At 31.3% G+C, this 72,089-nt stretch overlaps 2 protein-coding genes across 4 annotated transcripts; one reads left to right on the top strand and one right to left on the bottom strand.

Moving 5' to 3' along the window:
- Nucleotides 1-22,866: 22,866 nt before the first annotated feature.
- On the top strand, nt 22,867-32,372 carry LOC112290645 (pullulanase 1, chloroplastic). 2 transcript variants are annotated; one of them, XM_024537158.3, is made up of 32 exons: nt 22,867-23,053; nt 23,255-23,384; nt 23,508-23,913; nt 24,173-24,344; nt 24,557-24,661; nt 24,979-25,114; nt 25,273-25,325; nt 25,500-25,608; nt 25,715-25,851; nt 26,184-26,383; nt 26,503-26,652; nt 26,801-26,861; nt 27,043-27,163; nt 27,330-27,420; nt 27,638-27,731; nt 27,819-27,914; nt 28,067-28,207; nt 28,382-28,432; nt 28,591-28,661; nt 28,796-28,888; nt 28,976-29,066; nt 29,357-29,428; nt 29,587-29,643; nt 29,866-29,934; nt 30,125-30,181; nt 30,356-30,430; nt 30,557-30,645; nt 30,772-30,849; nt 31,057-31,195; nt 31,372-31,481; nt 31,741-31,840; nt 31,983-32,372. In XM_024537158.3, exons 3-32 carry the CDS (start codon nt 23,597-23,599, stop codon nt 32,085-32,087), a joined length of 3,240 nt encoding a protein of 1,079 aa, XP_024392926.1. In that variant the 5' UTR covers nt 22,867-23,053; nt 23,255-23,384; nt 23,508-23,596; the 3' UTR covers nt 32,088-32,372. The 2 variants fall into 2 exon arrangements, with proteins under 2 accessions (XP_024392926.1, XP_073394285.1); XM_073538184.2 differs by lacking the exon at nt 22,867-23,053 and having other exon boundaries at nt 23,054-23,384.
- Nucleotides 32,373-35,137: 2,765 nt separating this feature from the next.
- Nucleotides 35,138-38,029, bottom strand: LOC112290214 (TLC domain-containing protein At5g14285). Of its 2 annotated transcripts, none has more exons than XM_024536283.3 (2): nt 37,736-38,029; nt 35,138-36,422 (listed from the first exon to the last, which is right to left on the bottom strand). In XM_024536283.3, exon 2 carries the CDS (start codon nt 36,242-36,244, stop codon nt 35,465-35,467), a length of 780 nt encoding a protein of 259 aa, XP_024392051.1. In that variant the 5' UTR covers nt 36,245-36,422; nt 37,736-38,029; the 3' UTR covers nt 35,138-35,464. The 2 variants fall into 2 exon arrangements, with proteins under 2 accessions (XP_024392051.1, XP_024392052.1); XM_024536284.3 differs by lacking the exon at nt 37,736-38,029 and adding an exon at nt 37,477-37,638.
- Nucleotides 38,030-72,089: the final 34,060 nt, after the last annotated feature.

Raw genomic sequence — 72,089 nt, 5'->3', positions numbered from 1 at the left:
TTCAGTATGGGATTCATATTCTGATAGAGGCAGAAGAAGTCGGGCAATGGATGTTGGGTTGCCGGTCTTGGTGGCACTGCCAGGATTGTAACCTCCACTCTGAATATGTGGTACGCGGCGTGATGGTTGTGCAGAAGTTGAATTGTGTTGTAATCAGATTCTGTGATTATTGGGTGATTTGTACATGTTTACACGTGTTGAGTAAGTTTAATTGGATTCGATCAGTCTGGACGGTTGGAGAGTATAATTTGAGTCTTGGGTTTTAGCATGGGTTGGCAACTTATTTGAGGAAGGGTGGTATCGGAATTGTTGGGAGTGTGTTGCTTCACAGTTTGTTCAAATGAGCTCTTTGCTTTTAATTCAATGAAATCAACACTTTGTTTGTTGTGGCGCTTCACGGTGGGTATTTGAGATTATTGTTTATGATTTCTTCAGATTAATGAATCATGATATGAATCAGTCGCGAGAGTCTCTGCGTACTGGCATTTGTATTTCTTTTTCTGTTTGGAGATGGTACTTGGAATGTGTTTCTGCAATAGGAGTCTTTATGAAGCTGAATGTCAAACTGTCGCTCTGAATCGGCAGCGTTAGAAATTTAACTAGATTGTATTGATTGTAGGTTGCTTCCGTCGGATGTGTTTCAATGTTGCGTTGCAGTTTTCTATTGTGAAGTTGTATTGTTTCATGAAGTCTGTACTTTGATGCTTTTTAGTTTGATTTGAGTGTTACAATGCATGAAAGTTGTCATTTAGCTATGATAGAATCATGGGGATTATAACATTGCAATGTTTAAAGTGTACTAGTGCAATAAAAAGTAAAAAGATGTAAATATATAAAACCATATGTTTGATGATATTTGGCCAATAAAAAGTGCAAAGATATATATTTATATATATCGCTTATATTAAGATCGCTCCAGGATACAAGTGCAAGGAGTCAAGTGGTGGCTCTCCTTCACCGCATGCTCCCCGCTTTGTTTTCATCAAAAAAACTTCACATTATCTGGAGAAAACAGGTCCTTAATAGAACTAATAACTTGCTGTTTCGGGATGTTAATGTATTGTGTCGATAAGTTTTGTATGCCGCCTCCTAGACTCAGATCATTCTTCTGCATTCTTATAATTTTCTTCTTCTCGAGTGAATGGGAGAGCAGGTGGTAGTTGCTACACGTTGCAGGTGAGTAGAGAGTTGTTGCATTCGGCTGGTATCGAGGTGTTGCGTTCGACGGTATCGAGCTACTGCGTTCGGCTGGCTGGTTAGCTGGACGTTGTTGTGTGTGATCATGTGGCAAAGCACTGAGGCAAACTGAATGAATTTTACGAACTAGTGAATTTTATTGCCTAAATTTGATCCTGAATGCTGGTGCCGTTGGGAGTGGGTGCAGAATGCTGGTGCCGCTAGGAGTGGATGCAGAATGTTGGTGCTGCTGGGAGTGGGTGCAGCTCTAGCTCTTGCCCCGTTGTTGGAAGCTAATCCAGTGCACACCTCAGGAGGTAAGCTGCCATAGGCAGTAGCCACAGCCGAGGAGGTAAAACACAAGTCATGCAGCTCCAGCTCTTGCCACAATGTACAGTGCACATCTCACCTGTAGGTAGAAGCCACACCTGGATAAAACACAATTACACCTAAAGAGGTAAAATTTCAATTCGAGCAAGTTTCTAAGTTTTTATTTTTAGTTTATATTTTAAGTTTTTTTATTTCTAATTTTGTTTGTACCTTCCATTGTAGGTTTTGTCACATGATGAGAAGAGGCCATTGTATATGAGCAATATTAAGTTTTGGGCCATTGCTCCAGAGCAAGCAAATAAATTCATTTGTAATATTTTTATGACAATCAAAGTTAACTTCATGAAGTACGAAAAAAATATGAAATTTTTTATATTCAACTTCATATAAAATAATGATATATAATGATGTATTCATTTGTTAATTTTGATTCATTTTGGTTTGTGATGATGCCCATTTGGAAATTGTTTAATCCAAGAATGCCATGTGGGTCGTTTGGAAGCATCAATATTTATGTAACTTTGATATGCAACTTTATACTTGAATTCATTTTATTACGACAAAAACTCATTCCAAAGACTTTATTATGATTGACGTAGAGTTTCATTTTTGGGCCATCTTGATCTAGAGCAATCAAATGAATTCATTTGTAAGATTTTATGACAATCAAAGTTCACTTACTTTAGCCATATCAAATTTATCTTTAATTCACTCTAAAATTATACTTTGTAAATGACAAGCTACTGATAATAGAAAGGTTAATTAAATTGCAAAGCCAATTGGGAGGAAAATTTGAGTAATTATTATTTTTTAATTCTTTGGAGTGTACTCATGAAGACTAAAAAGTGTGAATGACAACTTTTTGCAAGCCTTCAGTAAAGGAACCATAAATAGAAGAATTTTGTACTTTTTTAATTCTACACTGTACACATTTCATATCCTTTGGCTATCATCTTTTTTCTTCTATAAAAAAAGCTAAGATATTATTTTTAAATATGGCTTTATATAGTTATTTTAATAGTTTTTAACTTTATAGTTATATTTATAGTTTTTATTTATAGTTACATTTATTATATTACATTTCATATTATATCTTCATTATAAATACGAGTTCTTGAGCAACAAAGTTTTATTGGAATTTTACAAGTATTCTTAACGACAACAAGAATTATTGTTCAAAAATTAAATTGTAAGAATTTTATTTCTTCTTCTTATATGGGCTTTTTATATTCAACTTCATATGTATAAATATATATAAATATATATATATATATGTATATAAATATTTTAATAAATATAAAGATACAATTTTATAGATGTACAATTTGATAGAGGTACAATTTAGATGATTCTAAGCTTATTCCAATTTTCTATTGAAACCCATGCCATTGTGAATGGTCCAGCTTTAACAATGAATCAAAGAGCAATTGCTCAACAATAGCATAGAGAACATGAGAGAGCACAAAGAGAATCTAAAATAGTTACAAGTGTTCAAGCCATCCATGCCATTATGAACAGTCCAACTTTAACAATAAATCAAAGAACAATTATTTAATGATAGCATAGAGAATGTGAGAGAACACAAAGAGAAACTGAAAATGTTATAAATACTAAAGCTATACATAATCTAAGGAAGATGAATGTTTTGTGTCCTCATTGTAATGCATTGCATTGGTTTAATAAACATTTAGCTCAATCGCCCAGGGAGTTGCCATTATTTGGATAATATTGTTGTCAAGGAAAAGTTTCTCTACCATATCTACCTTCTCCGCCTTTACTTTTGAGACGCTTATTTGAAAACCAAGATGCAAGAGTAAGGGAGTTCCAAGAAAATATCCGTTGGTACAATGCTGCACATGCATTTACATCCTTAGGTACAAATATTGATCGATTTGTGCTTCAAAGAAATGCTCCATATATTTTTAGAATAAATGGGAGTTGCACCATTTAGCAAGAGCATTGTTACCAGAAGAAGGTAGTAATCCAACTCATGCATAGCTCTATATCCACGATGCATCATTTACACAAGATAGAAAAATGGGATGTAATCATGGTTTATTGACTCAAACTATGTGGGAAATTGGAGAAGTTTTGAGGGAAAATAATCCGTTTATTGGATTATATAGAGAAGCACATGAAATACTATCTCAGGTATGGAATGAAGGAGTAGTAGAAGTAGATCTTGCTATTTTTTTATATTTTATGAATAAGAGCAATAGACGCCAATATAATCTTCCCACCACTTTTGAAGAAATTTCTCTTATATTAATTAGAGATGGATCAAAGCATAATGCACTTTGTAATATTATTATTTGCCTATGTAGTAATGGGTTGTTAGAAAAGATTCATGAGGCTCATCCAACTTATTTTCTCCTTTATTATATTCTATTTTTTTTGTATAGAATCCTTAGATGGTATCTAGACTTAAGGACACAAAATGTAGTGATGGATATTGTGTCAAGGACGAGAATTTGATGAAAAAATAATTCAGACAAGTGAAGCTTCACTCAAAGAAAGGTAACAAAATATAAATAAACAAGTATGTATATTGAAAGAGAAACTGGAATGACTATTGCCAAAAGACAACAAAACTAGAGACCCTTGAAACTAGACTGGAAGCAAGAAAGGAGTTGATAAGAGTGAAGAAGGCTTCACTCTTGTCTCTATATATACTATTCAACTAGGGACTACGTGGCGACGTTCTATAAGACCTCCAATATGTGTTGACTTTGTAGGACACATGCCTTGACTTACAAGGTAAGTTTTTCTACGTGTGGGCCACATAGTTAGCTTGATCTTCAAGCTAACAACATGTGTGGCATATGGCCAACTTTTTGACCACGATTCTAATCCAAAAATTCAATTAAAGATACCTACGAAGTCAAAGCAGCATCTATGAAGCTTCTAAGAAGCTTCTATATTAAATACTATAGAATTAACTTACTTTTATCTATTTTGACTTACTTCCACCTATTTGTATATGTAATTACTAGCTTATATAAGTATGTCCGTGACATTACCCCCCCTTCTAGGAACGAGTTCCACGAAGAGCAGTCATCATATGTTGAGGAAATCTATGATGCAACGAATTGTATTTGCCACATACTCTGATCTTTGTTCTCTTCAAAGATGATTGATAGGGCCTCTCAATCATTGATAGTGTCCCATACTAAGGCGGGAAGATCACCCAGTTATTTGATCATTGTTGAGGCCTTCATAACTTCTTTCAAATAGAACATTTGGAACACCATCAGGAGTTGTTCCTACCTCTAGCACAATCACCAAACATCGGGAGTCCCTTCCCAAATCGTGATACCAAACGCGTAGTATCTTGCCATCTATTCGAGGAAGAACATGTCGTTCTAGAAGATCTTCATCTCGATTGCGTCGTCTTAAAGGTTGTGACAATCGTAATGTCTTATCCGACAGGTCAGTAAATGAAGGCTCTTGAGTCAAATCCGCTCGTTGTTGATTCTCCATCTCCTGAGCATCACTACTACAAAGAAGCTACGAACAAGGATTGAAAGTAGAATGTTATCTTGCCTAGATGTTGTTTCTTTTATAAAGAAGGAGAAATAAAAGGTGCTAGATAAGAGGATTGGAGAGGCAATAGCCTTACACAAATGGATTATTTTTCTTATCGACTTTTTTTAAGGCCTACAGAGTATTCCACAATTTTACATGGAGGAAAGCTATTATAAGAATTTATGGTTGATGGATGGACAACAAATGAGCAATGGCGTTTGAGATATCTACGTTACAATAAAGGAAATCTATGTTGTCATGTTGTGGTTTGGCTGCTATATGAAAATAATATAATTATATACTTAATATATAATTTATTAAGTAACATGGTGAGAGCCATGTTAGTAGATTTTAGTTGGTTGTAGAATATAATTTGATTATTACCTTGAAAAGAGGTTGTTTAAAAAGATTACTATAGAATTTGTATAACTTTAATTTCTTTTGATAGTGGCTTTTAAGATTGATTTTGATTGATAGTAACTTTTAAATATTTAGAGTCACCTTTATTAGACATTGGTGACCTTTGAAAACTTATTTTGGTTCTTTTATTTGGTGTTTAGAGCATAAATTATATAAATCTTATAAGAAAAAGGATTGAAGAAGGATTTTGGTAGCAAAGGGAGTAATAAGGGCACCAATATGGATGAATAGAGATGGATGATATTAATCTCTATTCCTATTGGCTAAAAATCATATCCAATGGGCTTGAAGGAGGTTGCCTAAGGCCATATTAGAGATTAGGGTTAGTTTTTTGGAGCCATTTGAACTTTGAAGGCTAAGATCAATAAGTTTAGGTTTTTGGCTATGGGTTTGGTACAAATCTTATATGATTTGGAGTTTATATGAAGGAGATATAGGCGCTCAAAGTTAAGGTACTGATTTGGAAGCTACTATCACTCTTATGAATATAACACACGTCTACAAAAGACAATTGAGGATCAGTGACCACGACTAGAGAGAGCACTTTTTGTAGCTATATTTTTTGCATACTGCTTGCTAGATTCCAAGTTGGGATAAAAGAGATATTAGATTTTGAAGTTAGTACATGCAATCTAAGGGTAGTAGATAACTCGATTTACTAGTAGTTGTATCTTGAACTATATCTTAAGAAATTTGACAAGGTTTTGGCTCAAAATTTCAAAGAATGTGTATATTCATGTTAGTAAACTTTATACATAAGTTTGATGGCATTTAAGTATTGGATTCTTGAGATATTAAGAAAATAGTGCTCAGGTGCTTGTAAATTAGGGTTTAAAGCATCTGCTAGGATTTCTTAGATGCTAGAAGATTGGAAGTGAATTTGTAGTTGGTTTTTTTTTTTTTTGTGGTAAAATTTAAGGATAAATTCTACCTATCTTATAAATTTGAGACAAACTAAATAGTTAGATCAAGAGTTATGAATTTCTAAAGTTCTAAAAGAGAAAATCCTTTGTAGGAAAAATATGTTTTGGAGGGATTTTGCTATATTTTGAATTTTATGCAAAATAAAGGAGTTTTGGAAGCTAAGACAAGATACATATAAAAGTTTAAGCTAAACTTTCTATAGCTAGATATCTAGTGTATTCCCAGATAGCAAATCATGTGATACGACAATGAGCTGATTTATACCAAAGATTAGTGGATGTTGTTGTAATTCATCAAAATAGGCATAAAGAAAGACAATATGAATTAAATAATTTAAGACGTAGGATCTTACTTCTATCATCACATATTGGAAGTGCAAGACATATGATAGAAATACTTCAAGATTCTATGGCAATTACAAGGTTTTATCAACATCCTAATGTTTTTATGATAGTGACAACAAATCCAAGATAGTCCAAAATTGAGAATGAATTGCTTCAAGGACAACAAACAAGTAACCAGCTAGATTTGGTTGCTTATATATTTGAACTCAAGAAATGTGCAAATATGGAAGATATAAAGAAAAGAATTGTCTTTGGTCATGTTATTGCACATATTTATGCCATTGAATTTTAAAAGAGAGGTCTACTTCATATGCAATCAATATCTCGAATGACTTTAGATTCTCGACAATATAAATATAAACCTCCGTAAAAATATCAAATCTTTTCTTGCTCTATAAAAAATTTAAAATATATTGTATTGATTTGCATGGGCTTTGGTCTTGATGAATAAGTTGTTATAAACTAAAAAGTTATTGCCATGACTTGATTTATACTTCTTCAAGCAAATCTTTATTCTAAGCATTTATCAAAAAATCAATTATTCCATGCAATGGCTTGAGCAATAAACTACTCCAATAAATATTCTTGTGATATTATCAACATAAAAACTTTAATATTATATTTTAATCCATATCAAAATTGATTGATAAGGACTTTATCATTTTATTCCACATTCCAAATAAGGTTTTGGAATTCAATAAGCATATATCATGGTTAAACATGATTTTTGTTATAAAAATATAACTTTGGTCTTAGCTACCTTTTTTTCATCACTTTTTTCAAAAATAGATGTAAATAATTCCAAGAATAAATTTAGATCATAAAAAAAAAAAAAAAAAAAAAAAAAAAATCATCAAAGGTGCAAATCAAGAAAGAGCACTTTCATAGAAAAGTGCACCTATGAATTTAACTTAAGTAAATTTATTAGGATATTGAGAATAATACAAATTTAGATAAAACTTTAGTTGTTGTAGAAATCCTCAAAACTTTGATCTTATTCTGTCAAACTTCTTTGAAATATTTTTTCTATCTTTTATCATATTTATAATAGCAAGACTTTTTGGATTTATTTATAAACTTGATTTACTTACTTCTCTTAATTCTATAACTTTTTGATATAAACTTTCAACTTTATTGTTAATCTCTTCCATAAGCATTAGAATATCACTTCTATGATTGATATTAGAGATATATAAAATTTCCACCTTGAATATTGACAAGCTCCTGAAGATTTATAATAGTTACAACTTTATTCTTACTTCTATCAAAATTAGCATCTATAATTTTTTCTTCCATAGATAATTCAAAAAAATCTATAAGTCAAATTAAAAAATAATAATTTGTAATCTCTAATATCAAATAAAAATTTCTACAAAAAAGAATAGTTCACTTTCTTTAAGAAAAACAAATCAGCGTTAGAAAACTAAAATATTAGATTAAAAGTGAGTAGTCTATAATCTTCAAAATACAATAATAAAAATAGAATAATTTATTTATTTTTAAAACAAAATAAAAACAATGAATTGGCACTCTTAGTAAACTATCAAAGACATGAATTTTACAAAATCTAAAAGATCAATACACTCTTATGTCATTCATAATGACTAAAAAATCTCTTAAAGATAACATAATATTAAACTAGAATGGCTATTGTAAAAGACAAGAAGATTAGAAAGTCTTAAAATAAGAGTAAAGACTAAAAAGCCATTAACAAGAGTGAAAAAGGCTTCACTCTTCTCTCCATATATACTATCTAAGTAGGAGCTACATGATAATAATCTATAGAACCTACAACACATGTCTAACTTATAAAATAAGTTTCATATATGTGTGCCACATACTTAACTTATTCTACAAACTACTAACATATTTAATATGTGACTAATTTATTGGCCAAGTTTTTAACCTACCAATCAACTACACACATATGAAAAGTCAAATATATATCTTTGTAGCTTCTAAGAAGCTTTGCCACAAGATAATATCAAATCAACCTACATTTATCTTCTATCTAACACATCTTATTTAGGTAAATATATATATATATATATATATATATATATGTATCTATATATATATATATATATATATATATTTGTAATATTAAACTCCCAATTACTAAGCAATGTTGGAATGTATCTATTCTAAAAGATTTCATATCTATCTATAGTTTTATTCACAAATTCATAAGTATTAATAATAGATTATACATTTTCCTATTAAACTTCCTTAATAGTTTTTTGTCTATTTTTGTTAATGCACTAGATTCTTTTGTTTGTAAATTTGAACTTTCTACCAAGCTATATTTTCACCTAGTCTAGGTTTGACATGTCATAAGTGGCCATCAAATTGGCTCTGATATTGTCAAGTTGGTTCTGATATTGTCTATGCTTTTGACATGGTCCACTTCTTAATAACAGGTTGTCCACATAAAATATATTAGAATTATATGTTTTGCATTTTCAATAGAGTAATACAAATTATGATCTCTAGTACTTCATTGCAACTCTTTCTCCTATAGAAAGGCGTCGATGTTGGAAAACCACACACCAAGGGCTTAATTCAATCCTTATACCACACGATTGAGTTGGCACACTTTGCTTGCTGTTTTGTACATTGCCCATCAGTTGTGCACCTCCTTGTGTACTTCCATTCCTCGGTCCAATTAAAAATGCAGTGTTGACTACCTCAATTCATTCTTGATAGATGATAAAGAATGCTACTCCTGCGGAGGCGGTTCGAAACGATGCTCATGCAGTCTGAAACAACGAGGCCATCCAGTGGTCCAAGATCGAACTGTGCGCAATCGTGCAGGTTGGTTCCAAGTTCAGCTGACGACGAAGAGAAATCGGCACCGTGAGCCCAATGGTTTCTCGTTGAAACACCATGGCAGCTTTCCCATTTGGGCCGCCAGCAGAGGCAGTGAGCAAGCGTACCGACGAATGTTGGATCTGAGGATGACAACACGTTGCGGCATGGACCCTTCTGACTTCGAGCTTCGCCGAACACGGCCCTCCCCGTCTTCCGCGAAGGAGGACCAAGCCCCTTGCCCGGACTCCAGCGGCTTCAATCCATTTAGCCTTTGCTGCTTGCTGTCAAAGGCGTATGAGTGCGGCGACCGCACTCGAACGCTGTTGCCTGCAACACTTCCTCACGGACCCGTGGGTCCAGCCGGAGGGGTTTACCGAGTCCTTGATATTCATGCGCTACAGTGCCAAAGTTCCGACCTTACCGCGTGCGTTGAAAATGGCATGACCATGCCGTCACCAGGTTCGAGGACGACGCACGCGCAACAAAGTCTCCCATGTCCACGTCCGGTACGATGGCCCTGCTCCTATAAATACAAGAGCCCTCCTCCGTCTTCCACAACCTCCAGCTCCCAAGTCACTTCATCGGCAAGTACACGCATCAGGAACCAGGAGAGCAGTGCAGTATTTCGGACACTTCGGACTCATCGGGGATCGCAGGATTTCTAGATCGAATTTCGGAGGCCAGGATTCTTGTGGAGGTGTGCCGCTCAAGGAGATCGGAGCGTGCAGCGAGGACGTGAAAACCGTCGCCGATCACACGAGTCCACAGGGGTGTGAGTCCAGCAGTGGTCGTGAAACCGTAGACCCTCCTCCAAAATGGCCAAGCAATTCCAGCACCTGGTAGCGGCGTTGGCGGCAGTGGTGGTGCTTTGTGCGGTCATGGGCGCGCAAGTGGACGCTCAAAGCATTCCTGCGCCGGCTCCCTACATGCGAGGCTACGCCCCATCTCAAGCTCCCGCTGCGGTGTACGATGGCGTTCCCGAGTACGCTCCAAGCTTGGCACCCAGCAACGCCCCCGCGTCCGCTCCAGAGGGGTCGCCCATGTCTGCTCCGGTGGTGGCTTCTCCGGCGTACGGTCCCAGCTCTGGCTCCCCATTCCAATCCCCAGCTGATGCACCGGGACCCATGTCGGGAGAAGGTTTCTGAGCTCAGTCATGTGGATCTTCTGGCTGAGCGCGTGAAACATTTTTTGTAGCGACACATTGTTTGGAACACTCGCAGATTCATGAGCAGTTCCAGTAGTGGTAGGTGTAGATGTAGATGAAGTGAAGCATTGGTTGTGGGTTGCCACGTCGAAGTAAAGCATCGATTGGCTCCACAGCGGAGCATGTACATTGTCGTTCACTGGGAAGAAGATTGAATCAACATCCGAGATGAGTTCTCTTTGCATGGACCAACTGTGGTGGTTGTGGAAAGGCAGCATCCTGGCACCATCCTCTCCAACATCTGTGCCAAGCTTCAGTATGGGATTCATATTCTGATAGAGGCAGAAGAAGTCGGGCAATGGATGTTGGGTTGCCGGTCTTGGTGGCACTGCCAGGATTGTAACCTCCACTCTGAATATGTGGTACGCGGCGTGATGGTTGTGCAGAAGTTGAATTGTGTTGTAATCAGATTCTGTGATTATTGGGTGATTTGTACATGTTTACACGTGTTGAGTAAGTTTAATTGGATTCGATCAGTCTGGACGGTTGGAGAGTATAATTTGAGTCTTGGGTTTTAGCATGGGTTGGCAACTTATTTGAGGAAGGGTGGTATCGGAATTGTTGGGAGTGTGTTGCTTCACAGTTTGTTCAAATGAGCTCTTTGCTTTTAATTCAATGAAATCAAAGACTTTACTATGATTGACGTAGAGTTTCATTTTTGGGCCATCTTGATCTAGAGCAATCAAATGAATTCATTTGTAAGATTTTATGACAATCAAAGTTCACTTACTTTAGCCATGTCAAATTTATCTTTAATTCACTCTAAAATTATACTTTGTAAATGACAAGCTACTGATAATAGAAAGGTTAATTAAATTGCAAAGCCAATTGGGAGGAAAATTTGAGTAATTATTATTTTTTAATTCTTTGGAGTGTACTCATGAAGACTAAAAAGTGTGAATGACAACTTTTTGCAAGCCTTCAGTAAAGGAACCATAAATAGAAGAATTTTGTACTTTTTTAATTCTACACTGTACACATTTCATATCCTTTGGCTATCATCTTTTTTCTTCTATAAAAACAGCTAAGATATTATTTTTAAATATGGCTTTATATAGTTATTTTAATAGTTTTTAACTTTATAGTTATATTTATAGTTTTTATTTATAGTTACATTTATTATATTACATTTCATATTATATCTTCATTATAAATACGAGTTCTTGAGCAACAAAGTTTTATTGGAATTTTACAAGTATTGTTAACGACAACAAAGAATTGTTGTTCAAAAATTAAATTGTAAGAATTTTATTTCTTCCTCTTATATAGGCTTTTTATATTCAACTTCATATGTTTAAATATATATAAATATATATAAATATAAAGATACAATTTTATAGATGTACAATTTGATAGAGGTACAATTTAGATGATTCTAAGCTTATTCCAATTTTCTATTGAAACCCATGCCATTGTGAATGGTCCAGCTTTAACAATGAATCAAAGAGCAATTGCTCAACAATAGCATAGAGAACATGAGAGAGCACAAAGAGAATCTAAAATAGTTACAAGTGTTCAAGCCATCCATGCCATTATAAACAGTCCAACTTTAACAATAAATCAAAGAACAATTATTTAATGATAGCATAGAGAATGTGAGAGAACACAAAGAGAAGCTGAAAATGTTATAAGTACTGAAGCTATACATAATCTAAGGAAGATGAATGTTTTGTGTCCTCATTGTAATGCATTGCATTGGTTTAATAAACATTTAGCTCAATCGCCCAGGGAGTTGCCATTATTTGGATAATATTGTTGTCAAGGAAAAGTTTCTCTACCATATCTACCTTCTCCGCCTTTACTTTTGAGACGCTTATTTGAAAACCAAGATGCAAGAGTAAGGGAGTTCCAAGAAAATATCCGTTGGTACAATGCTGCACATGCATTTACATCCTTAGGTACAAATATTGATCGATTTGTGCTTCAAAGAAATGCTCCATATATTTTTAGAATAAATGGGAGTTGCACCATTTAGCAAGAGCATTGTTACCAGAAGAAGGTAGTAATCCAACTCATGCATAGCTCTATATCCACGATGCATCATTTACACAAGATAGAAAAATGGGATGTAATCATGGTTTATTGACTCAAACTATGTGGGAAATTGGAGAAGTTTTGAGGGAAAATAATCCGTTTATTGGATTATATAGAGAAGCACATGAAATACTATCTCAGGTATGGAATGAAGGAGTAGTAGAAGTAGATCTTGCTATTTTTTTATATTTTATGAATAAGAGCAATAGACGCCAATATAATCTTCCCACCACTTTTGAAGAAATTTCTCTTATATTAATTAGAGATGGATCAAAGCATAATGCACTTTGTAATATTATTATTTGCCTATGTAGTAATGGGTTGTTAGAAAAGATTCATGAGGCTCATCCAACTTATTTTCTCCTTTATTATATTCTATTTTTTTTGTATAGAATCCTTAGATGGTATCTAGACTTAAGGACACAAAATGTAGTGATGGATATTGTGTCAAGGACGAGAATTTGATGAAAAAATAATTCAGACAAGTGAAGCTTCACTCAAAGAAAGGTAACAAAATATAAATAAACAAGTATGTATATTGAAAGAGAAACTGGAATGACTATTGCCAAAAGACAACAAAACTAGAGACCCTTGAAACTAGACTGGAAGCAAGAAAGGAGTTGATAAGAGTGAAGAAGGCTTCACTCTTGTCTCTATATATACTATTCAACTAGGGACTACGTGGCGACGTTCTATAAGACCTCCAATATGTGTTGACTTTGTAGGACACATGCCTTGACTTACAAGGTAAGTTTTTCTACGTGTGGGCCACATAGTTAGCTTGATCTTCAAGCTAACAACATGTGTGGCATATGGCCAACTTTTTGACCACGATTCTAATCCAAAAATTCAATTAAAGATACCTACGAAGTCAAAGCAGCATCTATGAAGCTTCTAAGAAGCTTCTATATTAAATACTATAGAATTAACTTACTTTTATCTATTTTGACTTACTTCCACCTATTTGTATATGTAATTACTAGCTTATATAAGTATGTCCATGACATTACCCCCCCTTCTAGGAACGAGTTCCACGAAGAGCAGTCATCATATGTTGAGGAAATCTATGATGCAACGAATTGTATTTGCCACATACTCTGATCTTTGTTCTCTTCAAAGATGATTGATAGGGCCTCTCAACCATTGATAGTGTCCCATACTAAGGCGGGAAGATCACCCAGTTATTTGATCATTGTTGAGGCTTTCATAACTTCTTTCAAATAGAACATTTGGAACACCATCAGGAGTTGTTCCTACCTCTAGCACAATCACCAAACATCGGGAGTCCCTTCCCAAATCGTGATACCAAACGCGTAGTATCTTGCCATCTATTCGAGGAAGAACATGTCGTTCTAGAAGATCTTCATCTCGATTGCGTCGTCTTAAAGGTTGTGACAATCGTAATGTCTTATCCGACAGGTCAGTAAATGAAGGCTCTTGAGTCAAATCCGCTCGTTGTTGATTCTCCATCTCCTGAGCATCACTACTACAAAGAAGCTACGAACAAGGATTGAAAGTAGAATGTTATCTTGCCTAGATGTTGTTTCTTTTATAAAGAAGGAGAAATAAAAGGTGCTAGATAAGAGGATTGGAGAGGCAATAGCCTTACACAAATGGATTATTTTTCTTATCAATTTTTTTTAAGGCCTACAGAGTATTCCACAATTTTGCATGGAGAAAAGCTATTACAAGAATTTATGGTTGATTGATGGACAACAAATGAGCAATGACGTTTGAGATATCTACGTTATAAAGAAGGAAATCTATGTTGTCATGTTGTGGTTTGGCTGCTATATGAAAATAATATAATTATATACTTAATATATAATTTATTAAATAACATGGTAAGAGCCATGTTAGTAGATTTTAGTTGGTTGTAGAATATAATTTGATTATTATCTTGAAAAGAGGTTGTTTAAAAAGATTACTATAGAATTTGTATAACTTTAATTTCTTTTGATAGTGGCTTTTAAGATTGATTTTGATTGATAGTAACTTTTAAATATTTAGAGTCACCTTTATTAGACATTGGTGACCTTTGAAAACTTATTTTGGTTCTTTTATTTGGTGTTTAGAGCATAAATTATATAAATCTTATAAGAAAAAGGATTGAAGAAGGATTTTGGTAGCAAAGGGAGTAATAAGGGCACCAATATGGATGAATAGAGATGGATGATATTAATCTCTATTCCTATTGGCTAAAAATCATATCCAATGGGCTTGAAGGAGGTTGCCTAAGGCCATATTAGAGATTAGGGTTAGTTTTTTGGAGCCATTTGAACTTTGAAGGCTAAGATCAATAAGTTTAGGTTTTTGGCTATGGGTTTGGTACAAATCTTATATGATTTGGAGTTTATATGAAGGAGATATAGGCGCTCAAAGTTAAGGTACTGATTTGGAAGCTACTATCACTCTTTTGAACATAACACACGTCTACAAAAGACAATTGAGGATTAGCGACCATGACTAGAGAGAGCACTTTTTGTAGCTATATTTTTTGCATACTGCTTGCTAGATTCCAAGTTGGGATAAAAGAGATATTAGATTTTGAAGTTAGTACATGCAATCTAAGGGTAGTAGATAACTCGATTTACTAGTAGTTGTATCTTGAACTATATCTTAAGAAATTTGACAAGGTTTTGGCTCAAAATTTCAAAGAATGTGTATATTCATGTTAGTAAACTTTATACATAAGTTTGATGGCATTTAAGTATTGGATTCTTGAGATATTAAGAAAATAGTGCTCAGGTGCTTGTAAATTAGGGTTTAAAGCATCTGCTAGGATTTCTTAGATGCTAGAAGATTGGAATTGAATTTGTAGTTGGTATTTTTTTTTTTTTTTGTGGTAAAATTTAAGGATAAATTCTACCCATCTTATAAATTTGAGACAAACTAAATAGTTAGATCAAGAGTTATGAATTTCTAAAGTTCTAAAAGAGAAAATCCTTTGTAGGAAAAATATGTTTTGGAGGGATTTTGCTATATTTTGAATTTTATGCAAAATAAAGGAGTTTTGGAAGCTAAGACAAGATACATATAAAAGTTTAAGCTAAACTTTCTATAGTTAGATATCTAGTGTATTCCCAGATAGCAAATTATGTAATACTACAATGAGCTGATTTATACCAAAGATTAGTGGATGTTATTGTAATTCATCAAAATAGGCATAAAGAAAGACAATATGAATTAAATAATTTAAGACGTAGGATCTTACTTCTATCATCACATATTGGAAGTGCAAGACATATGATAGAAATACTTCAAGATTCTATGGCAATTACAAGGTTTTATCAACATCCTAATGTTTTTATGATAGTGACAGTAAATCCAAGATAGTCCAAAATTGAGAATGAATTGTTTCAAGGACAACAAACAAGTGACCAGCTAGATTTGGTTGCTTGTATATTTGAACTCAAGAAATATGCAATTATAAAAGATATAAAGAAAAGAGTTGTCTTTGGTCATGTTATTATATATGTTTATGCCATTGAATTTCAAAAGAGAGGTCTACTTTATGTGCACATTTTGATTTTTTTGGATAGAGAAATCAAGATTAAATGTGCTGGAGATGTGGATCGTATGATTTGTGTAAAATTTTCAAATAAAAATAATAACTGAGAGCTATTTGAAGTTGTTCTACAATACATGGTATATGATCCATATGGAATGCAAAATCTTCAAGCGCCTTGCATGGAAGACGGTTGTTGTACAAAGAATTATTCAAATATATTTGTGGAAGAAACAATAATAGATGCCGATGGATATTTTCAATATCGATGAAGAAATGATAGAAGAACATTTGAAGTTCAAGGAATGGTTTTTGATAGCAAGGATGTTGTTCCATTTTGTTCAAAACTATCTCGAAAGTATAATTTTCATATTAATTTTGAGGTTTGTGTATCTATTTTTACTATCAAATATAACAAAAAATACATCTATAAGGACCATGATTGCATTACAATGTAATTTGAAAACCAGCAAGATAAGATCAAATAATATTTGGATGCAAGATATAGTAGAGTTTTAGAGGCTTCTTGGAGTCTATTTAATATGTAAATTCATAAAGAAATGCCAAATATTATTTGTTTGGCCGTTCATCTACTAGAAATGCATCAAGTAGTATATGATCCAAATGATGAGGCATCTACAATTTTAGAACGTGCTAAAAGATAAAAGACAACATTAACTTCATTTTTTGAGACATGTACAGCAATTGTAGTAGCAAGAAAATATACATACCAACAATTTTCACAACATTTATTTTGGCATAAGACAAGAAAGATGTAGACGTTAAAAAAATATGGATTTGCTATTGGAAGATTATATTTTATAAATCTTGGAATGGAAAAAAGATATTATTTGAGGCTTTTGTTAATTCACGTTAAAGATCTATAATCATTTGAGCACTTAAAGTCTATTCATGGGATTTTCCATCCAACATTTAAAAGTACATGTGCAGCTTTAAGATTACTCAAAGATGGTGGAGAGTGGCAACAATGTTTAGAAGAAGCATCAAGAATACAAATTGGATCTCAATTAAGGTCATTGTTTGCTATTTTGCTATTACACAAAAATTTGCTAAATCCATTAAACCTATAGGAAAGATTTAGGAAAAACATCTTGAATGATTTCAATGCCCGTTTACAAAGAGAACATAGAATTAGCATTCTAATTGAGGAACAAATTAACGATTATGGATTTTTCTTGCTAGATAAGATTTTGCAAGACTCCAACAAAACTCTTATATAATTTCTTCCAATGCCATTACCGAGAAACAATTGGAATACAACTGTTAATAGAAATTGATTTATTATTGAAGAAAGAACATCGGACATTCAAGAATTATAAGCAAATTAGAGCAATATGTTCTACAATTGAATCGTGAACAAAGAAAGGCATATGATGATTTTGAGCCTCTATAATAAAAGAACATAGATGCATGTTTTTTCTAATCAGATGTGTAGGAATTGATAAGATATTTGTCTACAATACTTTAGCAACTAAAGATTGATTGATGCAAAAGATTGTCATATGTGTTGCATCATCAAGAATTGCCAAATTGCTACTTGAAGGAGGAAGAACTACCCATTCTACATTCAAGATTCTACTAGATTATAACAAAGACTCTTTTTATTCAATTACTAAGAATTTTGACCATGCTAAGTTTCTTCACCAAACTTCCTTTATTATTTAAGATGAACTTCTAATACAACATTGTTATTATCCTAAGAGAGTTGATCATTCTTTTAGAGACATTCGAGATATTGATCGTCCAGTTGGAAGAGCTATAATAGTTTTTGGTAGAGATTTTTGTCAAATATTGCCAGTGATTATGAAAAGAACTCGAGAAAAAATTATAATAGCATCTTTTTAATGTTCAATACTTTGGCCTCAAATAAAAATCCATACATTAAAAGAGAATATGAGGTTGAATTTAGAAGCACTTCAAGTAGATATTGAATTTGCTAATTGGCTTCTTCATGTATAGAATGCACACACAGGTTGTTATATTATAAATACTTATAATATATAAAAATTAATTAAAAAATATTATATGTTAATAAATCTAGATATATATTAAAGTGGTTAGTAGATTAAATTAAAAAGATTTTATATAAGATTCTTTACTTTTTTTTTTTACTTATTTTGATTTTGGTATTAAAAAAAATATAAGACCTAAATATTTAGTATGAAGCCTTGAAAGAAGGTGGAAGCCTAAGGATAAAAATTTAAACTAATAGGAGGCTAATTGAGAGCGATGAAAGCAAGGCATGGTGAGATGAAGGCAAAGAATAGAGAACTTCATCTCTATTGGTCGAATGCCATGTCCATGGACTTTGAGGAGGCTGCTCGCGATCTTAATAAGGATTTCAGCTACTTCAAGGAAGACATTTAGGAATTAGAAGCTAAGGTTGTAAAGTTTAGGGTTTGAGCTATACTTTGTATGCAAAAATTAGAGGATTTGGAGTTATGGTGAAGAAGATATAGTCATTTGAAGTTAAAGTGTTAATTTAAGACATATTTATTCTTTTGAGAATACGAGGAGTTTTACAACATGGGGCTTTTGAAGATCAGAAACTATGGCTAAAATAGTGATTTTAAGGTTTACATCTTTCATAAAAAAATTGTTGCTTTTGGAGTTCATGTAAAGGAGTTATAGGGAGTTGAAGGTAGTGCTTCCAAATCAAAGGCAATAAGTGAGCGGTTTTGTTTATAGTAATAGTTGGAGCCATAACTTGAGTTTTTGGACAAATTTTTGGCTCAATTTTTTTGGAGAATGTAATATTTTGTGTTAAAAAGCTATACATACAAACTTCATGGCATTTGAATATATATTTTGTGAGATATGAAGAAAATTGCACATGAGTGTATAAAAATTAGGGTTTGAAGCTATTGTTAGGATTTTGGTGATATTTTAAGTTCTGCAATGAATTTGTTATTGAAATTTATTGTAAAAGTTAATAAGAATACATTAATATCTCATGTTAAATTTGAATTTGTTTGATAGTCGGATTAGGAGATATGATGTGTTGAAGTTTGGAAAAATTTCTACATAAGGATATACAAGGTTTTAGAGGATTTCATCATATTTTGGGTATTATTGGTTACTTGAGGCTTATGTATTTGGTGTAATTGCTGAAAAAAGAAAACTTTATATATAAACTCAGTCTTTCTTATCACAAGATTTGTTTGAGTAATTAGTAACAACCAAGAACCCAATGCTTTCTTGAGGCAAATTCTCTCTACCCCGACAGTGTTATATATATAGATGGTAGTGCATTTAAATTCTTTATGATTGCATTATTATTAACTAATATTTCTATTTGTTACTTGCTAGATTGGAAATGGTACAAAATTATTGCTTGATCATGTAGTTAAGTTTTTTAATCACATGATTGTTGATCAACAATTAATATCCTTGGTGGATGTTGTTTATCCAAGGCTGGCAAAAGCTAGTCTGGTAAATGATACATTATTTAGAAATATAATCATTATATTTGAACGGAATGATGATATAGAGGATATTAATGAGAAGTTTATGGCTATATTTCCTAAAAAATAATAAGAATATCTAAGCGCTAATGAAGTTGTTGAAGATGGTATCGATAATAATAATATTTATTCAGTCAAATTCATCAAGTTGCTTAATCCATCTGGAATGCCTCAATCAAGGCTTTGTCTTAAGATTGAGACTCTGGTGATGCTACTAAGAAATATTGCTCCTTGCCAAGGACTTTGCAATGGAACTCGATTGATAATTACACAAATAATGGATTGAGTTCTTGAAGTAAGAATTCTTAGAAGAAAATTTGCTGGAAACTTGGTATTTATTCCATGGATTACACTAACTTCTACAACAAAAGAACTTCCAATTATTCTAAAGAGAAAGCAATTTTCCATCTGTTGTAAATTTTTTTCCATGGTGAACTTTATATAGCACTATTTCAATGCACTTCCTCCCATTCTATCAAGATTCTTCTTTCTAGAAATGATAATTTAAATTCCACAGTGAATATTTTTTTTTAGAAGTTTTAATTACATAAATATTAGTGATTTATTTTTTATATTTTATATTTTAATTTATTAATTTATTGACTTTAATACAGCTTTGATTGTCCTAACATACTTTTATGATTTAATATTTTATAATTTAATATTTTTTTTATATTTTCACAAGTAGTTCTTTAAAAAAAATTAATTACTTTTTTTATATATTATCTATGACAATGGCACGGGTTTACTTATCCTACTTCATACCTTAAAGTTCTATTGTGTATTTTATTGGGTTTATGATATAGTGCTTTGTTTTTGGGTTTTTGTTTAGTTTTTTTACTTTGTCTATTTGTTTGTTTGTTTGTTATTTTTATTTTATTTTATTTTTTTATGTTTGGATTTGTTGTTAGATTGGTATAATGTGGATTGGACTAAAGTTGTGTGCATAAAATTGGATTTTTGAATTTTATTATTTTCAAAAACTATTTATTATTTATCATATTTTATAATTTTAAGATTTTAATATTTATAATTTTTAGTATTTAAAATATTTATTTTTAAGAGAATATTTTATTTTATTATAATTTTATTATTCTAAAATAATATCTTATTTTATTATTATTTATTATTATTATTATTTTATTAAATTTTATTAATTATTTTTTATAATTTTTAGTTTTATTATTTTTATTTTTATTTTTATTTTTTTATATATTTTTTATTTTCAAGATTTTTTTAAAAATAATTCATTTTTTTTATAGTTTTTATAGTTACATTTATAGTTATTATTTGTGATAATAACATGGATTTATTTATCCTACTTCATATATAAAAGCTCCATCCTGTAATTTTTTTCTTTCTATTTATATTGTATTGTATTCTTTGGCTCACAAAAATAGCTTCATTTGAGTCACAGGTGACATGGATTCATCTAGTATATATATAAGCATATGTTTGATGATATTGGCCCATAATTGAATGCTATTGAAATAGATGTATTGTTTAGCAATGCAAATGTATGTAAGTGAATAGTTAAGATTTTTGAAGGAACTCATATTTCTTTCAAAATAAATGATAATTTTCTAAGTATTTATTAAGATTGAATTATTTGTATGAACATCATTATCATTATTATTTTAAATCAATTGATATGATTTTAGATTATGAAAGTTTATTGGAGATATTTTGTTCACATTGATTATATTTTTAACAATGAAACAAATTTTGGCTCTATGTTATGCCACACTATTAATCTGTTCATTATGTTCTTTATATTTTTTATCATATAAAGTGTAATAGAATATTTTTTTTCATCTCAAATATAATTATTTTGTTACAAACTTTTTTTTTTTAGTTTCTTTGCGAATTTTAATTAATAAGGTGTATTTTTGATGATTAAAGATAATATTTAAAAAAAAATGTAATGTCTTATAGCAAATTTAAAGACTTTCTTATATAATGCTCTAAATGTAAGATAGAGGATGAAAAGTGTTTATATTTGTTAATAGGTTCGTATTTTAATTAAGATAATGTATATAGTATTTGAAATCTTTGGCTAAATTATAATATATTTTGCTTGGTAAAGAATCAATCCAATAAAATGAAAAGCACTTGTATTTTATTAATTTATCATTCTTTTTAATTAATAAAAAAATAATAGAAATACCATAATTATTCTATAGACTTTTTAAAAATATTTTTTAAGAAAATATATATTATAAAAACATAATAATTTTAAGATTCTTTTACAAAACCAATCAAGTATAAGATTCAAAATATAACAAAATATATTCCATATTAAATATGGGTATTATTGATGTTAGCATAGTTTTTGCTATTGTGACCACACTCCTCCATCTACCAAATGCCTTCATAATTTTGACCATCGCCACCACAATCCACCTTTCATTCAACATATTTTTTTTAGTTTTTATCATACAACCACATTTAAATACTTCTTTAGTGGGAAAAGTCTGAAACAACTTTAAAATAATTTTATCAAGAACATCTTAATGTATTTTTATTCCAATTATACATACATACATACATCTCCATTAATGTGAAAATAATATCCACTTCCACTCTATGGGCATTTTTTTTTATTATCATATATTATTACTTCTATAGATGGTCGTTTTAACTATTCTCCATCAACAAATGTATAAAGTCATCTCATAATGTTGTGAAAAGAACAAATGCACGTCAGGTCAAGACAACAAAGAAAGTAACTCATCGCATAACGAGAGGGAGGATGACTCTCCACCCAAAAGACAATTCATCGACAAACCCTTAAAAGCAAAAAAAAAAAAAAAAAAAAAAGTTAAAAAAAAAAAGATAAACAAAAACTATTGCGTGCAACCCGGAGATAGAAATTTTGGGCATCGGAGCTCGCTCCGAAGCGCGAAGGATCGAAATGCATCGGCCGAGCGAATTGCGAGGCATGGATCTGTGCCAAGTGTGAGGCGCACCTCGTGTGAGGCTCCGAGGAATTGCCACTTGGTGGGCCGAAACTGTCCACAGATTTGTCACGATCTGACATTCCGAGGGTGGAATTGCGATGTGGGTCTTCTTCGCATCTTTCCTGGCATCAGCGTTGCCGAAGCTTGTGATCCATCCGTTTGCACAGGGAGCCCATGCCCCAGTAGATCTAATGGACGCCGGTCGGCGCTATGGAGGCACATTTCCGACGCAGAGATTTGTTTTCATCCGCCAGCCGATCCGGGCAACGCCCACTTGATGAATCTCACATACATTTGTGAGCTTTGAATCAGCGAGGAGTGCACATATCGCAGTGGGTGCTCCCGTTTCTCCCATATGTGCAAGATTCCTCTTCTCCTTCGTCGTGTTGTTTCGTTGCGCGCACGAGAAGCGGGCCAGTGTGTGGTTACGAGCATTTAGTTCTACCTTTTGGAAATATCAACCTCTGGGTTCCATCGACCCTGCTGGGTTCTCATCTCCGGTCGTTGATTTTAGTGTCGTTGCGTCCTTGCAGGCAAAGCTGCAGGGTGGTGCACTCAAGAATCTGAATCACGGACTTGTTTCGATTTCGCCTGATTTGGGCTGTGGTCTTCGTGTGAAGAACAGCAATTTGCAAATCGAAGGAAGAATGGATTGATTTGTTGGTGGATTACTCATTTCGCTGTTGGCTCTGTTTTTGATTCTCTGCTTGTGAGTGTTGCGGAATCTCACGTACCTGTAACGCCACATTGTAGATACTGAAATTGTCTATGGCTTCCTTTTTGCAGCTGGCACAACCTGTACACCCAGAAATCTTGTGTCAATTCTCGGTGTATCTTTCCCACAAATTGATTCTGGAATTTTAAAGTCTGAGACAATGGTGACACCTGTTGCATCATCATCGCCTGCGCTGCATTTAATTCCTGCACTGTGCGCCTCATCGCGCAACGCAAGCCTTCACTCTAAAGAGTCTAAAATTATATGGAGCACGAGTAAAAGCAAACTAAAACAGGATCCCTCGGCCACATTGAGTTCCCCGTGGAGGGCATCTCGAAGTGCAGCTCTGTTCAGCAGTGAGGTCGTGCGTCCTTCCCCACGTCCCAGAAACTTGACATCGAGCATTTCAGTGCAATTAACTGAGAAGATGGCGGACAATGCGGATAAGACCGTGCGCTACAAAATTCATTATTACAGGTATACGTCTGGTTTATCAACCTTGTCATGCTTCTCTGCTGCACAACTCAGCTAAATGTTCTTTGGTATTACGTCATGTGTGTAAACATACGCATATTTGTAGACCTAAAATAAGCCGATTCTGAAATGTATTCTTCGCTGCCAAGGGTCTTTGGAAGTTTTCTTCTGCACCTGATCGCTTAGCGAGGATTTTCTCTAGTCAGTCAGTCCTGCATTCTGTGAGTGTGTCATAATCTGCATTTCTTTGTAAATTTTTTAGGAAGAATGGGGTCTACGATCACTGGGGTTTGCACATTTGGGGTCGCATCGCATCGCCAACTGAATGGAATAGCCCTTTAGCTCCCGCTGGTTCGGACGAATTTGGAATCTATTGGGAGGTGGATGCCATGGACGGTGAAGTTCATTTTGTTGTGCATCAAGGGGACAGTAAGGTATTCGTTAGGGCTTCCTCGGGTTACGCCTCTCCTGATCAAACACTGATCCGGGGTCCCAACCCTTTTTTTGTGTTAGTTTCTTTCCACAAGTAGATAGTGACACTGATATTCGGTTTGGGAATTAATCCCAAGTTCGCAAACCCTAAGTTTATGTTGCAAAAGAACCCAAGTACTTACCTTGACTTGTATACCATCAAATGTGGTTGCAGGACTGTGAGGGGACCATCTCGTCTGGAAAGGACATCGAGGTATGGCTAGTTTCAGGGAGACCGACAGTTTTTTCACAAAAGCCTGATCCCAAATGTCTTCCCCAGGTTCGTCTACAATCATAAACTGATGTTGGAGGTTATGTCGTAGATTTCTATTACAATAGATTAAGTTTACGCAGTGTGGTCAGCAACTTAAAGATACAGTAGCGAGCTTGTCCTCGATATTGGTTAAATATCTGCGTGCCCTCTTATGTCTGATTACGTTATTTTTGTCAATGAATGTATAGGATGATGAACCTTGTCTCTTGCCTGTTGCGACTATTCTTTCCAAGGATCAATAATCTTCATAAACACTAATTCCAATAGAGTAGATGTTCCACGTGTAATTTTAGCTTTTTATGTAACCAAGGTGAAATTGACAGGGTGACCTTAGCAAATCACGAGCGTTCTGGATTAAGGAGGATTTGCTTGCTTGGAACGCCAGTAATGAAAACGACAAGTTTTTCCTACATTCCAGCAATGCTGCTAGTCTAAAAGTCACTGCAAATGGTGTAGAAGGTAGGGATTGCTCCCAATTTTGCACTCTTGGCAAGTTGATAAAACTCTTTGTGCTTTCTGTAAATGTGTTGCTATCTATCCATTTAACTCAGTATCCAAGAGAAAATTTAGTCTCTAATAATATTTTGGATCTGATATTGTGCGGTTTTCGTTGACAGGTGCGGACGTTGTCGTAAAGCTGGCAGAAGATCCGAATGGTTTACCCCCGAAGGTAGCAAATCAGCACAAAATTGTGAATCTCGTTTGCAATCCTTTACTTACTATGCACAGCAGTTTGCTTTTACATCTTACAAATGTAATGTAGTATTCAAATCAACCTTGTCTAAGGTTGGACTCCAGCTGAACTTTGATGCGATGGAGGTATAACAAAAATCTGTCCTGCCAGGTGTTGGACAAGTTTCCTCACATCTCAGGTTATCGCGCTCTGCGGATTCCTACCGATGTAGATGTCAAGAAAATATTGAAGACTCAGTTAGCCTTGTCAGCTACTGATGGTGAGTACCCCGAGCTCGTTTTCTTGTTAGAGTGAATATTCTCATGGCCGCTGCTCTTCACTCTGTCACCTTCAACTAAAGGGCGTCATGGGCTTGTCCTGAACAGAACAAGGACAAGCTACAGATGCTACGGGTATCCAAGTGGGAGGTGTTTTGGATGATTTGTTTGCCTACGACGGCCCTCTTGGCGCGAATGCAATAAAAGATGGTGTTTCAATCAACCTTTGGGCACCTACAGCACAGGTATTGTCTTATTCATATTCTTGCTTTTTTCAAACAACTGTGAAAGTGCTTGTTGTATGGATGCTTCTGAAGTTTTGAACTTGAACACAGGATCAGCAGGTACTTTTCGAACGGTCACAGCTACTGTTCAAATGTCACAAACTAATTGAATTTTATAATGGCACATCAATAGCACATTTCACCTTTGTTGGAGGAATTCCCTCCTCTCTTTTGCTTTCTACTGCCAACAGGCAATTTTTTACTTAATAGAGATGATCAATTATGATAGTCTTTAGACAGACAGAATTTGGCATTCTACTCAATGCAGTTCAAGCTGATTATTATGTATGTAGAATGTGCGTTTGTTTTTGTATTCTACACCAACAGGTGGAGAGCCTGAAGAGAAACTGCAGCTCCACGAAAGCAACGGTGTGTGGTCGACTTTTGGACCAATCTCTTGGAAGGGCAAATACTACCTCTATGAGGTTACAGTTTACCATCCAGCATCTCGAGTAGTTGAAGTTTCTCTGGCAAACGATCCCTATTCTCGTGGGTAAGGACATAAACGCCACGCTCCTCTCGACAACTATACTTCTGTTGACTATTAGTTTTTGTAATTTTATCACAGTGGTGATATTCCTTAACGATTTGCGCCGGGGTTGGTACAAGCAGCCTTTCTGTCAATGGAGAGAAGTCTCTTATTATAGACATGGCGGATGCACATCTTGCTCCCGAAGGTTGGACAAACCTTGGCAACGAGAAGCCTCATCTTGAATCATTCAACGACATGGCCATTTATGAGCTTCACATCAGAGATTTCAGGTATGTCATTTTCACAGAAGCATATCCTCGTGAATCGAAATTCACTTGTGGATTTAGAAATTCATGTTTTTTCTGTCGGAAACGTTTATTCTTTGCATGAAGCACTTATCCAGCAACCACTTTTAAAGTTTATCTTTTTTCCTCCCAGCATATCAGATAAGACCGTTGATCCAGCAGTGGCGGGAGGATACTTGGCATTTGCACAGAAGGTACGAATTGAACTTGATGAAATTGTTATGTCATTTGACGTTTATCATCTTTCTAAGATATTAACCCTCCTTGATGTCAATATTGAATTGAATTCAGGAGAATAAATTGTTGATTGAAGTTCATGTGTTTCCTTATCTCTTCGTCATCGACTGCAATTTTTGACAATTTTCACTTGCTCAGGATTCTGCAGGAGTAACTCATTTGAAGAAGCTGGCTGAAGCTGGTCTCACGCATGTTCACCTCCTCCCCTCCTTTGACTTTTCAAGTGTCGACGAAAGAAAAGAGACGTGGAAAACTGTCGGTAAGTTCCAGGCTTGTTCTTGTTATCTTCAATTTTCAATGATGCTACACAGAGTTGACTCTACTGCAGACGCCTAATTTATTCAAATTTGTTAGGCATGAGAATAAACTTCTAGATCGAAACTTTCCTTCTAAATGCCTGGGTTTGAATTGTTTCGTCCTTTTAGATGAGGATAAACTGTCTATGTATGCACCCAATTCAGAGGAGCAACAAAAAGCCATTGTGGCAATTCAGGACCAAGATGCCTTCAACTGGGGGTAAGCTGATTTGCAACTTTTAATTGTTTATCTGTGTCATTTAGCTCTGAACCTTTTGTGCATCTGTACTCTCTTCAATACAAGTAGAGCGTGGTCTTTTGCACCTTTTGTATCATTCTAGATTTACTTTATTACGAAACGTCTTTCTTTCAGAAATGCTGCATCAATATCGTGTCCTTCGAATGCAATTCAAGTAATACTGAGGCGTGCTGTGCAGATACGATCCAATATATTGGGGTGTGCCAGAAGGCAGTTACGCAACTGATCCTAATGGTCCGGCCCGTACAGTGGAGTTTCGGACTATGGTGCAGGTGAGGCAGAACTGGTTGCTTAAAATGTCGTCTTTTATTCCCCTAGTTACTGCTGCATGATCCTAACCGGTCGAGCCCTGTCTCCAGGCCCTCAACAGGTCGGGATTACGTGTTATCCTGGACGTCGTCTATAACCATCTTCATGGCAGCGGCCCTTCGGGCCATCACTCGTGTTTGGATAAGGTAATGTGGATACTACCAAAAGTTTAGATAATGTCGAGTTACAGAACATTCTATTGCATATCCATAGGTCTCAAACCAGCTATACTTATGGAATGTCCGATGTTTTTAACCTTTCGCATTACACACTTTTTCCCGCGTCTATTGACCAACAGGTAGTACCACATTATTACCTTCGGCTGAACAAGGACGGATATGTAGAGAACAGTACCTGCATGAACAACACAGCCTGTGAACATTACATGGTGGACCGACTTATTGTCGACGACCTTAAGCATTGGGCAGTGAACTACAAGGTTTTCAATCATTCCTTTGCTTTAGATAGCTTGTGCAGAAAACTTGCTTTGACGATTTACTTCCCAAGTCTTTGTTAGCTGAAATACTATTTATGGCGTATTTGAGCTGTGTTGAGCAGTTAACCTCTCCTGAATTTGAACTGTATCTGAATCTTATTTGACATGTCTGTTCAGGTGGATGGCTTCCGCTTTGATCTTATGGGGCACTTAATGAAGCATACGATGGTAAGCTCTCTATTCATATTCGTCCTTTGTAGAAAATTTGGAATTACTAGAGGTCCGTAATCCGTTTATTTAATTGATCATGGCTGATTAAGTCGAGCTTTCAAGCGATATTTTCTTTCGTGCTTCACTCGGTCAGTTACTGAGACTTTACGTTGCAGGTAAGAGCAAAAGAGGTACTCAGAAGATTGACACTCCAAAAGGATGGTGTGGACGGTTCAAAGATCTATATGTGAGTTCTTGCATACTTTCGCCATGTCACCATTTTGCATTCCTGATTCCCGCTAGTTAGTTTGGAACGTGATCATTAAAATATAAAGTAGCAACACTTAACACTGCAAGCTTATTCTGTTTCTAATTGTGCAGTTATGGAGAAGGATGGGATTTTGGCGAAGTGGCCAATAATGCACGCGGTGTAAACGCCGTTCAACAGAATTTAGCTGGGACAGGCATTGGCAGGTTGGCTTGCTTGCACTGATAGACGATACTGTTGCTTTGATACAAACGTAGTAATATGTCCTCTAAAATCTATTGGTTTGGGCGCAGCTTCAATGATCGCATACGCGACACTTGTCTCGGTGGATCTCCATTTGGAGATCCCTTGCAACAGGGTCTGGTCACCGGCCTTGCTCTCCAGGTAACACACTTCCTAGAGATGAGTCGTGTAAATTCTAGGTAGTGCTGTCAACAACGATTATATTACCGAAGGCCCATCTAGGATACTGAACGAAAGCCTATATGATTTTATGGTGTGCATTAATTTGTCTTCATTAAAACTTGAATTTCCAGTTAAATCCATATTTTGCATCTTTGTGATGGAAATCAGATTTCTTTTATTTTACAGTAAATTTTTCATTTGAACCATGCATACATGGCAGAGAAATATGGATCTCCTGGGTTTGACTTTACACGCACCTGTGTTTGCAGCCCAACTCTTTGTTCCAGGGCGGTGAAGACGCCATGCACAATGCTCTTGCAGCAACAACGGACTGGGTGATGGTAAAAGCCGTGGTGCCCTTGTATTACTTGCACACATTCGGATAGACCCATTGTAGTACCTTCACAGCAAAGATGATATGATGTAATGGCGGTTACATACTTTTCTTTTGTCACACTGTGTCAACTAATGAATATCGAAATTTTGTTTAATTTAACAGCTAGGAATTGCTGCCAATTTGAAAGACTACTCATTTGTCTCCTACAAGGGAAATGAGGTATGCTTGATCAGCAGGAAATTCCTTTCTTCTACTCAAGAACTTTGTCTTTGACTGTGCCCGTACAACTATACTTCGAAGTAACTACGGAAACCTCAAGCACTGAGTACTCTTCGATTAGAGTTTCTTGGAGTTTGTTTGAGCTTACGAAATCTATTATGATTTCATTTTATTTTACTTCATCTTGGACATCTCAGTATTCTAAAAACCCAACTTGCGCAGGTGAAAGGAGATGAGGTTCTCACTCATGACGGTAAACCAGTGGCGTATGCTTCCAGTCCAGAAGAGTTGGTGTGTGACCCCTTTATTTCTGTTTTGTTTTGTTTTCCTCATAGAAATCGATAAAATTTGAATCCTACAGGTTGCCTTGAAAGACGTTGACGATGGTATCCTGAATGGTCATGTTGCAACAGTATAATCCTACAGCGTTTTATCTAATATTCTACTTTTGACGTGCTTTTGTTTATGCTCGTCTGTCCAGGTGAATTACGTCTCGGCACATGACAACGAGACGTTATTTGACATCGTCATGCTGAAGGTTAGATTTTAGTTGCCAATTTTCTTACATACAGGGGAAAATTATTATTAGAACTAGTGAATGGGTTCTTGTCCAGGGCGAGCCATTTTGGCACAAAACTGTGTGATGTTTTCCTAATTCTGAGCAGACGACTACGAAATTTTGGTTTTAACTTTAAAAGTTTTGGAGGTGCAGAGTGCAGATGAAGTAACTTTGGAACAGAGGTGCCGCATTAACCATCTTGCGACCAGTATCGTTGCCCTCGCTCAGGTTTAGATATTGACCGCTCATCTGATATCTATTCGATATCTGGCATAATGAATGGTTTACCAGTATGCAATCTTTTACTTAATTATCTAAAATAGTAAGTACTGAACCATGGTTTGTCCGCTACAGGGAATTCCTTTCTTTCATGCAGGAGACGAATTACTACGTTCCAAGTCCTTGGATCGTGATTCTTACAACTCAGGGGACTGGTTTAATAGGTATGGTCTGAACATGAAATTTTTCATTCTCACGCTCTGCTTAATTTTTCTGCTCTATCCTAGGACAGGACACCTCTTTCGATTTTAAAGCTGTGTACGATTTGCTTAATCTGGTGCAAACTGCAGGCTAGATTTCTCATATGAATCAAATAATTGGGGTGTTGGTCTTCCTCCTATGGGCAAAAATGGTGAAAAGTGGCCACTGTAAGCACCTCAGTCTTACGTTTAATTTTTAAATGCTTTGTATGTTGTTTTGATCTAGGACTTTGCTTCGAGTTTATAATATAGTGAATATGAGCATGTGAGCATTGTCATTTTTGTAAATGTTAACTTTTTTATCTCCTTGAAGCCAATACGAAACGAGACCTCCTCTTCACTAATCGAAGAATGATTCTTCTATTTCTCTCGCAGCATGCGGCATTTACTGGGTAATCCAGCATTTAAGCCCAGCAGGAAACACATCCTTGCCGCGTTGGCGAACTTCCAAGAGTTCCTGCGCATACGGTTCTCATCACCACTGTTTCGGCTGAGAACCGCAAATGCTGTTCAGGTACTCGCACAGAATTTTAACTGTGATGTTGGGGCTTACACAAGTCGATTAAAATGGATGTTGCATGACTATATAATGGAGTTTCCGTTTATTTATTAAGGCCTGGCTAAATCGTGAGGATCTGTACCTAGTGCACAGAGTTTTATTCTCTTTCTTTTTTATGGTGTCCCTTCCAGGCAAGGCTGAATTTCCATAATACGGGACCTTCAAGCATCCCTGGAGTCATCATGTTCAGCTTGCATGACGGTGATGAGGGAAAACCCGGCCTTACTCAACTCGATCCAAAGTAAGAACCAAAACTATTTCTGAGTCTATATTAATATATGTGATTGTTACTTGTAATTAGTATATACTGTAGTAATGTAATGAAGTTGAGAATACTTAACGGTATTAGCCTCAAATTTTGTGATCAAATATGTCAATAATCTACCTATCACCAGCATGAAGTTTCCTTCATGCAGGTAGTTACTTTAAAGGTCGTAGATCGTCATTGTCAAGTTCGACAAAGAAGACAATTAAGTAACCGGCGTGGTTTTGTTTTGCAGTTTCAGATGCATTGCTGTCGTGATCAATGCTAGGCCAACGAAGCTCGATTTTGAGGTTAATACATTCAAGCATTGCAATTTGACACTTCATCCTATCCAGGTATGAGCTGATGTTTTGTGTTTCCTTTGTTAATTCTCCAAACTACGAAGATACACACCGAGTAAACCAACTGAAAAAGATGTTATACTGATTTTATCTCGTATAAAACCATGTTTGGACGCTAAACATCATGAGTTAACAGGAACATTCCGCGGATGAAGTCGTAAAAAAATCTTCCTTTGAACCAAGCAAAGCAATTTTTAGGGTGCCCCCCCGGACAACTGCGGTGTTTGTGGAGTTGAGGTGACCAAAAGGAACTTAAAAATATTTTTGCTATATTTTTTACATAGTAATTTTTCTTTAATTCAGAATGAGTAGCCGTAGATATACTGTTGAAGAGCTGGTAATAAGAGGAAATGAGCACATCCTGGTGCTTTCTTCATACTTCTGTGACCTTCCAAGCGCTGAAGCTTAGTAACAGGTTTTGCACAGGTTACACTGGTATTGAAAGAATAATTTTCAATTTCTGTAGCAATCTCAGAGGAATATTTGTTTTAAAAGATTTCTTAAATGGAATATGCTATTAACATTCCGCAATGATCAAAGTCATCTCTAACTTTTTCGGTAAATGGTTTATTAGAAGCGATATCAGCTTGAGAAGGTTGTTTATTCATGGTCATCATACTACAATTACATATCATCGTAGCCATTTTTCAAATCGTATGGAGACAAAAAGAAGTATTATTTACTACTTTTATTCTGAACAACAAACGAAAATTGGCTCAACTTGATTCAAAATTAACACTTGACAAATAGGAAAAGAAAAGAGAAAACCAAATCAGAAGCAAACAAACCAAATAAGTATATCAATAGCAACATTGTTGCAACATATGACCTCAGTGAATCCTTAGTGCAAAATCTTGGTTTTCTCTTTAAATTTTGGTTTACATCTCAAAAAGGAAACAAGGTATATATTTTTATTTTTATTTTAATGTGGGCAACAATGTAATGTAATGAAACCTTGATTGTTTAGTTGTAAGCAGATACGTTTTGATAAATTAAGATATCTTAGCAATATGTTTATTTACTAAGATATCTTGATTTATCATATTAAAGATATTACAAAGTATTGTAAACAATAATACACTGATTGATATGCATTATTTCGAAAATTATTAAAAAAGTGACTAAAAAATGTGAGTGAACATATTGATTATGATCAGAACATCAAATTCTAAATATATGTGCTAAATTTTTTAGATGAAAGATTAACACAAGCAAACATTATTTATTTATAGGGCAACACTAAAGTAAAAGTAAATATAATCTAATGGCAAGAAAACCAAGTTATGAATCAAGACTAAAAATCAATGTTGTGTATTTGACGCAAGTAAAAGAATATCAGTACTAAAGTGTATCATGTTGGAATAAATGTTTTGTTTAGTGAAACAAAAATTTCATTGTCATGACTTATGATGGTTAAATTTCCGTAATGATCATAATAAAAATAAAGATAAAAATAAATCCAATGCGAAACTTCAATTTTGTAAATTCTGAATTAAACAAAGTATTGTAATTTGAAGTTGCATGCATTAAAATCTTAAATTTAAGGCTTCATTTTTAAGGACATTCAGACATCTTTCATGTTTTAAAATTTTTTCCTCTTATATTAACTTATATTTTTCTTATCCTTTTTTTAATATAAAAATCAGAAATTAAAATTTATCAATTTTAAATTTTTTTTGATGTATAATGAATTCTTTAAAAACACCTACTAAGTGTACTGACCAATTCATAATTATATATAAATGTTGTTGAGTATCCATGAAATGAAACTAATTTATAATTAGATAACCTGAATGAAAAGTGTGTCATTAGTATGGGAGTTAAAATTTCATTTTTACATGACTAAATTTTAGAAGAGCAATTATCATTATGATTTATTATAATAATGCACAAAAGGATAAGAGCGAAACCTAAATTAATATGAATTTACTTTTTCAAAAATATTGTTACAATTTCTGAAGAATATTTTATTTTTTAATTCTTTGAATATTGGACATATTAAAAAATAAAATAAATATATTAATTAATTTATTTTATGAAAATAAATATTTTTTTATTAATATTTGAAATGGTTATTTTAGGATTTTTATTTATTCTGTATACTTTAAAGATTTTTAAAATGAAGGTTACGTAATTATCACGCTATAATAGAATGAAACGTTATGCCAAATATTTATCTTGGAATTGAATATCTAATATACACTCAAAAAATGTATTTCATTTATTCCTCAAAAAAAAAAAAAAAAAAACAAAACACAAAACACAAAACAGAAGCAAATATTCATCATTAATATACTAAACTAATACTATTTAACAATACTGATTGTAATGCACTAATTTTCCTACAAACCACACTTTTTTATTTTTTATTTTTTATTACTATTCGAATTCCTCTGTAGAAGTGTGACAAGAAAAAAATAAAAAATAAAATAAAAACATAATGTACTATATCTCCAGAAAGATGACTTCAAAACCCAGCTTTACTTGTGATGAATCGCATTTGAATTTTGTGTTTCTGTCATCGCCAATGATTTGCTAGATGGTGATATGACCTTCAAATTCTCTAACCCTTTCTCATTATTAAATAAATAAATGTTTGCCACAGTTTTTAGTGCTTTGTCATGCTGGCTTTCTTCTTCTCTTGGTGAAAATACATTCCCAAATGGAGCTCTGTGTTTGGACAACTGAAATTATTGCCACTTATCCAACTTACTGTCAACTGCCTCTTCTGCAAATTGTACAGGACACCTAACTGGTTCCTGAAGTCATAAAGAGCTGGACCCTTCAAAGCGGCCACCTCCTTAATATACACAATTACAAAATGAAGGGAGTACAAAATAAAATCAACATGAAAGTGTCTTATTCTCCAAAGTCGGCGAAGCAACCAATACAGTTCATTGACAAACACAACATGACACATTTCTGCACCCTCTGGCTTTGCTAACAAGTTGGAACGCATCACAGTAGACCACAAAGGCCTGTGTGAGCAGGTAAGCTTGTAGAAGAAGAACTGGATTCAATGCAAAACAATAGACATGACACGGTGCCTTTCCTACCTACTAGATCGCAGTTACTGAACAGGGTACTGATTTGAGCAAGTTAAGACTTGCAACACTGAACTACAAGGGATAAATAAAAAGCGTCATTACAAAATCTGGCTATAAGTACAAACAGACAATGCATCTTCAAGAAATCTTGCCCTGGAACTGACGCACTGTACACAACTTCCATAAATACGACCAAGGTGATCCACTTCAATGTTCAAGGAACATTTTCTTCGACACACGAAGCTCCGATGACCAATCGTGGACAATGAGAAACTCTCGTAGCCTCGTTTCAATGACAGACAAACACAAGAATGCAATTATTTCCAGTGTCCAAGCTGCAAGAACACATGTACTACATACACCAGTCTTAATAGATGTTACCCTAAAATCTTCCTTGGGATACAAGCAAACCAGGTTTCACTCCGCTCGAAGCAAAAGCTTTTTTGGATCCATCTGGCGAAGGAAATATTCCAGTATCATCTACCGCAATAATGAGCCGACACGATAGAATATCCAAAGTGAATTTGAAAATAAGAAATAACGTCCTAGATGGGTCGGTGTTGAGGACCTTTCAATCATCTTTTCTCTGAAAAAGACCTTCGGACTTTCTCCTGGATGAGCTACCCTTCTTGGAGTAGAACTTTATCAATCCCACCCAAAGCTTGTAAACCCACACCATGCTTCCAAAGATTGCAAATGCTACCTTGAACATCCAACAATACGCCAACCATCTTGGCATGACCTTGTCCGCATGGCCTCCCAAGTAGAACTTGCCAAGAGTCCATGTCAGGTAAGGACCAAAGCCTCCCCTAACGATAGTGAAGAACAGTGTGAAAAAGGGAGATAAATTTGTGTAAATCTTCTTAGCAGTTGGAGAATCCTCCCGCGCCATCCTAGACAACGTCCAGATATTTTGCACTGGACTTGTGAGCTCGCCAGCTGCTATCAAACACATCACGGACACTGCCCCATGCCTCACAAAGTATCGACATGATATCATATACGTCAATGTGGCAATATGGTGACCTATGAAGAGATAATCATCCGGGGCAGCTATAAAATAATTGAGTAAATCCACAATGAAGTATGCCATTGAATACTCCATTATTTTGTCCTGAAAGTAGGTGTTGGGAGCATCCAACACCCATTCCTGAGAACATATGCCATAACAAGCCAGCGCCGCAACTACTGTCCCATGCGCCAGAGAAATTCCACAACTAGCTGCATCGTAACGGGCGCGTCCTTTCCAGAGCTTGTGAAATACAAAGAAGTAACCATAGAAATACACGGCTGTGAACAAGCCGACTGATGCGAGCAGTTCCAGATTGTTAGTGAGAAAATCGGTACTCATTGTCGACTCACACCAGCCGATCACTCAAAGGGTAACAGAATCGCATTAACTAGTAGACAGTAACGAGTATCCTAAAAGGGTGTCTCTGAGATGTCCACCATCCAAGTTCAGAAATTGTCAGCTGCCTTGGCCTTCTGATCCTCGATTAGCATCCGAAAACACACTTAATTTAATTTTCCTGCAAAATAATCAAAATAAAGGCGACATATGAGCTCATATTTTGAGCCAGCAAAGTCTAAAGGTATGAAACACTAAGAACAGATCGAAATAAAATAAAATAAATACACTTAAAATATAGAAAGTCTTGAAATAGGAATAGTTTAAATTAGGAAAGTAAAAGCTTGTAAGAAAACCGAAACTAAATTTCACGCTAACGGAATCCCCTAGGAAAAGCAATGACATTCAACCACCAAAAATGCAACGTAACGTAAAGTAAAAGGATACGAAGACTTATGTTTGACGACCCAAACAAACTGAAAACATCACTTCACGCAATCCGTCGGACACTCAACTTCAGACCTTTGACAACTTAAGTCTTATCAATTAAATAAGCACATATTACGTGTGAACCCGGACCTAAAACTCCTGTTGTCCATCCTAAGAGAAAATTGCCGAACCCTGTTGTTCCTCGCAAATCGTAATGAAATGCACTGGTGCTGACGAGTCGAACTACACGGCTGAAGTGTACTCAAAGGTTGCATTCAGATCGCTAGAGTGAGATTATCAGAAATGTTCCAGTGGATAAGTACAGAAGTATTGAATTGGAACCAAGATTTCGACACTCTCCTGATTAGGATCATAATCTCTGAAAGTAGAAATTTTCGAACAACGTGCGAGCGGACAGGAGTAAACAAACTGTGGACATCCTAAAAAAAAACAATCTACTACATTCAAAAAAAACTTCTACTAACAAGGTTCCAAACGCGCTGCTACAACCACCTCCGCCAACTCGCCTAAACCAATCTTCCCGCAGAAATTCGACGTACATGCACACCAGGATTCACGCGACGAAACTTCCCCAAGCTCACAAAAAAAAAAAAAAAACAAAAAAACAAAAAAACAAAAAAAAAAACAAACAAACAAACAAAACAAAACAAATTCACAGGATTCACCTCAACTTCACGAGACGAGACATCACACGCCACACCAAAGCACGTCCCCACCAAGACCACCAAATTCCAATTCCCGACATTTCACAGAAGAAAACACAACGCCAGGGGGATACTACGAACCACCGGTATCATTGAAAAAACCGTCATTCTCGTCCGCGTAACCAGTGCAGCGTCACGAAACAAGCTATGACATCCCAAAGTCCAGCGCATACAATACGAAAAACTCACGAATCCGAACCCAACCCCGCGTTTCCTGCCGCATTCCCAATCCCCGTAACCAGAAACCAGAAACCCCATAGAAAAAAATGAAAAAAAGAAACGAAAACATGAATAACAACAAATAAGTAAGTAAAGCAGACTAATAAGAGAACATACATACCAGGAGGACAAAAGAATGCTGCGGTGCCACAGACGTGGAAGCCCAACAAAGCCCAACGAGGAGAGAGAGTGATTGAAGGAGGGAGGGAGGGAGGGAGGAGCCCAAGAGAGTGAGTGAGGGCGAGAGAGAGCAGCAGCAGTAGCAGCCACAACGTCGACACACGCACTTAAACACACACATGCATACACTAACTCACCAGATTCCCCCTCCCCTCCTCCTCCTCCCTCTACTCCCTCCCTTTCTTCTCATGCAACTACCCTACCCCCCATGCAGCGGAAAAGGACTCTCACTCTCATCCATTCAGTCACTCCCCCTCTCCCCCTCTCCCTCTCTTTGTGTGTGAACGCGACCTTTTTGAGTGAATGGATGCCACCTCCCCCCTCCCGTATAGTCTACGTGGCGGATGGGTGGTGGCGAGGGTGGGGATGATGATGTGGCTGCCAGGGGAGTGTCCGAATGGGGGAGGGAGAGGGTCCGATTCCGCCTCTACAGGAGGGCAAGTGCTGTTGTTGTCGGGCTTGACTCCAATGCACTCCGCCACCTCAGCAGTCCCGAGTAAGGCGGGAAGGGACGGACGGCGCCAGCTTGGAGGGAGAGTTTAGGGTTTAGGAGCCTAAATCTGCACCATGATTAAAGAATATTACTTACAATTCCATGCTTTTGTACTTATTATAAGCTTTTGTTCTTAATGGGATCATAAGAGCTTGAGTTAGGGCTTGCCACTTGCCTAATGGGGAGTATGAGGTAGCAATTGCAACCGGTTAATTGATCACCTATTTTTTGTTGCAAATACTACAAAGCTACTTGTGTTTCATGATTGATGTCCCCATGCTATCGTATTATGTGTCTTTTTGTTTAGAAATGCATTGGACACTTGGCTGTGGAAGACAAAGTCATATGTTTCAATTATTTAAGAAATCCTAATAGGTTTCAACCATTAAGAAGAAAGCAATTTGAATTCCAATGCAAAAAGATTTAAAGCCAATGCAAAGTACTCAAAAAACACTCTTCTTAATACAAATCCTAATTGTCTTGTTATTTTTCCTTTTTTTGCAACTTCCAATTTTCTCTCCAAACTCTAACTTTAAGCAATAAGCTTCAACTAGTTTTAATTACTAATCTAATTTTTTAATTCATGCAAAATTTTACATATCAATGAAATTATGAATTTTTTATTTACTCAAAAAATTTCAACCCAATCCAATTTATAAATTATCAAAAGAATATAAAAGAGTTGTGCTAGTATCTCTCAACTGCCAACTTGAAGGTTGATGATGAAGTTTGAGCAATAATTTCTTTGTCTCCAACTATTAATTTTAGTTATAAATTAATATGTAGCTTGATATACCAATCTACTAAAACCACGCCAAATTTTTTCTTATTCCAATAAATAGATCTTTAGATATTGCAAAAAGCCTACTCGATCTTAAACTACCAACTTTTGGTACCTCCTTGCACTAATAATTAAACATCTCCCAATTGCAAAATTAGAATAATACAAAATTTTATACACAATTAGTATATCCATTGATCTTTGCATTGACAAAATTTAAATCATAGATGTCATATACATTTCATGAATCAATCAATAATACTAGCTCTAATTTTATTGCATAAATTCAAATTCATCAATACAAACCCTAACTTTGCACAATGATTACAAAGTCATCTCAAAATCTATGGAAATAAGCTTTATAAATTTAAAAGAAGCTTGAAGCTAGCTCTCCAATTTAATTCTTCAATCTTCAAAATCTTTCTTACTTTGCCCTGAGTCGTCATTTTAGTGGCTAGAGGTTTGATTTTGATTCCAATCTACAAATGGTCATTCCTTGGGTATGAATCCAACCTTTCTTAGGAATAATCCTATTGTGAAACTTCATCTTAGAGGCAACCATATTAAATATTTACCTAATTTATTTTATTTTTATCAATTTATGGCCTTTTGAATAGTTTTGATTTTTCTAATGTTTAATAATTTATAAGATGGGTCTATATCTATAATTCTTTATCATTGGTCCCTTGCAATGCCTTCTATTAAGATAAGCCATTGCACAGCTCATACTTTTTGTAAAAGTTAGAAATGCCAAAAAGTTTTGTAAAATTGTAGGCAAAAAAAATTGTCAAAGTTGTGCATACAAAATATGCTCTTTCTTTTGAATAGTGCTATTGTGCGGTTGATATTGATTTGGCATCTTCTTTGTATAATGTAGTTATATAGTATATTTATTTTTTTGATTACCTTATTTTATTTATTGCCATTTGACAAGGTCAAAAGTGAGAGATTGTATTAATTGATATTTTTCTAGATAAGGTGTATACAGCCAATAAACTGGGCTATGATGGATGAAACCAATAAATACATTTTTTTTCATTTTTAATAGCTATTTGTATGTATTGTAGTTCTTTCATACCAATCTGTAAGTGATCATCATGTATTGATTTTAATTTTTCAAAGACAAGTATTATATATTTAATATCTTTGAAGATGCTATTATCAAGGTTGTTGATGTAATACACTTCTATAATAGTATTTGTCATATTTGATATCTATCAATCTCTTAGTAAGTAGATGAATTTATTATATGGATACTAAAGAATGTTGTACTAGAGCTGATAGTATTATACATTAACTCAACAACTTTTTGTTTCGTATCAAAGATATGTGGCTATATATCAATCTTATTTTTCATAATTCCAAAGGAAGTAATTATTTTTTTCTGCCTCACTTGACTAATTGTTTTGTGATTTATTGTAGCATCTTATTTTTATATTCTTCTATTGATAGTCTATATTTAATTAAAAAAATTAGACATTAAATTGGTTATCTTATTATTTTTTAAATCAAATTTAGTTTGTTTCTCCATTGCCACCATCATTTATACAAAGATGCTTAGATTGCACAAGTCTTGTGCTAATTGATCTTGACTCTAAATACTTCACAAAATTAGATAAGTGCTTGCATTATTCTTGTGAGGTTTTTGGAGGTACTCTCTAGGAAGAATATTATAGCATAAGTAAAATTTTGATTTTTGATCATAGATGCATCTAGTAATTTGAGTCCTTGTACCTTCCATTTTAGGTCGTTAAATATATAGCTAAATACATCTATGGCTAATAAAAAGAGATATAGTACTAGGGAGTAGTTTTAGCATAATAATCTTTTTAAGTTGAATATGGAGCCATTCTATTTATTGATTGTGATTGTGGCTACTATGTCTCAATAATGTATCATTATTATGGTGATCCAAGAGCTAGATAAGCCTATTCAAGCAAAGATTGTTTCTAAAAATTCCTAATTAATATAATTGTAGGCATTTTTAAAGTCTAGTAGCATTAAAATAAGCTCTTGTTTTCTCACTTTTGCTTATTCTTTTTCTTTAAGTATAAGATAAATATTGTCAAATATGCAACAATCAATTATAAAGCCAATTTGAGATTTTTTTATCTTGAAAGAGAGGTTTTGGAATAGCTGATTTTCTAAGATTTTGGCTATAATTTTATATACCATTCTTAAGAAGAGAATTGAGACGTAATTGTTGATAAGTGCTTGGTCTTTGATTTTTGAAACTAAGGAGATTTTGCTCATATTGAGCTCTTTTGATAATATACTATTGGTCATCACCTCATAAGTTAGATGTAGTATATTTTTTTGTATTGCTAATAAATAGAGTTGAAAGAATTTAATTGATATAAAATCAAGCCTAAGAGCTTTTTGTGATAGAAATTCTTTAATTATTTTTGTTAGTTCTTAAATCATAATTTGCTATTTAAGCTCTTTTTTTGATGTTGTATAACTTATTTAGAGATGCTTAAAAGGCATTTTATTTAAGCTATTATATTATTTTTTATTATTATATTCTTACTATATAATACTTGATAATATTATTATGGATATTTAGCCATATCTGCTTGTTATATTAAGATTTTTTTGTTATTATTAAATTCTTAGATTCTTGTACTTTTATACATTTCATTGAATTCATCAAAAAAAATTGACATTGCATTTATCTTCTATTCTAGTTTATTTAGTTGTAACCAAATCAAATTATTTGATTTAATATAATTTTCTAATTTCTTGCATCTTAGATTATGTAGTGCAAAGGACTTCATAGACTATTTGGTTGTTCTAATTGTGTTCAAGATCATGCTCTGTTGCTTGGATTTTTGCAATCTATTACTAATATGTTGCTCTCTATACTTTTTTTAACTTTCATATTTCTTATGCATTACAATCACATACAACTTAAAATATAGATGCTATTTTTTTATCATCTATGTATCAATCAAGGAATTGTATATTACTTCTTTCCATACTTGGCTTAGCAATAGCCATCCTTGTTTTGTGTGAGGCTATTTTTTGTCAAATAAAGACATTTAGAAGAGTTATTTTTTTTATTATTTATTATTTATTATTTTTTTATTTTAAGGAAGATAGGTGAATGGTCAAATATCAAGGTGTATATTAGCTAGATTCCAATCATACCTCATTTTTCTTATATTTCAAAGGTTATGTAGGGTCTATTGATTTTAATTGCTATCATATTGGAATGTAGGTACTTATTGTTTCATGTATATTGCTTTTGGTTCATGTAGCAAAATTTGCCTATTTTGAATGCATTGAAGAATCTCAACTATAATAGCATGGTGGTTTAAGATTTTTTTTTTCTTAGATCCTTACCACTTGTAGGATTTCTTCTAAATTTATTAAGTAGCTTCTTAATAAAATTGAAATCATCCATCATGATCCATTTTGCTTTAAAAAAAAAAAATCATGTGATTTTCTACCACAAATTGGACTTGTGTAATTATAGCCATAGATATTCAATAGTTCAATTTTTTTTGATGTAGAGTTGATATATGTGAAAAATTGGGCTTGTATTTTTAAATATATCTTATGCTCAAATATAAAATTAATGATGTTTTTGGAGGTGATAATTGTAATTCCTCATGTATAACTATCTTCATAGGCAAAATAGCTTCTTTTGTTTCAAAAGACTATTCTTTTGAAAAAAATTATTTGGTTAATCTATTCTCTATATTTTTCTAGTATTAATCTTACTTCTTATTATAGTATAATGTCATATTGTGGTTGCAAGTTGAAAAAAAGATCTTTAATGTCATTGCATTTGCAAAAATCATTTAGTCCTTAATTGAGGCATTGGATGTTATAAGATGCAATTTTTAGCTAATCAAATATTATTAGATGTTTGATATTCATGCACAAATTTCAAGATGGATTCAAACCTTAAAGTATGACTTGAGCTAATATTTTTTTGCTTGTTAATAGAAATTATATATTGAATTTGAATTTTGTCTAGTTATTATTACTAATCTTTTGTTGTGATTATTTACAATTGATAGATAATTGAGTCCTTAGGATCTCTCTTTTTTCAGAATAATATTGATTTCTACAATATATGGTTGGATTATTTTATTTTTATTACTATTGTGTCAAATGGTATAAAGATGAATCAATTTATTGGTTTCATTTTGTCATTTTCTATAGAATTTGGTATCCACCCAACATCTATCCATTGTTATAATAGATTATGGTTATTATTCAAGTTAATTATCTTACTATGCACAAAAAATATTATTATGTTAGTCAATTAGATTTAAGCCTCTATTATAGTTTAAGTTTTTTTTTTTTTTTTTTTTTTTTTTTTTTTTTTGATGAATGCATATATATATATATATATATATATATATATTTATCTATTTTTTTATTCATGAATATTTTTGTATTTTTTTCTTATGTTTATTATTTAAAAATTGAGGTGACATGATTAGTTGTGGATGTTGAATCTTCTTTTTGGATATTGAATAAAGTTCACAAGCTTTTGTAGAATATTAAAATGTTATAGCCTACATCTTCTTATAGTGGTTTCGTTCTTTTTAGTCTAGCTTTTGCTTTCTTTTCCTATTATATCATTAGCTTTTGCTTTCTTTTCCTATTATATCATTTGTATGTTTGGCAAGAATTACTTATGTGATATGACTTCTGAGCATGAGTGGAATTCTTTAGTATATTTGGAGGTGCCTTAAATTCATTGTCTTATGGATTTTATATCTTCTTATGAAATTGTTCTTATACATTTTTTTCTTGCATGGATTTCAGAAGGATATAGTTATGGACATGGTGTGGTGTATTGTCTTACAATATTTGTTGCACTAAATTAGAAGGTCATTATATTTTGTATAATATTTAGTAGAGCCTCAATTCTTTATATTTAAAATGTTAATTTTGGATAGGAGGTTGTCAATATTTTAAACAAGGATTTGTATCCTTAAATTGCTTGCTTTATTTTTATAGTGGCTTTTTATATCTAATCATATCAATTTTGTAATTTGATTAATTATATTTGTTAATATTGGTATTGTTTACAGTAGTATGGAGAGTCTATAAATTTAAGTCTATGCCAAGTGGGCTAGTCTTAGTTCTTTTTCCATAACTCCTAAAGTAGTATTGAAATTTGGTCTCCAAGGTGTCATAAAGATTTTTGTTTATTTGACACAATAAGCTTGAAAAAAAAGTATTTCTCTTGTCATCTTTTTTTTCGAAGATAATTTCAAAAAATCTTCCCCTTACTATAATTAAAAATTTAAAGAACTTGTAAAGTGTATTATGTATCTATTTTTAAAATATTATTGATTTTGGATTCCAATAGACATTGTTGTATTATATGTTGTCTTGCTTGAGAATGCATTGGGCACTTAGCTGTAGAAAATAAAGTTATATTTTATAAATATTTAAGAAATCTTAATAGCTTTTAATCATTTAAATATAAAATAATTAAAATTTCAATGCAAAAGACTTAGAGCCAATACAAAGTATTCAAAAAAAATCTTTTTATTAACCTCAAGTAAGAATAAATCTAATTTTTTTAATTATTTTGACTTAATTGCAACTTTTAATTTTCTTTCTAAACCTTATTCCTCGGCAATAAGCTTTAATAAGCTGTAATTCTTGATCTAATTGTCCAATTGATGCAATTTTTTTCTATCAATGTCATTAAAAATCCTCTATATATTCAAGAAGTTTTAAATTAATCCAACTTACAAATTATAAGAAAATATAATAAATCGACATTGATGTCCCTTAGATATCACTTTAAAAGTTGATTATAAATTTCGAATAGTAATTTTTTCTTCTCTAATTGTTAACTTCTATTCAAAATTTGTATACACCTTGGCCTTCAAGTCTTCTAATACCATGTCAAATTTGACTTTGTTTCAATTAATAGATCTCTAAATATCACAAAATCCTAATCAACCATAAACTGCCAACTTCCAGTATTTCTTTGTACCAAAGGTCAAATATCTCTAAACTACACAATTATAATAACAAAAAAAATTATACACATTTAGAACACTCAAACAAATACAAATTTATAAATTTTGAATTATAGATGTTACACTAATTGCATAAATTAGCCAAGAATTTTATCTCTAATTTTATTATATAAATCCCAAGTCACCAATACAAACCCTGATTTTGAAAAAAAGTTATAAAGTCCTCCTAAAACCTAAAAAAAAAGCCTTATGCGTTTAGAACAAGCTTGCTGCTAGCTCTTTTATTCCTTTGCCAATCTTTGCAATCCCTCTTACTTTGCCATTTGCCACCATTTTAGTAGTTAGAGGTTTAATTGTGATTCCATCTCACAAATGGTCATCTCCTATCTATCAATCCAACTTATTTAAAGGATTTTTAAGCATGATCCTATCCTCATCTTTATCTTAATATCAATCATAATAATTATTTATCTCATCTATCTTATTTTTATCAATAAATGGTCTTTTTAAGTTAGTTAAAGACTTTGTGTAGCCTAGAAAGAAAAAATAATAATTAGCTTTTATCTATTAGCTATTAAGGCAAGTAAATAATCTAAAAGATTTTTATAAAGCCTATCTTAATTATCTTGAATTTTTATTAAATCAAAATGATTGAATATTAATTAGAAATTAATTTTATTTATATTTTGATTATATAATTATAATACAATACTACATCCACCTCCTCTAGACTTATACATCCTTTGATGTGCACCAAATAATTTAAATCTCATTTGATTCAGATTATGTTCTCCATATCTTTATCCAAATTTTTTTCATTATTTTTGCTATCTAAATCAAATTTATCTTCTTATCTTAAAAGATTTATATCTTTAAGAAGATCTTTTATATTTATTTCAATTTGTCTTTGTTTGAACATCTTTACTTGCTTTTTTGCAACAATTTTTTTTAACCTTCTTCCATCTAGCTCTAAAAATGAATAAGTTACATTATCATGAACTATTGTTATTAAATATGGTCCAAACCATCATTTAAATTTTTTTTTTAGAGTATTATTTTAATTGTCTAAGTTAATATTATAGACCAAAATTCAATCACCTTCTTCAATTGCTTTAGTCCTCAATTAATATTGCTTATCATATTGTGCCTTATATTATTTGCACATTTGTCAACAAAATCAACCTACTTTAATTGCATGTGGTAATCCAGAAGAGTAATTTCACTCACATAAGATTAGATATTTTATCTTTTTTAATTATTATTTACTTATGTTTTATAATCAAAAACTACTTCATGTTGCAATCCTTGCCTTCTTTTGCTTGAAGTCTCCCAATCACCTTATAAAACTAGATTACAATCCGATCTTCCATGCAACTCTAGTCCAAATAGCTACCCAATTCAGCAATCCCAACTTCTTAGTAAGCACCAACTTCACCCCAAGCAATACATATGTCCTATACAAGATCACCTCTATTAACTCAATCCGTGCTTGACTTTCTCATCTACTACAAACCACCTTCTATATTGCCTCGCTTCTTGCCATTATTAATTCAATAAAATTTAAATTTTGGTACTTCAAACCTTGTCAATCCAGTACTATTGATATAACTTGCCCAATTTTGAACCATCTAAATCAGAACCTATACAATTTAGATTAATCTAGAAAAATATATGTTATAAGTCTATGTATTTTTGTTTTTGTTTTTTTTGTTTTTGTTTTGTTCTTTTTTTAAGTCTCTAGTATAGTCTTATGAAAGATTATTAGAGGTCCTATAAGATATCTCTCTTATTCTATTCTTGCTTAGAAATAATATATTTAAATCATTTTTATTATTTTTAGTATACATTTTTAGTTCTAAAGGTCTAAATAATATATTTTTTTTATTTTTTATATCTTTCTTCATTACTTTATTAACATGATACCATTGTCCCTATCTAATCTAATTTTAAACCACAATTGTTTCACTGACCATTATAATTATATTCAATTCTTAATACCTAAATGAACATTTTTTTTGATAATTTATCCTACTTAACTACATCCAAATAAATTTCTTCCTAACTCCATTGATTTATTCTAATATTTTTTTTTAACTACATTCTAAGTCAAAAAAATTTAGCTTATAACATCATTTGGTCTTTGCTAAAGTTGTTGAATTCTAATAACTAAAAATTTATCTCTTATGGATTCAGCTTTCTATAATAATATATTCTAAGTGAATACTTTTTTTTTTTAATTAGAATAGTAGGTTTTTAATCTATCATGAGTTTAATAAGTACATATCACATTATTAAACTATGAGTTATTTAATCAATCTATAATATAAATGACAAAAGTTGAGGCTATTTTCTAATCTCTTTATTATAAGCTTTAATAAATGCTTTTACAATTGGTGGATGACTATGTTCACTTTTTACATTTCTTTTAGGATTATAAGCAATAATCAATAACAATTCAATTCCATATCTTTCAAAGAGATCATAAGCTTCTTATACATTTAATTCTTGATAATTTGTAATGATTTTTTCTACACATCTATAGTAGCAAATAACATCTTTAAGCAAAAATCTACAAATTTCTTCCATAGACTTTGTTTTCAATGCTCTAACTTTTATTTGGTTTAATAAATCCTCACAAATAAAGACCAAATATCTTATTTTCTATAATTTAATTGGCATAATAATCAAATCAATAATCCATTTTAAATGAATAGCCAAAGAATATATTAGATGTAGACCATCTTGATGTTATATATTAAAATATGCTTGATAAAATTCACACAATTCTATAAATAAAAGCACATCTTAATACATATTTTTCTACTAATATCATTCTTTAAGTTTAGCAAAAGTTATCCAAATTCTCCTATGACTTGTCCATAAATAATTATAAAATCTCATTAGTAGTTTTTGTTGCTCTTTTTTCTTTCTTGGCACTCTCTATAACATCTCAATCTCTTTTTTTTGATCTCTTACATAAAAAATCCTTTTGAAAAAAAAATCCATATATTTTTTTTTATTTTTTTTATTTTTTTCTATGCCAATTGTCACGGACATACTCATAATTACATATACAAATATGTAGAAGTAAGTTAATTCTATAGTATTTGATATAGAAGCTTTCTAGAAGCTTCATAGACGCTGCTTTGACTTCATAGGTATCTTTAATTGACTTTTTGGATTAGAAACGTGGTCAACAAGTTGGCCATGTGCCACACATGTTGTTAGCTTGAAGACCAAGCTAACTATGTGGCCCACACGTAGAAAAACTTGCCTTGTAAGTCAAGGCATGTGCCCTACAAAGTCAACACATATTGAAGGTCCTATAGAACGTCGCCATGTAGGCACTAGTTAGATAGTATATATAGAGACAAGAGTGAAGCCTTCTTCACTCTTGTCAATTCCTTTCTTGCTTCCAGTCTAGTTTCAAGGATCTCTAGTTTCTTTGTCTTTTGGCAATAGCCATTCCAGTTTCTCTTTCAATATACATACTTGTTTATTTATATTTTGTTACCTTTTCTTGAGTGAAGGCACATTTGTCTAAATTATTTTTTCATCGAGTTCTTGTCTTTGACAGATTGACAAGAGTACACCTATAATATCAGAGCTTTGTCTAATCTTGATTAAGAGTGGATTACCCCTTTTTCTTGATAAGATATAAGCATATTAGAAGTTGCGGATTATCCTCTTCTAAACTGATATTGTCCTTTGTATTTTCTTTGTTCTCAAGTCCTCTCTTTTATTTGTCTTGAGCGATATTAGACATCTTCTCTTTTCTAAGTATTATCATGGTAGAACTTATTGAAATGAAGAGTGCAATGGCACAAATGTAAGAGCAATTGAGGGAGTTAATGCTTACGATGCATCAACTTAATTTACCTTTATAAGGAGCAATAAGATTGGTAGAAAGTGAAGATATAGAAATGGTTGGAGCTGCTTCAACATCTGTACCAAATCATGTCCTTTCTTCTATGGTGGAACGCCCTCCCAGTGTTAGAGAATCAAGAATTGTCCTACCCAAGAAGTTTGATGGCACCAGATCTAAGTTTCGAGGATTTATCAATCAAGTGCAACTTGTGATTGAACTTCAACCCCAAAGCTATCCAACTGAAGGATCGCAAGTTACATTCATTGGTACGCTTCTTTCATGTTCAGCACTATCATGATTTTCATCTTTTTTTGAACGACGAGATCCAATATTAGATAATCTAGAGGCTTTTCTAATGGAGTTTCGATCCATATATAGAGAACATGATGCAATTCGTGTTGCAACCAATAAGATCCATATTTTACGACAAGGCAATCAATCAGTAATGTTGTATGCTTCACAATTTTGATAACTTGCAACTGATATCAAGTGGGATGATGCTGCACTTATTAGCCAATTTCTCTACGGGTTATTAAGTAAAAAAATTAATGCTCAACTTATTTGTTCTTCAAACATTGAGTCAAGCAATTGACTTTGCTGTGAAGTGCGACAATCGCCTTTTTAAATTTTAATCTGAGAATCCTACAAGTGGACCTCAACATTACTATAATTCAATGGCAACACCAACATCTCTTCAACACATACATTTAGAAGTAGAGGATATGCAAATTGATGTAGTACGTTTCAAACCTCTTACTGAACAAGAAAAGACTTGTGATTGTCAAGAAGGATTATGTTTATATTGTGGAGAACCAAAACACACTACTCAACATTATCCAAAGAAATGATACAACCACAAAATGAGGAGTATGGCTGTGAAAGAAGACAATATGTCAGAAAACGAGTTTGTCCAGCTATAATAGGGATCGTGCATGTGGAACCTTGTACAACATCTAGTAAAGGTCTTATTCTCTCTTTAAAACCCTCTCCTTGTTTTACATTAAATGTTATTTTAGGACCTAAACATTACAAAGCCTCTGCCTCGTTAGATTCAAGAGCCTTAGCGTGTTTCTTAGATGAAGAATTTATCAAAAGACATAGCATATCTTTAGTAAAGAAAACTAAACATGTTCATGTAGAAGTCATAGATGGTCGTCCATTGTCTTCTTGGGATATTACTCACAAAACCCTTCCTATAGAAGTAATAATCAATAGTCATAATAGCTTTGTAGTATTTAATATCATTAGATCTCCCTCTAATCCAGTCATTTTAGGTTTATCGTGGTTAGAAAAATACAACCCTCAAATAGATTGGATTTTTTAAATTCTTACTTTTTCTAAAAGTATAACTAACAATGTAGTTAATCAAGTAGAGAGTCATAAGTCCAGTTCAATTAAACCCGTGTTTATAGGTGTAAAAGCTTTCTTGCATACTGCTATGAAAGAATGACCATATATTATTTATGCCACACCTGTTTCTACTGGTGAAAAGAATTCAAGTAGCATTCCAAGCCAATATCAAGAATTTCAAGATGTATTCAAAAAAAAGAATGCAGATACACTCCCGGAACATCGTCCCTATGATTGCTCAATTGATCTTCAAGAAGGAGTACAACCGCCATTCGGACCAATCTACAATTTATCACAAAATGAGTTGAGTGAACTCAAGGAGTATATTGAAGAAAATCTAGTCAAAAATTTCATACGCCATTCTAAATCTCCGATAGGAGCTCCAATTCTATTTGTGAAGAAAAAAGATTGATCATTGCAGATGTGTATTGATTATCGAGGACTCAATAAGATTACTATTAAGAACATGTATCCACTACCTTTAATATCTAGACTTCTTGATTAGTTGAATCAAGCTAAGATCTATACAAAAATAGATCTCTGGGGAGCATACAATCTAGTAAGTATCAAAGAAGGAGATGAATAGAAGACTGCGTTTCGAACTAGCTATGGACATTTTGAATACAATGTCATACCTTTTGGACTTATAAATGCACCAATAGCTTTTCAACATCTAATGAATGATATTTTTCGAGAGTTTTTGGATGATTTTGTAGTCTGTTATCTAGACGACATCATGATCTATTTTAAGAATCCAGAAGAACATGAACTTCATGTTCATCGTGTCTTACAAAAATTAAGAGATACAAGACTCTATGCCAAGATAGAAAAGTGTGTATTCCACACTACTCAAGTCAATTTCTTAGGTTACATCATTTCAAATGATGGACTTATGATGGATCCTAAGAAAGTTTAAACTATTATAGATTGGAAGATCCCAAAAGTGGTAAGAGATGTTCAATGCTTTTTGGGATTTGCCAACTACTATTGGATCTTCATCAAAGACTTCTCTCGAATTACAGCTCCACTTACACGTTTGACTTGTATAGACAAACTCCAATGGAATCAAGAAGCAGAAGTTGCTTTTGAATCTTTGAAGACAGCGTTTGTTTCTGTACCAATCTTATATCGTGTTGATTTTTCCAAAGCGTTCTTTATGGAAACAGATGCATCAGACTTTGCTCTAGATGTGGTTATATCACAAATGGAAATAGATGACAAACTTCATCCAGTAGCCTTTCATTCAAGAAAATTCTCAACAACAGAAATCAATTATAAGATCCATGACAAAGAACTTTTTGCAATTGTGGATGCTTTTCAAGAATGGCATCATTATCTAGAAGGCGCTTCCAATCCAGTCACCGTGTATATGGATCAGAAGAACCTCGAGTATTTTATGTCAGCATGTATATTAAATCATCGTCAAGCTCCTAGGAGCATGTCTTTATCGAGATTCGAGTTCATCATCACTTATCGATCAGGAAAACATAAGGTTTGTCTAATGCTTTATCTAGACATTTTTATCTTGCACCAAAAGAAAGAGATGCAGCTTTTGAGCAACAAAGAATGGTTCTCTTGAAGCAGGAGCAATTTTATCTTCGAGCAATAAAATCAACATTGACTGTTGATTTAACTTTTATCAAGTAAGTCCAATTAAGTATGTCTTCAGACCCTCTTGTTCATGATATCAAGAATAATTCTTTTAAATCTCATGATCCCTCTAAATTCGAGTTCAAAAACAACCTACTCTATTTCGAAGGACGCCTATATGTTCCAAAAGGAGAAGCACGTTTACGTATTCTTCAAGCTCGTCACAACTTCCCAGCAGTAGGACATTTTGGATACAACAAGACTTTAGAGTTGGTATCTAGGAATTTTTGGTGGCCTCAAATGTAGAAGGCAATCAAAGATTTTGTACAATCATGTGATGTTTGCTCAAGATCAAAAACTCCTCGTCATCAACCTTTTGGACTTCTTCAGCCATTATCCATTCCAAAACAACCATGGTCTTCTGTTTCTATGGACTTCATCACGGATCTTCCAATCACAAGTTCTTATGACTCTATATTCATGATAGTAGATCATTTTACCAAGATGGCACATTTTGTACCATGTACAAAATCTATCATATGTGAAGAAACAGCTAAGCTCTTTCTTGACAATATCTATTGCTATCATGGATTACCCAAGGATATTATATCAGATAGGGGAATTCAATTTGTATCAAGATTTTGGCGGACTCTTTTCAAGATTCTAAAAGTGGACATAAAACTATCTTCGGCATTCCATCTTCAAATTAATGGACAAACGGAGAGTGTTAATCAAGTTTTGGAGCAATATTTAAGATGTACCATCAACTACCAACAAGATGATTGGAGAAGTCTTTTGCCATTGCCAAAGTTTGCTTACAATAATACAGTACATTCTTCTACAAATCAAACACCTTTCTTTGCTAATTATGGTTATCATCCATGACTTGATACTTTTGATTTTTCAAAAGTTGATAATCCTGCTATGAAAGATTTAGCGATTCATTTATCAGAGCTACATACAACGATGAAGGCATAGTTAAAAGAGGCTCAAGAACAACTAAAAGTCAATAGGGATGTCTATCAAAAGGAACAACCACCATTTGTCTTAGGTGATAAGGTATGGCTACTTCGTCACAATATCAAGACCACTCGTCCTTGTGACAAGCTGTACTATCGAAGACTTGGACCATTTTCTATTTTTGTATAAATCAATCTAGTTGTATATCGTTTACATCTACCGGAGTCAATAAAAATCCATCCAGTATTCCATGTGTCTCTTCTTGAACCATTCAAGATAGTGGACATACCAAGAAGATGACAAGCTCCACCTCCTTCTATTGAAATGGACAATAATGAAGAGTTTGAAGTAGAAGAAGTTTTAGATTCAAGGTGGCGTCGAAATAAATTAGAATATCTTGTCCATTGGCACGGATATGATATTAGTGAATGCACATGGGAGCTAATAAAGAATCTTGCAAATGCAACAAAGGTGGTGGAGGCTTTTCATTGACGACATCTATCAAAATCAAGATGAAAACTTTTTTTATAAAAGAAACACATCTAGACAAGATAACATTCTACTTTCAATCCTTGTTTGTAGCTTCTTTGTAGTTTTGACATTCAAGAGATGGAGAACCAACAACCAATGGATTTGACTCAAGAGTCTTTATTTGCTGACATGCCGGACGAGACATTACGATTGTCACAACCTTCAAGACAACGTAATCGAGATGAAGATCTTCAAGAACGACATGTTCTTCCTTGAATAGATGGCGAGATATAACGCGTTTTGTATCACGATTTGGGAAGGGACTCCCGATGTTTAGTGATTTTGCTAGAGGTAGGAACAACTCCTGATGGTGTTCCAAATGTTCTATTCAAAGGAAGTTATGAAGTCCTCAATAATGATCAAATAACTGGGTGGTCTTTCCGCCCAAGTATGGGACACTACCGATGGTTGAGAGGCCCTATCAATCATCTTCGAAGAGGACAAAGATCAGAGTATGTGGCAAATACAATTTGTTGCATCATAGATTTCTTCAACATATGATGACCACTCCTCGTGGAACTCGTCCCTAGAAGAGGAGGTAATGTCACGGACATACTCATAATTACATATACAAATATGTAGAAGTAAGTAAAAGTAGGTAAAAGTAAGTTAATTCTATAGTATTTGATATGGAAGCTCCTAGAAGCTTCATAGATGCTACTTTGACTTCATAAGTAACTTGAATTGATTTTTTGGATTAGAAACGTGGTCAACAAGTTGGCCATGTGCCATACATGTTGTTAGTTTAAAGACTAAGCTAACTATGTGGCCCACATATAGAAAAACTTGCCTTGTAAGTTAAGGCATGTATCCTACAAAGTCAACACATATTGGAGATCCTATAGAACGTCACCACGAAGCTTTTAGTTAGATAGTATATATAGAGACAAGAGTGAAGCCTTCTTCACCCTTGTCAACTCGTTTCTTGCTTCTAGTCTAGTTTCAAGGGTCTCTAGTTTCTTTGTCTTTTGACAATAGCCATTCCAGTTTCTCTTTCAATATACATACTTGTTTATTTATATTTTTTTATCTTTCTTTGAGTGAAGGCACACTAGTCTGAATTGTTTTTTCATTGAGTTCTTGTCCTTGACACCAATTTATGATAAAACTTGTAAGATCCTAAAAATCTATTGTGATGTATTAAATTTATTCACTAATTATTTTAGGGCAAAAAGATGTATTTAGAGTGCCAAAATTAAATATATGATGAGTAGTATAGAAATTCTTAGATAAATAAAGAATTAGAATGTTAGTCATAAAAATAGAATCTGATTAAGTCTTAGAGGCAATTGTCTTAGTTGATTTAATATCTTTTCTTGTTGATGAATATTAAGGATTAGTTATTAAGATTAATATCTATAATGGCCTTTTATCTAAATATATTTCTTTTAAAAAAATAAATTTTAATTAGTACTTAAAAGAAGCATGAGAAAGAACTTCATATCTTTTTAATTATTGATATAAAAAATAGGATTTATAGTTGATTTATATTGATTTTCTTACTATAAAAAATTACTAAGATAGAAAAATATAGAATTAAATTTTTATAGCATCATATAAATATTATAAGAATTTTTAGAGTTTATTTAGAATTTTTTAGGAATTTTTTGAGCAATTTTCAAGACTTTGGTGAAAATAAGTTTCATGATATGGGAAGCCATTATGAAGAAATGGAACAAGATTTAAAGGCCATTTAAGATTTCTTAAGATGATTGAATACTTTTGAATACCATGGTGAAGTCAAAAATGCAAAAAGATTGGTTTTACTAGTAGAAAATAGGAGAACCAACAATTAGTATAGTCTTTGTAGGAAGAGAGATGCACAAGTCCCATATGGGCTGTAGTACCTTGAACATAGTTAGGAAGATAAGACTAAAGCCTTGTAGCCTCTTTTAGACACCCTTTTATACTATATGTGAGCCTTGGTGAGGTTCAAATTTTTAATCTATAAGCAAGTTATCTTTGAAGTAAAATATTTTTATTTAATTTTTTATTTATTTACTTATTATTTTTCAATCTTTATAATTTATTCATAGATAATTCGAATTTATAATTTCTTATGCCATTAAAAAGTTAAGAAAATAAAAATTTTAAAAAATAATTTTTTACTTTTATTTTTTACTTTTTATTAGGTAAAAACTTAGTAAATAGATTGTAACCAAGTTTTGGATTGTTTGATTGCTTGATTTCATTTATTTCTTTTTTTTTATGGTTTTTCTTCTTTTATTCTTACTATTTTCTTCCTTTATTTTATACCACTAATTACAAACAAATCTTAATTGAGGCCATCTTATAATTTGGATTGAAGGATAAAATTTACCTTCATATTTTGGTGTGTTTGCTAGGAGATAGTAATTATGAGATTATTTTTAAATTTTGTTAGAATTTTTATTATTTTTAATTATTATATGAATTTATATTATATTTTTATTTTCATATAAGAAGTGATGTGAAAGAAAAACTTTCAGATAAAAGATTCAAGCAATATAGAATGTGCAACACATAATATGTCAAGAATCATTTAACTTGGAGTTAAGAAAATGAAGGAATGATCATGGACCTAATGATAAGGCATACTTGCTATAGTAAGAGAACTTTAGGTCCATCCTTTTTTGATAAATAGCTCTTAGATGATGCACCATGTGTAAATTCAAGATTATGCACCAAAAATTTATTTAATTAATTTTTGGTGTTTTGATAAGATATAATATTATTTATTTATTAATTATGAAAAAATGAAGATTTTTGGCCTAAATTATAAACCAAGGCCTTAGATTATGAAATTGATATTAATAAAATTTAATTATAAAACTTAGATTTTAGAAAATATTAGTTTTTGTTTAAGATGAAGTTGTTAAGAAATGTGAAAATAATTGTAGTCAGATTAGGGTGAAAAAATGATGGAAAGTTATTTCATTCTTGAAACCACAAAAAATGGTGAACGAAGAAGATGAAGAACTACTTTATTCTTGAAGCGATAAGAGATGGTAAAGAAAAAAGAAAGAAAATAACTTTGCTCTAGAAGTCACAAATGATAGTGAAGAAAAAAGATAGAAAGCTATTCTATCCTTCAACTATTACTCCCATGACAACAAATCAAACAAACTCTTAGCAAATCCCTCTCAAATATTGATGTTTCTATGAATAAATTAATAAATTATTTTACATGATTTTTAGTTAATTCAGTTATTAGGGATTAAAATCTATACATTAATTGATATCCATAGTGATTTATCATTACTTTTTGGTAAATGGATGCCAATCGTTAATTTTTCTAGTAAGTGGCATTGGTTGGAGATCATGGACAGTGTAGATTGACCTCTTAATGACAAGTGGTCCTAAAACTATTGATTGATAGTTAGAACTACTTGAAATAAGTTCAAGTGGCATACAAGTTATATCACTTGCATAGATTAGCTAGTGAAAAGGCTTCCAAATTACTTATTAAATGTAAGTTATCAACAACAATAATTACTAATAAATGGCTTAAAGTCTTTGATATATATAGCCCTTTAAAAGCCTATTTCTTTCTTTCTCACCTTTTAGTAGAGTCTTTAGCAAGGGTGGCCTATTGAGGCTCTAAAGAATTATATTTTTTATTTTTAATAATTTATGTTATAAGTTGGCTATTTTATATCCTTGCTAGTCTTCTTAGAGTTCATTATTAGTAAGATTAATTTTTTGTTTAAAAATATTTACTCTATAGGAAAAAATAATTAATACAATGTCATATTCCATATTATTATATTTAAGAATGTATTAAGCATCTGATTATAGAAGGTGGAATTATATTTTATAACTATCCAAGAATTCTAATATGTTTCACTCTTATAAAAAGAATGTACTTTGAATTATAATTAAAAAATGCTTAAATCTAATACAAAGTGCTCAAAGACATGCTTCTTAGTAATTTCAATCATACATAAATTCCAATTACCTTATTATTTTATAATTAGGTAATTTTGAATTTTCTTTACAAATCTTAATTCTAATCAGTAAGCTTTAGTGAACTGTAGCTTTTAATTTAATCATCTACTTGAAGCAAAATTTTACAAACAAATACTAATATAAATCTTTTATGTTCTCAAAAAGAATTCATCCCAATCAAACTTACACACTGTGAGAAAACGCCCAAAAACCACAGTGATGTTAGTTAGCCATCCACTTGAAAGTTGATGCAAATGTTCTAACATTGATTTTTCCTTCTTCAATCGTTAGTTTTAATTCAAAATTGGTAAATAGCTTGATCTTCAAGTCTTCTAATACCATGCCAAAATTTACCTTGATTTAATTAGTAGATCTTTAGATGTCATAGCAATCCTATCCAATCTCAAATTGCCAACTTCTGATATCTTCTTGTATCAAAACCTAGATATCTCTCAACTACACCATTAAATTATTTTACATACATTTAATACATGAAATTAACTAAAAAAAATTAAATTTTGAACTATAGATGTGACACCAATTATACGAATTAACTGAGAGTGCTAATCCTCATTATATTGTATGAATTCCAAGTTACCAATAGAAACACTGCTTTTGAATAACAATCGCCAAATCAAATCAAATCATAAAAAAATAAGCCTTACATCTTTGGAACAAGCTCCAAGCTTGCTCTTGAATTCTAATCTTCAATCTTCAAATAAAATCCTATTTTACCATAGGCAATCATTTTAGTGGCTTGTGGTTTGATTTTGATCCTATCTTACAAATAGTCAATCTTCGAGTAACAATCTAATCTATCTTAGGGATTTTTTAGTCCAATCCTATCTTCAACTTAATCTTAATATCAACCATGCTAGTTATTTACCTCTTTTAACTTAAATTTACTAATTAATGATCTTTCTAAGATAGCAAAAGAGTCTCTACAACCTAGAAGGTAAAATTACTAACCAATCTTTAACCTATTTACTATTAAAATAAGAAAATAAACTAAGAGGCTTTTATAAAAGCCATGTTTAAATATCTTGAATTATTATTGAACCAAGATAATTATATATTAATTAGAAATCCAATTTTGATTATATTTTCACTATATAGTCATATTACATTATGACAACAGTGTTGAAGTAGAGAGAATTTGCCTTTAGAAAGCACTAAGCTTTTGGCTAATATTAATTACTCAACTAAGTCATAAGTTAGAAAAGTATCAAGTTTTTATATAAAATTATCCATATATAGGCAATTACATCAATATATAAGTTCTAAGTACTAAATATCATCTAAAATATAATAAAAATATTATAAAACCTTAGATATTCTGAAGGTGAAATCTTTTTAAACTTCAATAATTCATATTTCACAATTAGACCATTTAAATAAATTAAAATTATACATGAAGTATTAATATATTTTCAACAACTACTGCAGTAAATTTCAATTGCAAATTCATCATAGATCTTGAAATATTACCAAAATTCTAACAATTATTTCAAATCCTTTCTTACATATACTTGTGTATAATTTTCTTCATATCTTAAAAATTTAGTACTTAAATGCCATAAAATTTTGACATATAGCTTTTTAACCTAATAGCATTCACTTATAGAAATTTTAAGCCAAAAATTCGTCCAAAAATTCAAAAAATGGCTCCAACCATTACTATCAACAAAAAAACTCACTTACTACCTTTGAATTACATATGCTATCTTCAATGCAAAATAACTCCTTTATAAAAAATTAAAATGTAAAAATTCTTTCATAAAAGATATAGGTCTTAAAATCACTTTTGTAATTACACCTTCTAATCTCCAAGAGCTATCAAAAAACTCTTTGTATCCTCAAAAGAACAATAGTTTGTCTTAAAAAGTCACCTTAACTTCCAACGGCTATAACTTCATGACCTTAATTCCAAATCTTCTAAAATTTATACCCAAATTTTAGTCCAAATTTTAAACTTACAATTCTTACCTCTAATTCTTGAATGCCCCTTTTAAAGTTGCCAAAAGCCTTATTATGGTCATAGACATTCTCTTAAGAGCCTATTAAGCATAGCTTTTGACCAATAGAGATGTAGATCTTCACTTCTTGTCTTTATCCATCCATATCTTACTTTCATCCCTCCAAATAAGTTTCTTAGAGGTTTGGATCTTCATCTTTGAGTATCAATCTTCTCTTTAAATTTTATATTAAATATCTAAATCTTATAGAATTTAAATACTATAATCAAACTAGGTAAATCTCTTAATTTTTTTTTTTATATCAATTCTTTTTAAATTAACCTACTAACTACTCTAATACACATCAATAATTTTAAATATATTATATATTTTAGTTGATTTTTACATACTATAAATAATTATAGTATAATAACGATTCAACAAAGAAATCATCAAATTTGGAGTTAAAATGAAAAAATTATGAAGGATTGAAGTTGGAAGATTTTTTTTTTCTTTTGCTTTTGTTTATTGCTACTTTGACCAATTCTATGGTTTTCATCTAGCTGCACTATTTTCATTTAATTATATTATTTTCATCCAATTGTATAATTTCTATCCAGTTGTATAATTTCTATTCATTTGTATTATTTCCATCTAACTGCATAATTTCTATACTGTTGCATTGTTTCCATCCAACTACATGATTTCTATACTACTGCATTATTTCCATTCAACTATGTGGTTTCTATACTGCTATGTTGTTTCTATCCAACTATGTAACTTCCATTTAATTGCATAATTTTCATCTAATTGCATTGTTTCCATTCAATTGTATAATTTTTATCTAACTTCACTATTTCCATCTAGTTGCCTTATTCTATTTATTTTTAATCATCCAATTATTTTTATTTTATTATTTCTATCTAATTATTTTTTTTATTACTTATTTTAAGTTAAATCAAATGATAATATTACTTAAAAGATATTATTTAGAAAGTTAAAACTAAAAATACTTGATTAATTAACCAACCATAAAAATTATCACATAATTGGCTCTTATTACCTTCCAAACTTGTTATGTAGTTATTTTATTTTTTTGTGTATCTTGATGTTAGCTTTTTAAAAGCTATCACATATTTGAATTAGATTAAAATTGAAGTTTTATTGAATTTTTTATTAGAAGAGGATTCATTGACTTGGTAGTTTTTTATATTCTATGTTTGAAAAGGCATTTCTTAGTGTTTGTTGACTATTTTAAATTAGCTAGTTTTGAAATAAAATCATCTAAAAGATAAGCTTGGAGTGGTATAATTTTCAGTGCAATTGCATTAGTATTCAATTTTTGATAATTTTTGGAGTTGAAGAGGAAGCTTAGAAGTATTTAAGAATTTTTCATTAAAGATATAGCTTGTCTTTAAGGTTTCATCACTACCTTCTTTGTAATTTTTTAATTGAGGATCTTTTCTAGTAGTTGAGGGAATTGATCACCATTTCCACTTCTAGTATCTTATCTTTTTACAAGAAACAAAGAATTATTTATTTGAATTTATAATCCTTTATTTCATCCTTCTAAATTTTCTTGTAGGCGGCCTTTTTCTAGTGGTAGAGGGATTTAATCACCCTTTCTACCTGCTATACCTTTTTTCTTCATAAATATAAGATAGAAAAGATTTTCCAATGATAGTTTAGAAAAATTACTCTATCAACAAAACAAGAAGAAGAAAAATAAGACAAGAGCAATTATTTAAGATACCATATTTTCAAAGTAAGTCTTCTATTAGGCAATCTGGTTGAGTTTTAATTTTATTAAACTAATATAGATTGTGGATTGAAGAATGAGAAGCACAAGAAAAAAAAGTGGCATTAAAAATTTAAGACTCAAATAAGTTCTTTGGCTCTTGTCAATTTATTTTAATTCTTTCAAATTTTAGTAGATACAAATAAAAGAAAAGAATTAGAATTCAAAGTTAGAAGGTAGAATCTAAGAAAAAGATGCAAAAAAATTAAGCTTTTAAGCTATCCTATAAATATTGGTGTAATAAGATAGATAGAACTTATAAAACCTTGTGTCTTCAATCTTTAAAATTTTCACTTAAACATATAATTTGGAATTAGTTAAGAAAAAATTATTCAATTTAGAAGTTTATTAATAAGTTCTAAATTGGTTGTAGATGCAACCAAGTGAATTTCTCTTCAACATTGCGTGAATATTTTTAAAGAATAATTTTTGTATCATAAAGTTGTATTTTTAATTATTTATAGTAGGTAATTTTTTAAAAATCTAATTGCAAAAAGGTAAGAAAAAAGGAAAGCTTAGACTCCTTGCCATTTTGATATAGAAATTTTTTCACAACTAAGATTATTTAGGATCACTCCTATATAATAGTAGTTTTATATAAAAATTAAAGTTAAAAATAGCCTTGTTAGACATAATGCTCAAGCAAGCCTTTTTCTTTTATTTTTTTATTTTATTTTATTTTTTTTCCTATCAAAAGATACTTTAAATGGATTATAAGTGTAAGAGCCAAAATATTTTAATTTGATTTTGTAAAAATTGACATATTAAAATTATGAATCTAATTAAATATTATATTCATAGTTGTATTAGATACATCATTCTACTAGATCTAAACAACCTAAATTAGTCCTATCTAAAGAAAATCTGGAAAAGCCATTAAAAAATCTATTCCAAAATTTAGAAGAATTGAGGTCTGACATTTGAACAAATAAGACCTACTTACAATGTCACAAGATTTATTTGTAATCAACTTATTGGAATTAAATCCTAAGTAAGTCAAAATAAAAGAAGAATAAGACCTAAAATCTCTTAATTCTTTTGTAGAAGTAAATCAAAAAAGAAAAGAATCAAGATCTAATTTTCTTTCAATGGATTGTCAAAAAGAAGCCTCTCTAAATTCTATATCCATAAATTCCTTAGTTTAACAAAAAAAATTCTCTATTTTAATTCTAAAGGAAGTATAAACAACTCCCATGTCTCACAATCTTCTAACCTTTAAAAGGATTAGAGATAATGATCTCTCTGCATACATAGAAAGATTCATAGAACTTCTTACAATGTGCTTAATTATTAACCCGAGATGTGAACTAGTATGGTTTTTGAGTGCATTGAAAGATAGAGGCTACAAATGGTATAAAAACCATAATCTTTAAACCTTTAAAAATTAAAACATGCTATGAGAGCATTTTTAGAAAAATTTAGACCAAAAATGGAGCAAAGTAATGCTATACAATCCTTTCTTCTTTGAGATAAGGAAACAGAAGAAAAATCACTATATATATTAGGTAGTTTGAATTAATAAATACTAATTTTATAGAAATATTTTTTACAAATGATATCTTTATCTATTTTTTATCTAAGGATTTAATAAAAGAAAATTATAATTAGAGAAATATTAAAAGGCTAACCAAAAAATTTATATGATATTAAAAAAATAACAAGAGTTATTGAAGACATTGATAAGTAATAAGAACAAATGTGGAGGAAAGAAGACCATGAAATTCCTATTTTTATCTCCATTCATGCCTAAAATATTAGAAGTACCTAAAAAAATCCTAATAGATCAATTGATAATCATTTCCAATTAATGAATCATTATTGGTCATCTTTAAAGGTTAGACCACTATTTACCCTTTCAAAACTTATATATCTAGAAGATAAAAATAGATAGAAGGAAGAATTAAAAAATAAATTCTTCAAAGCCAAAAAGAATTTCAAAAGAAGCTTCTACAACAAATGCAAGTAATGCGAGAACAAATGACTTTATCAATTAAAAGTCAAAATTTCATCCAAGTCCTATCATCCATAGAATCAGATAGGCACACTTAAAGATTTTAATACACTCAATAAAGCCAATTAAGAAAAATTAGTCAATTTTTCTCCACTTTACAAAGTTACAACAGAATCTCAAACTGCAACAATCTTATATCTTTTTTTATAGGAGCCAAATCAATATAGGGTTTAATTTTCACCTATAAAGCCATGATTATTTTAATCAAGGTTTTAAAAATCAACCTAGATAAATTCAAGAAGTACATCGCTTTTATGAAAAAAGACACATATTTGATAGTTGTTGAGTAGAAAATAGAGTTGTTTGTAGAAATTACGAAAGCAAATACTCCACAAAGGTATATAAACAACCTGACAAGGAAGTTATTCTGAATTCTACTTAAAGAAAACAAAGAATCCTAATTTGGCAACACATTAAAACCTCCCAATTTTTCCTATATTTATAATAGTAATCATCAAAATTAATATCTTCTATTGGATTTAAATACCAATAGAAGATATATCTCTCTAAATTTGAATCAAAATCAACATGGCCAGCAAAATAATGGCTATTGGTCATAAAATGTGAGGTATTCAAAAATACCAAATGAAAAAAAATAATCTACAATTCATGAGAGATCAGCCTTCTTCTTCCCAAATTAATTATATCTTTCATGAAGAAGATTTTTGTAAAGAAAAAGAAATCCTTTATATGCCAATCTTTGCAATTATGATAAGGTCTAGATATATTACTTCTTTTCCTCCTACTTCAATTAATAGTAATAATAGTTTGGAAGACTTTCTACTTTTTGAATTTAAATAAAGCTACAAAAGATGCAATGGCTAATGTTAGGACTTTTAAAGAAATATCTTATGTTTTAAAGCTCATGTCTATTAGGTTATCATAAAATTTGAAGAAAAGTATCCAAACAAAGTTTTTTTTTTTAAAAAAAGTAAAAAAGAGCTAAAATATCTCACCTTAAACATAACAATTCACTACAACTTAAAAGTGAGAACCAAGTTAGATCATATGATTTATAAAAAGATTTTAAAAAAATTAAAATTAATATAACAATTATACAATTATTGGAGGTTTTTCTAATAATAAGAAAGACTTTAGAATGGACCTTTTTAGTAAGAAACACCAAAAATCTAAGGCAAAAATTTAAGTCCAAATTAAAACTATTTTAAGAATACAAGAAGTGAAGGCAATTGAATTAGAAGTATCTATAGTAGATAAAATCATATTCTATACTATTGTAAATGGAGTTAGTAGATTAAATATTATGCCATTGAAAACTATAGAAAAATTAGGATTTAGCATTACTAATCCACTTCATATGTGATTAATATAAAAAATCAAAGTCAAAATACTCTTTTGAAGCAGATTAGTAGTTATGGAGTGATGATGGATAGTCAAGAGTATTCTCTCACATTCCACAATATTCACATGCATCCAAAAAAAATTCTTATTCCTTGCTCTTTGCTAGATCTTAGTTGAGGGTAGCTAACACAAAAATTGATTGGAATAGTAATAAGCCTCATATCATTTATGACCTATCAAAAAACTTTATAAAAACATCTATTCAACTTCAAGGACTATCATTGTCGAAAACCTTGCCCCACTTTTTAGAGAATGAGAATCTAATCCCACAAACTAAGAAAGAGTTAATCTATATATATATATATATATATATATATATATATTTAGAAACCAAGGTAATAGCTCACTTAAGGATGTATAGGCCTTAGATTGTATGATTGAAAAGATGATAGAGAATTCACAAAATAGTTGAAGAATCATCCTAGTTCAAGTGTTAATTTTACAAATAATTTTGCCACTTAATAATAAGATGAATTGGAAGTAAATCTGGCAACCTTAGTAGACAATATCAATTGTGAAGATTTTTATGGGGTGAATATTGATTGCACTCAATTTTACAATGTAAAAGACATAATAGAAGAGAGTAATCTTAATCCACTTTTAGGATAGGAAGTAATATAGCAAATTATCTACAAATATCAAATGATTGGTATAGAGGATCTATAAAATAAACTCATGTTTATGATATAGATTACAAGTTCATGGATATGTCTCTTATACATGAAGAGCCAAAACTAATCAAAATAAAAGTCTAATTGACAAAAGATAAATTATTGAAGTACAAATTTTAATAAGAAAATATCAAAATGTATTTGCTTAGTCTTACAAAGATCTAAAAAGCTTACCTCCCAAATTAGCCCAACATCATATACCACTACTTCTAAGTTCAATCCTAATTAGATATAAGGAGTGAAGGAGGTCTTTTAAATAGACCCTCATAATTTTTTTAGTGTCCAAAAATAAAAATAAAATTTTTGTTAGGATTTGTAAGTATGTGTCTTAATAAACATCTAAAGGGCATAGAAGTATTGATCATGTAAGAGGTTTTCACGTGAATTACTTAGATTTGAATCTAGTTGGAACAAAAGGCTATTCCAATGACTTAGTATTAGAATAAGAAAGACTTATATGTCCATTGGATGTGTAATTTTGTTTCTATCTAAGTTGACATAATACATAGTATTTTTAAAATCATTGAATAAGATGTAGAATCTAAAACAAAAAGAATATTATTTTGTTGGAACATCTCTATTCCAGATTTTAACATTTGAACAAGCTCCATATAATTCACATCATGTATTATTAATTGCTTATATTGCCCATCATTACTCCATATCAATTGACTACCTTAGCTTCTTATAAGAATTCTTAGATATAATATTTATTTTAGAACTATGGTCAATTAAAATAACAACTAGTTCTTCTATATCTTCCACCTCCACTAATACTTTTGTAGTTGTTCTTGCCTTATGCTTTTGAATATAATGGCTTGAAGCTTTTATTTCCTTATTACTATAATCTTCAAAATGTACTTGCTGATTATAATTATTCTTTTTACTTATTAATTGGTTGTAATAATTATCAACTTCTTCTTCATCCTTATATATCCTTGCATCAATAGAATGACTTTTTTCAGCTTCACCTATTATTTCTTTTTTTTTTAATGCTATCAATAATAACATCATAAAATTCTTTCTTTATAATTTCTAAAATCTCTTTTAATATGAACTCCACTTTAGTATTTAATACAAAAATTTTCAACACCTCCTTTAAATTTATTGATGCTTTAATATCATAGAGTAGTTTATAAGCTATTGATTTTTTTATTTTTTATTTTTTAATATTGTTGAAGTATCTTTGATAAAAAATTCTTGTGAAGCTACCTCACAAGCTTGGTCTCCTTAAGTTTGCCTCTTAGAAGAATTTTCTTCTCTTATATCATTAAAATTTACTTGTCTCTTTTTTTCTATTAAAGCTTCATATTTATTCTTAGCAATATATACATGAATTGAAAGATCCTCTAAAAGATCTATCTAACTTGTGGCACCACATATTATAATTTTAGTTTTTAATAATACTTCTAGAAACATTTTTTTGTTTATTCATTAAAAAATGATAGTAATTTCATCCAAGAGCCAATTTCGTTACTAAGGCTTATGGCTCTTGTAAGTAGTCAAGAAAGAATTTTTTTGATAAATCTAACTTCACCATTGTGTTTAAAACACCTTTTTATGCAAAGTTTGACTATTTACATGCCTCAATCCATGCTCAATTGTAATTTTCATGGAAGTTTTTACTTACAAGGATCTTGGCATTTTTTTGTAAAATTTTTCAAAATGAGAATTTTATTGCTTCACTTATATTTTGAAGGAGAGGGTGCAGATCTTATTTTCTTCACTCCATGGGATGAATCCATTGCCACCATTGCATTAAAAAGGCTCCCATTAATTAGAAGAACCACCATGTTGCTTGAATTTGTCAAATTTGGAAGAAAGCTCAAAACTATCATTGCTAAACTTCAACAAATTTCATAGAGAATTATAATTCTAACTCATTCTAAATCATATGAAATAATTATAGGTGCACTCATAGGCTTTTAGTCAATCCTCATAGTAGTGACTAACAATCTCTAAATTATTAAAACTAACTAAATTACTATTCTAATTTTCTAATTCTTATCATTTTAATCCTAATTAATCTATTTCAAAGAATCAGGCTATAATTTATATTATCAAAGATTGTAATCCTAAAAATTTTATAAAATTAAATTCTACTTATAAATGTCCTAATACAACATGTTTAATTATCATAAAATAGAAAAATAATAAAAATTTAGATTTTAAAGCATAATTGAGAGCTTACACTATCTTTTTGGAAAATAACTCTTTGTTGCATTATATCATTAAATTTATTGCAATCCTTCCTAGTATGAAAAACATCATCACACCAAATACATCTTTGTACATATTCTTATTTCAATTAGTTTTAGAAGTCTTTTCTTCAAGTCTTGCCAATTTAATTTGAAGATCTCACATACCACATATAATTTCTTTAACTTTCATATCTTCTTTTTTTGATGTAGATTGTGAATCATCAAATTGATTCATTAGTTATTTTAGGATAAAAAGATGTATTTAGAATGCTTAGAACCATGATATATGGTGAATAGTATAGAAATATTTAGACAAATATAAAATTAGAATATTAGTTGTAAAATTAGAGTTTTAGTAAGTTTTGGAGGCAATTATCTTAATTGATTTAATAATTTTTTTTACTTATTATTAAATATTGAGGAATATTTACTAAATTAAATATTTATATTGGCCTTCTAATTATACATATTATTTATAAGAAAAATTATAAATTTTAGTTAGTAGTAAGAAGAAGCATGAAAAAGAATCTCATGTCTTTTTAGTTAATTATATAAAAAGTAGGATTTATAGTAGATTTAAATTAATTTTTTTACTAAAAAAAACATTAAGGTAGAAAATTATAGCCTTAAATTGTTATTAATATTATATAACCATTATAAGAATGTTTAGAATTTATTTAGAATATTTTAGGAATTTTTAGAGTAATTTCCAAGACTTTAGTAAAAATATGTTTTACCACTTCGGGAGCCATTATGAAGAAATGGAGTAAGATTTGAAGGCCATGAAAGGTTCATAGGCTAATTGGAAGTTTTTAAATACCATGGTGAAGTCAAAAATGTAAAAATATGGATTTTACCAGTAGAAAATAGGAGGACTAGTAGCTAGTATAGTCCTTGTAAGAAGGAAGGTGCATAAGTCCCATATGGGTTGTAGCACTTTGAAGGTAGTTAGGAAGATAAGACTAAGGCCTCGTGGCCTCTCTTAGGAACCCATATGCACTACTTGTGAACCTTGGTGAGGCTCAAACTCTTGATCTCTTAAGCAAGTTATCCTTGAGATAAATTATTTACTTAACACTTCATTCATATACTTATTAATTTTAAACCTTCATAACTTACTCATAATAATTCAAATTTATATGTTTTTTATACCATTGAAAAGATATAAAAAAATTACTTTCTAAAAATATATATATTTTTTATATTTTTTTTTATTTTTTACTAAATAAAAATTTAGTAAAGAAACTGTGACTAGTGTGATAGTATACAATTATTTGATTATACTTGTTTTACTTATTTTACTTGTGATTTTCTCCTTTTATCTTTGTTCTTGCTATTTCCACTTCACACTACTAATTACAAGTAATTCTTAATTGAAGCCATCTAGTAATTGATATTGAGGAGTCAATTTTATACTCATATAGATGCTAAAGATTGAATAATAGGCATTGCCAATCATGCTATATGTACTTGAATTTTAGGTGCTTGTAATATTTTTAGAATATTAATCTTATCTTTTTTCTTTTCTCATTTTGTGAGCAAACCTATAATGTCTTTAACATTTTTCTACTTTGTTGTCAATTATTCATTTTTTTTTATTTTCAAGAAGAAATTTTAATTTTTCTTATAATTCTCTATTGACATCTTAAAGAAATAATTCAAGCTTGTTTGGCTCCAATATTAACTTTTCTATCTTTGATAATTAAAAATATTACCTTTTAAATTTTGTTAATAGTTCTATTTCTTGTAAATTTTTATTAGGCCTCTAAATCTATTCTAAAAATAACTTCTTGATAATACAATCAATATCTTTAAAGAAATATTTGTCTTTTAATGTATGTAAAAATATCTCCTATGATCTTCCATAATGCTTCATAACTAATATAATAAGTTTTTGTATTTCCAATTTTGTAGCAATTCCAAATAGTTCAATCATCTTCTTTTGTACCTAATGTAATTATTACTACTTGTCACAGATATATACCTATTGTAATTATTACTTAAATAATATAAATAGATAGAATTAGATAAAAATAAATTAATTTCCTAGTACCTTCTAAAAAATCTTTCTAGAACATTTTTAAATTTTTTTTTGACTTTATATGTGTTTGTAGTTCATTGATAGGTTAGAAACTTAGTCAACAAACTACCTATGTATCATATGTATTGATAGCTTGCATAACAAGCTAACTATGTGGTGCCCATATAGAAAACTTGCCTTGTAAGTCAAGATACATGTCATGCAAAGTCAACACGTTTTTTGGAGGTCCTATAAAACATCGCCACATAGATCTTAGGTAGATAGTATATATAGAGATAAGAGTGAAGCTTTCTTCAGTCTTATAAATTTTTTTCTTCATTCTAGTCTAAATTCGAGAATCTCTAATTTCTTTATCTTTTGGCAATATCCACTATAATTTTCTTTTTAGTATATATACTTCTCTATTTTAATTTCTTTAAGAAAGTCTTACCTGATTATTTTCTTTTATTGAATTCTTATTCTTCACAGATTGACAAGAGTGCACTTACAATATTAGAGCTTTATCTTCTCTTAATTAAGAGTGATTATTTTTTTTTCTTAATAAGATATAAGCATATTAGAAATTACAGATTATCCTCTTGTAAACTAATATTGTTTTTAGAATTTTTTTTGTTTTCAAGTCCTTTCTTTTGTTTTTCTTGAATAATATTAGATATTTTTTTTAAGTGTTATTATGGCAAGGCTTGTTGAAATGAAGAGTGCAATGGAATAAATATAAGAAAAATTGAGAGAATTGATGCTTACGATATATCCACTCAGTTTATTGCTATCAGAAGTAATAAAATAGGAAGAAGTGAAGATATAGATATGATTAGAGCCGCTTCAATATCTATAATAAATCACATCTCTTTTCCTATAGTAGAACATCTTTTTAGTATTATAAAATCCAAAGTTGCCTTATCTAAGAAATTTGATGATATAAGATCTAAGTTTTGAAGATTTATCAATCAAGTATAACTTGTAATTGAAATTCAACTCCAAAGCTATTGAACGTTGAGATCACAAGCTAGATTCTTTGATACACTTCTTTCAAGTTTAGTATTAGCATAGTTTTAACTTTTTTTAAATAATAAGATCCAATATTAGATAATTTAGAGGCTTTTTTGGTAGAGTTTTTATTTATGTATAAAAAAATATGATATAATTTGTGTTGCAACCAATAAGATTTGTATCTTATAATAAGACAATCAATCAATGATATTATATGTTTTAGAATTTTGACGATTGGTAATTGATGTCAAGTGAAATGATGTTGCCCTTATCACCTTATTTTTTTATGAATTATAATATAAGCTAAAGAAATTGATGCTCAACTTATCTGATCTTTAAACATTGAGTCAAGCAATTGACTTTGCTGTAAAGTGTGAAAATCATCTTTTTGAGTTTCAATCTAAGAATTATGCAAGAAAATCTACATATTATTATAATTCAATAAGAATATCAATGACATCTTAATTTAAATATTTGAAAGAAAAAGATATATAAATTGATGTGATATAATTTAAATCTCTTATTGAATAAAAAAAGACTCATTGTCATAAAAAATAACTATATTTATATTATAGAAAAGCTAAGCATACTACTCAACATTATCAAAAGAAACAACATAACTACAAAATAAGGAGTACAACTATCAAAGATGAAAAAATGTCAAAAAATAAATTTTTCTAGCTATAATACGGATTGTGCCTTTGAAATCTTATGCAAATGAAGGTCCTAATCTCTCCTCAAAAATCTCTCATTGTTTTATAATAGATGTGTATTTAGGATCTAATAATTAGAAAGCTTCTACTTTAATAGATTCAAGAGCCTCAACTTGTTTTTTGGATGAAGAGTTTATTAAAAACCATAGAATTTTGTTAGTAAAAAAAACTAAATCCATACATGCACAAATCATAGATAGCTATCAATTATCTTTTAGAAATATTGTTTATAAAACACTTTTTATAGATATAATAATAAATGGTCATAATAGTTGCATAATTTTTAATATAATTAGGTCTCGTTTTAATTTAGTCATTTTAGGTTTATCGTGGCTAAAAAAGTATAATCCTTTGATAGATTGAATTTTTCATAAACTTGATTTTTTCTAAAGTATTGTTAAGAGTTTTCTAGAAAGTCATAGATTTAGTATAGCCAAATCCGTACTTATAGATGTAAAAACTTTCTTATATACTACAAAAAAAGAATTATCTTTTTTTATTTATTCTATATTTATTTTTAATAATGAAAAGACTTCAAATGGTACTTTAAATCAATATTAAGATATTTAAGATATTTTTTTTTAAAAAATACAGATATTTTCTTGGAGCATCATCCATATGATTAGTCAATCAACCTTAAAGAAGGAAGTCAGCCACCATTTAGTCCAATCTACAGTTTATCACAAAATGAATTAGTTGAACTCAAGAAGTACATTTATAAGGAGCATACAACTTGGTCCATAATAATAATAAAAAAAAAAGATGAATAAAAGACTACATTTCAAATAAGGTATGGGCACTTTGAGTATAATTGCATGCCTTTTGGACTCACAAATTCACTAGTTTCTTTTCAACATCTTATAAATGATGTTTTTTACGAATTTCTAAATGATTTTTTTGTTTCTTATTTAGATAATATTTTAATCTATTTTAAGAACATAAAAAAGCATAAAATTCATATTCATTGTGTATTACAAAAACTTAGAGTTATAAGATTATATGCCAAGTTGAAAAAATGTATATTCGACATTACTTAAGTTGGCTTTTTAAGATATATTATTTTCAACAAAGGACTTATGATAGATCCAAAGAA

The sequence above is a fragment of the Physcomitrium patens genome, chromosome 13 (assembly GCF_059467195.1).
Source record: "Physcomitrium patens ecotype Gransden chromosome 13, ASM5946719v1, whole genome shotgun sequence".
NCBI classification, from domain to species: domain Eukaryota; kingdom Viridiplantae; phylum Streptophyta; class Bryopsida; order Funariales; family Funariaceae; genus Physcomitrium; species Physcomitrium patens.
Note: the sequence above shows the minus strand (reverse complement) of the source record. Positions and strands in the feature narration are given on the sequence as shown.

Coding starts and splice junctions, on each gene's coding strand:
- LOC112290645 (XM_024537158.3), top strand. CDS start 23,597: ATGGTGACACCTGTTGCATCATCATCGCCTGCGCTGCATTTAATTCCT. Junction 24,662..24,978: donor ATCCCAAATGTCTTCCCCAG/GTTCGTCTACAA, acceptor TGAAATTGACAG/GGTGACCTTAGCAAATCACG. Junction 27,732..27,818: donor AGTTTCGGACTATGGTGCAG/GTGAGGCAGAAC, acceptor CCCTGTCTCCAG/GCCCTCAACAGGTCGGGATT.
- LOC112290214 (XM_024536283.3), bottom strand. CDS start 36,244: ATGAGTACCGATTTTCTCACTAACAATCTGGAACTGCTCGCATCAGTC.